Source organism: Salvia hispanica, chromosome 6 (assembly GCF_029641045.1).
Source record: "Salvia hispanica isolate PSC_SH4W2 chromosome 6, Shi_PSC_v1, whole genome shotgun sequence".
In the NCBI taxonomy this organism is placed as follows: Eukaryota; Viridiplantae; Streptophyta; class Magnoliopsida; order Lamiales; family Lamiaceae; genus Salvia; species Salvia hispanica.
Window position 1 is genome coordinate 1,888,248 of NC_142697.1, and position 54,401 is coordinate 1,942,648.

Genomic DNA, 54,401 nt, shown 5'->3' on the forward strand with positions numbered 1-54,401 from the left:
CTGAGTTTTCACTTCTTGCACTTTCCTATATTTCATTTATTTATCGACCACCATATCCCACCATGCCAACCGCCATAACCTTGTGGCAGTTTTTGGTCGACTGCCGTAACCCGCCATACGGTATTCATAACATTGCCTGCAAGCAAACTAGCAAACTGTGTCATAAGTCTTTCAGACCAATCTTTGTTTGCATGAAGCTGGGTTTCGATGTTGTCGATAATCTCGACCACCTTCTCCAATTCATCGGTGTTTAGCCTTGGGAGACCACATTCACCGATATACCCATTTGATATGGAGTTGAAGGCGGGTGGCAGATATGCTCTCGATATGATGTCTACAAAAGAAACATATTGCACCTTGGCCATGGTAAATAAACTAAATAGGATTGTGAATGGAAATAAGATTATAAATATATACAACTCTTTTCTGTTTTTCAATAAAAGCCCTCTTTCCTACAAGGAAATCCTCGACTAACAATTGGCGTTCATTAGTGAACCGTAATTGGCTTGTGAAAGAATTAGACAGTTCCGGTTTGAACTGCTTCACACTCCATGATCAAGTAACTGCCCAGCATTAACACCCTTATTATCTCCAATTCTCATTGCCCAACACGTTTCCACTTCAGCTTTATTATAGTCCACAACCTTTTGGCTGTTGCATTCATGCATTTCACTAAATGCTTTGATTGGTTCCTTGTTACTCACTGCAGAAGTAATAACGTCAGCAGAATTTCATCCTACTCACTGCAACACGTTAGCATATAGTAGTTCAAAAGGATCAATTCGTCTTATTGATTTGCGACAATCTGCACTGTGCGACTCACATTCTAAAATGTAAGTTCTTCGATAAGCATTCGTGTTTTTGATACTGAAAGAAAATATATTAAATGTTGCATAAATATGAGGCTTCTAGTTCTTCATTGTTTCCAGAAAACTATTGTTTATCTCCATTGTAATACTCCTTTTAACTTCTAATGGATGAGATAATGATTTTTTATTTTTTATTCACAACAGATTTGAGGAGCAGGAGGCACCGGGCTCAAGATCATTTTTCACTGAGATTATTGCTTCAATTTCAGATGTTAAGTTTGCGAGGGATGGCAGATATTTACTGAGTCGTGACTACATGTCCCTTAAGGTTCTGCCTTTTGTATATTTGTGCATTTTGTTTGCTGCAAATGCTCAAACTAGTCAGAATGTGTAATGATTTTTGTTTTGACTTTCTTAATGTAGATCATAAGGATGCTGTGGTGAATGTTTTATGCATCATAATATGTTCTTGATAGTGTTATAGTTAATTATGTTTAATTTTGTTGTGATTGAAATTTTGCTCTAGATTAAACTGGAGTGAATGGTTAGATGTTAGTTGCTAGGTTTTGTTTGCTCAAGTTTAATCTGGAAGGTGAAATTGCATGAACTCATGCTTTGCTTAACTAATGTTCCTTCACGATTTCATGAACATGCCAATGGAAGTTCATGTCTCTGCATTCTTGATGCTGAGATACATAGCTGTTGTAATACATCAAAATTTCAGGTAGTTCTCAATTGATCTTTCGCTGATCAATATGATTTGGTTTCAGTTATGGGATGTTAACATGGATTCTGGTCCAGTGGCAACTTTCCAGGTTCACGAGTATTTAAGACCAAAGGTGAACTACTTCAAGACTGTGTTTTCCTGAAATATTTCATACGAGTATTCTGAGTTGTTTGAATTGTACTTTGACAAAGCCCAGCTCTGTGACTTGTACGAAAACGATTCCATCTTTGACAAATTCGAATGCTGCCTGAGTGGTGATGGTCTTCGAGTGGCTACTGGTTCATACAGGTCTGTCCTGGCTTTCTTTAGTTATATCATAGTTGTTATTGGCTCTTTCTCTAACCGAAGAATGAAAACTTTCAGCAATCTATTTCGTATTTTTGGCTGTGCGCCGGGAAGCACTGAGGCAACTACTCTAGAAGCAAGCAAAAACCCAATGAGGTAAAATCTAATCTCTTGACTGTGCAGTCTTTATTTGTAATGAAGAAACCTCGCTTATTACTAAACATGCTCAATGGCCTTTCAGAAGGCAGATCCAAACACCTGCTCGGCCTTCCAGATCTCTGACCAGTAGCATCAGCCGTGTCGTGAGGCGAGGTATGACATTTTCTTGTCTCTTACCTACATTGGCTTAATTTTTTGGTTTCCCAACTCAAGAATGCTATCAAATATGTTACAGGTGCTGAAAGTCCAGGACCTGATGCCAATGGGAACTCATTCGATTTCACTACTAAGCTGCTCCACCTAGCCTGGCACCCATCAGAAAACTCGATTGCTTGTGCCGCTGCAAATAGCCTGTACATGTACTATGCATAAGAAGTCTGAAATTGGTGGTGGGTAAACATTTTTGGGTTGCTAGTGGAGAAACAGTTCTTTCAGCAACATGTGGCTCTCACCAATTTTAGCTAGAAGTGCTTCATATAACGTTTACTACAGACTCAGAATGTTGGGTGCCAGAAATGGAAGTGGTGTATTTTGCAAGCAGCAGAGCAACGTATCTATGTTCTCCATCTTCACCCTCTGCTGTGCCGCCCACCATATTCGTTTTATTTTTTCTTTACCCTCTCACGCAAACGGATGGATGTGTTTCTGTTGTTATTCGTGCCAGGGAGCTAACGGGGAAGGAATGTGGTTGTAGCACTTCTACAAAACGGAAACTAAAGATGCCATATATTGTCTCTAGTTATAAGGTAAATGTAGTTTCTTCTCACTCCGAAAATCTTGATGCTGCTAACTTGCAGGCCATTAAGTTTTATTAACTTCCATGGGTAGCTTAATACTTTTCACATCGATTTATCATAGGATGGTTTTAGCCCTTTTCTTCAGCTATAGAATATTTTGCTGGATATTTTCGCTTGTAAAAGTATTGAATCTTATAGCTTATATTAATTTGTAAAATATTTCAATTTCAACTAAAACGCTCTTTAGTTTAAAGGCTAGGTACTTTCATGCTTTCGAAACCTAGTAATCGCGTTTTTGAATGCGAATTACGAATAAGTACTGTGTGTGATGATCATTAGAGGTGTATTGCATTGCCACTTATTATTGTTCATAGATTGTTGGATTTAGTATTTGTGTAAGCTTCGTGAGGTTTGTAGTTTAGTGACACTCCCATCTTCAAATGAATGGATGCTTTTTCTAAAAATGTTACTATGTCTGTATGATATGAAGGTTGCCAAGATGTTAGGTGGTAATGGGTTGTGACAAAGCTATATTCTTTAATATGGGAAACTGTTTATATTCTTCCTCCGTCTTAATTGTGGGCACTGGGCAGCACGAGTTTAATGCAAAATTAGTAAGGCGAGAAAGAGAAAATGATCTAGTGGTGAATGGGGCGTATCTAATTAGGTAACCCAAAAAAGATTAATTTTTGTTAACAAAACCAAATGAAAAAAATGAATATTAGTATATGTAGGAGTATATATATGCTATCAAAAGGTGAGAGACGGTGAATTCATTAGGAATAGTCAAATCCACAGTCTATTTTGATTTGCCATTTTTATGTTTATTCATATTTTGGGATTGCTAGAAGAGTGATTAGGTATTTAGGTTCATTGGTCAAATGTTGAAGCTTGGTGTCTATTCAGACCTTTTCTTACTCATATATGCTTTTCAAATACAAACAAAATTATAGATGTAATTGAGGTGGGGTCATGATGAAGTAAATCTTTGTTATAATAGATTTCATGTTGCTTTATAACTTATAACATGTGAACATTCACTTTTCTTTCATCATATTTACCAAGTCTTATGCAGCATTTCACTTGATATGTATATCTAGTAGTAGTATAATTAAGTTTAGGGTTTAGTGCTGTATTTTATTTAATAATTTTAGTTTTGTTTATTCAACTTCAACGCCAATGTTTGACGCCTTTCATTACTCAACTCAAATATGTAGCTTTTGAATTTATTCACATTTTTGCGGAAGAACCATTTTATACTTGTGGTATTTAACATTATGGGGAGTGATCAATTGCTAACTACGACTAATTTAAGGTCATAGGATTTTAGAAAACGTGTGGTCTACAATTTGTCACATATAATTTTCGTTTTTATTAATTAAATCGAAAAAGATAAAAAAAAACTTCAAATTAGAGTTTTTGATGAAAATGTCAATATAGTGTTCCGAAAATATCAACTCAATGTTTTGAAAATGTCAACACAATGCTTTAAGAATGTTAACTCATTGCTTATATTGACATTCTACATGTATTATATTGACATATTTTATACAGTATGTTGACATTTCTGCTTGTACGAAAAAGTTAAAAAATTTTGAATTTTTTTCTAAATTTTGACGTCGGAACATATACATATATGATATCGTTGGAATCTTTATGAAATTATCTTTAATTTGATATATGTATAAATTTAAAGTTTTGGAATTTCTTTTGAAAGTCAGTTATAACTAAACATGTAGTTAATTGACATTAACACCCCTATTAATATTTTTTGGAATTAATCATATGGTTTTATTGACGTTTTTCGTTGATCGTATTGACATTTAGGGATTAATGATCTAAGCCATTAATTTGAATATCTAATGGCTATTATGTTATTGTAGTTAACAATTAAGTTATGAGTTAGCAATATAACACTCCCCAAAACATTAATATGTCTCCCAGTAAATAAATATATAAGTACAATCTTACAAACTCCATATTATGTATCATTTCATTCACATAATTCTAATTTTTTAGTATAAATTATGTCTAGGCAAACTTATATCACCAATGACATTTCAATTAAACCTGAATTATCAAAACTGAGATTTCTGATGGTTTCTTAGTTATGAATATAAATTTGGTAAAATGGTTAGTATATTACTTTAAAATAAGTGAACACACTAACGGCTGATGACAAAAATTAAGTCGTTGATTAAGTCAATCAAATTTATGTATATTTATTCAATCTTGTCGACTAGTTGAATGTCGAAAATTTCAATGTATGATGCGGACTAATAATCTAAAGGGTAGATTAGTATCTTTAAATCCCTCCTTTTCTATCATATTTTTCCTTTTGAGAAGTTCCTTTATAATCGAGTCATTTTCCTATATGGTACTAATAATAATTTAATTTTTCTTTCTTATTTCATTCTCCCTCTTACTTTGTTCTCGCTTATGAAGGTAAAAATGAATTATCTTTCCTAGCCGGTGGATTTTAATGCATAAATTACGAGGTACAACTATGTTTACTTAACGTATGAAATTTGTTTTACCCTGTTTAGAAATGGTTCGTTATATATATGGACATTACTTAGTGATGAACTTTTTTGTTTGTATTTGGAACTTAGGAGCATTATTAACCTTTTAGTGGTAGTGCTTTTGTACCCAACATTATGTGGTACGTATTTGTTAATTGGATATTAATCCAATATATTGTGGTGGGGAGACGATGTAGATATTTCACATTAATTTGGTGCCGCCAAAATAATCAAATCGCACCACAAAATTTCTTGTAAATTAAAAAAAAAAAAATTAATAGCCAACTCAACGTTTCGATGTTTGAAAGAGCAAGACAACCATTATCACATGGATAAGATTCATTTTAGAATAGCACAAATTCATATAAATAAATACTAAAAAAAACCAAAAGAATAAATATCTTACTTAAAGTATCTTTAGATGGTGACTCTTTACATCCAAAAATATATCAATAGATTAGCATAGTTTTGGCGTATTGGCTTGTGTATTGTTTCACGTAATTACAAAAAAGCATTGAAAAAGAAAAAAAGCAATAATTATTGTACGGCTGAATTTGTATAAAAATAGTCAGACCGCACTACTATGAACTCTTATTGGGTTTGGGCCCAATAAGAAAGTCCACGAAGATCAACGGCACCAACTCATATGCTTGCGCCCAAATGGACGGTCAGATTCAACATTGCATGCCACTATGTTTTGACCGCTTGATTGGTCGGTTACCACTTACCAGCTCGGCTCGGGTTTGGATATTTCCCTTGTTTTCTCGTAATTGAGGTGGAACTTTTTGACGCAGGAATTAAAAAAATAAATATTTAATGTGTTAATTAGATAAATAGAAAAAGTAAGAGACTAAAATAAAAATAGAATAAAATAAAAGGAATAAAATTAGAGGAAGTAAAGTAAGAGTGGGAAAATATCATTTATTACTACTATTTTTGATATGAGTCACCTTTGATGTGGATACGAATTTTAATTAATATAAAAAAAATGGGTTGAATAAGTTAGTAGACTATGTGTTTCATTTATACAGAGTATATATATTAGTTTTATAATAAAATATGAGTGAAATAAGTTGATGGATGTGAGTCTAATTATCATTTATGATAAAAGTGAAATGCGGCTCTTGTTATAGAACGGACTGAAACGAAAAAAAATATGACTCTTATTGTGAAACGGAAGTAGTACTATATATGAAAATGACACAATTATAAAAAAAAATATAAAAAAAAAAACTTTTCAAAATAGAAAAATGATTTAACCTATGAGGAAATGGAGGAAGTATCGAGCTATGAAAAAAACTGTAGAGTCGAGAAAAATTGTTATAGCACCGTCACATTTGACTACTTTTAGTTACACCATTTTTATTACTGTTTAAGTATCGAAACACCAAATAATCTACTACAGTATCCTTTTTTTTACATACGTCTTTAGCAGCTATTAAATGACTCAAAATTTTATAGTACATCTTTAATTAGTATACCCTCAATCCAGTTTAAAACAAGTCGTCACGAAATTTTAGAAATTATCAGTTAATGAGTTTAATTAGAGAGAGAGAAAATGAGTGTAAATATTAAATGAAAAAGAGAAAAATAATAGAATATTTAATTGGGAAAAAATGAAAAATGGTTATATGTATTATTTGGAGTGAGAAAGTTTCCAAAAATAAAAATATAGTACTCCTCACCTTAGAGCATCCGCAATGGTCGGCTAGCGACCGGCTAGCCGATTCGTCGCGCTGGCCGATCGGCTAGCCGAACCATTGCAATCGGCCAGCGCAAAATCGGCGAGCGGATTGGCGTGGGCTCGCCGATCGCTCGTCGCTGGCCGAAACGCTAGCCGATCGGCTAGCCGCCATTGTGGAGGCCCGATCGGCCAGCGCCGATTTTCGATTTTTTTTTTTTTTTAAATCATATATAAACGCGATTTTCGTATCATTTTCATTTGCACCACTTGTTTTAACGAGTTTTCTCTCTCTCTAACTTTCTGTTCAAAAGCATCATCGAGCGATGGATCACGCGGGTGGTAGCGGTAGCGGTAGTGGTGGGGATCCTGAGGAGTACGAACGGAGGATGAACGAGGCTATGGAGGCCTACATGAACCGCGGGATGGAGCGGTACATGCGTATGGTGGAACAGCAGGCGATACCTCGCCCTCCTCCACCAGTTGTCCACCACCGAGCAGTGATTGATCGGGATCACGTAGCTGCACATCAGCGGCTGTACGAGGACTACTTTGCAGAGTACCCCGGTTTCCCGCCAACATGTTCCGGCGGCGTTTCAGAATGCGCAGGGAGTTGTTTATGCGCATCGTTAGGGCATTGGAGCGTCAATATATGTGTTTCCGCTTCAGGCACGATGCGGCTGGCAGACCCGGCCACACCCCTATCCAAAAGTGCACGGCGGCAATCAGGCAGTTGGCCTACGGAGGCGCGGCAGACATGTGGGATGAGTACCTCCACATCGGTGAGTCGTCAGCCCTGAAATGTCTGAAGGAGTTCTGTGGGGGCGTGATCAGCATTTTCGGTGAGCAGTACCTTCGAAGCCCTACTCCCGAAGATTGTCAGAATTTGATGCAGATGCACGGGGAGAAGCATGGGTTCCCCGGGATGTTAGGCAGCATAGACTGTATGCATTGGGAGTGGAAGAACTGTCCGACTGCCTGGAAGGGGGCCTACACGACCGGCTACAAGTCAAAGAACCCCACGATAATCCTCGAGGCCGTAGCTGATTACCGGCTGTGGATCTGGCATGCGTATTTTGGGGTAGCCGAGTCGAACAACGACCTCAACGTCCTGAACTCGTCTCCCCTCTTCAACGAGAAGTGCCAGGGCGTCGGTCCAGCCATCTCATTCGTGGCCAACGGCAACCGGCATGATATGGGCTACTACTTGGCGGATGGGATATACCCTCGGTGGCCGGTCTTTGTGAAGACGATCCGACAAACAAGTGATGAAAAGAAGGCCTACTTTGCGCAACGACAGGAGTCGGCGCGCAAGGACGTGGAGCGCGCATTTGGTGTGCTCCAGTCTCGATGGGCGGCAATCAAGGGCCCAACGCGTTTGTGGGATCTCGGATGCGTTTCCGAGATAATGTACGCCTGCATTATCCTGCACAACATGATCGTCGAAGACGAAGGCGTACAACTGACTAGTTGGGTCAGTGACGATGAAGCCGGTCCAAGCCACGGAACGGCCACCCCTAGTGTACGACAGGGGGTACCCCTCGATGAAGCCGGCCGACTCAAGGAATTTGCCAGCATGCGCCAAGTGGATGCTCATATTCAACTCCAAAAGGATATAATTGAAGAGTTGTGGGCACGGAGGACTGCACGACGATAGTTTTTTTTCTTTATTATGCATGTACTTTTTTTTTTATCTATGTAACTTTTTAAAATGCAATTAATGAATTTTCCCGTACACGTGTCTAAATTTAATTCCGTATTTTAATCGTACTTTTAATTCCGTAAATGTAGTATATTTTGAATTGTTTTTATTGCGGCTGGCCTATGGCTGGCCTAAATCTGATGTGGCAGGTGGTTTTTTTAGTGTTGCTGACGTGGCAGAGGAGAGAATGGCTGGCCTATGCACCATTGCGGATGCTCTTATCTGGATAAACTAAAAAAAAATTGTATCGATCTTAATTGAAGGGAGTAATAGTTATTTTAGAAGAAATAGAAGTGTTAAAAATTAAACTTATAGATATATTTACACATGTAATATTATTAAAGTTCATATTTTTTTGATCAATTATACAATTATTATTTTTTAAATGATTTAACATTTTATGCAGCCTTAAGAACGAAATTCTCTTCAAGAGAAGAGAGAAAATAAATTAAACTAACAATAAATATAAAATGTATCAGATATATTGATGATTTTTACATCCATCCTCCAACCAAAGGTGTGCGTGTTTAGTGTTTACACTTTTCAAGGAGAATATTGGGATTATTAAAGGGAAAAGGTACCTTGTCTAAATTATTATGGAACCCTAATTACATATATTTAAGGTTGATTGTGATTAAAAGATCACCTTTTGACATAAGAATTTAAATTGACTTCTTGTCTCTCCGTTTACACTCACGCCATATAAAAAGACTATGCCATTGGTCCCCTTAGATTTAAATAATCCTAAATTGTTTATTTCCACTAATTCGACCACTACCTAATGTTTATAATTTAATATCAAGCTATTAATTAAACAATTGTTTTTACGTACGCATGTAATATGATTTATGATGTGTTGCATCATCTTGCGTCCCCCGTATTAGATATTTCTGTTGAAAGATCAAGGACGGAGCTAGAAAATTATAGTAGAGGGGGCAAAAATATAAATATTCAAATTTTTCTTTAGAGAAGTTCTAATTTTTGTTGATCGACAACTATAAACCCTTGGATTTTTTCTGCATGTTCTATTCTCTAAGGAAAAGGAAAATACTTTATCCATCTTTTCTATTATCTTGGATTCTGACTGCATTTTATTTTATTAGACGGGGCAATTATTTTATTTTATTAGACGGGGCAATTATACTTTTTATTATAATATATGGAGGGGCAATTTAGTTCTTAGTTAATAAATTAATATAATTTGATATATAAATGTACATGTATGTGGAAAATTGAGATGGGGGCATTTGCCACTTCTCACTATGAATTGGATCCATCCATGTGAAAGATCATCTAATAAATCTTAAATAGGACACCTCTGATGAATAATGATCCACCCTATCATATCATATCATATTTTGCTTTTAATTATGTATATATCTAGCTTTTAATTATATAATTTCTGGCTTTTTATTATGTGATTTGATTTTAATAAAATTGCATAATTTAATTATAAAATATAATTTCAAATTGCATAAAATAATAAAGAATTAGTAAAATAAGAAATAAAAATGCAATGTGGTCATGAAGTATTTTGATTTTTGAAGGTGCTTCTATAATGTAGACTTGTAGGTACATAATATTGAGTGCTTTTGTGTATAAAACTATCTTGGAGATTATGTATTCTCTCTCTCCATCTGATTTTAGTTGGACCATTTTTTTTGGGCTTGAATATCAAAAAAAAAAAAAAAAAATGGTGGATTAAATAAATATTCTTTCAGTCTCATTCAAGATGTTTATATTATTGAGTAGTACGGGATCTTAAGAGGAGTTGTTAGGTGGAGTGTAGAGAGAAAGAAGTAGTTGAATATTTTAATGAGAAGTAAATGGTTTATTTCCAAATACAGAAAGTGAACATCTCAAGTGAGACAAACTAAAAAGAAAAAGTGAACATCTTGAATGAGACAAATATAATATAATATAAAATAAAATAAAAAAATAAAAAAATAAAATAGAAGAAAATATAAAGTATAATTGATTAAATATTTAGTTTTCTTTTTATTATAAAGTAAATTGACTCAACCAACTTGAGATAATATAAAATGGAATATAATTCAATTATCTTGGGAATGAGAGAGTACTATTGTTGATAAATGCGTCAAGATTGCATGATAAGTAATTTGATTTTTTGTCATTTTATAAACTTATTATTTTCCTTATGTAGGCTAATACATGTATGATGTCACATTTTATTATTTTAGTGTATTTGTATTTATCAGTCTCTTTTCACTTTACTATATATGTTAAGTATGCCCAATATGTCATTAATTCATTTTATTTATATTTATTAATATAATTTAATGCTAACACTGATCTCATACATTTATTTGGTAAAGCTTTTTGGACCTATTTATTAATTACGTGTGCTAGCTTCTAGTATTTAAAAATATATTTTGGTTAATATTCAATAATTTTATTAAAAAATGATGATTAACTATATTTTGAAATAATTAATAAGTTAAATAGTATTTTCATTTATAAAAATTTATTTTTAACACATAAATAAAAAATGAAATTATTCTTAAACTTCTCAAAAATCTGAGAATAATTTTGTCATTTCCCATCCTATCATGGATTCAATAACCTCAAAGAATTCTTACCATAACTAATTTGTAATGTATTTGTTTATGTGACGTCTCATCTTAAAGGAGTTTTTATTTCTTTTATTTTATTATTTTCTACCTTATTCGCTTGTCAATTAACTTTTCAAATATTATTTTCCTAAATCACATACCCAAAATAAACTACTCGCATTATTCTATCTCAAGTTAACTACTTCTTACGACGTTTTTCTTTTTAGATTATCCCATTAAAAATAAGATATTTTTCTAAAATAAAAATAGAAATATTTTAATTTTTTTCCCTCTGTTCCCTTATCAAGGAGTACTTAACTCTTAATACAACACCATTTAGGCCATCCGCATTCCTATTGACCGCGGAGCATCTTCACGTTGTGGACAAATGTCTTCTTCGGCCTTCGTGCGTTGTAAACTTCGGTGACTTTTTTCCAGAAACACAAGTTGGTTTGTTGATTCCCGACGACAGGATCGTACGAGATGGTGATCCAAGCGTCGTACAGAGCCAACGTCTCCTTTTGGTTGACGGCCGCCGTCCCCCACAACCTCGTGGTCGCCCTCTTCCTCCTCCTCCTCGGCATTGACGTCGATCCTGGTGGAGCCTCCACCTATCGGCCGGTATTCCAAAGTGCGTTCATCCGGAAAATTCTCCGGAATTTGGGATAATCCCGGCGATTGCCCGTACCTCGAGGGGGGGGGGGGGGAGGGACGATAGTATGCATCCACATCAAAATGTGGTGTTTGGTACGCCGGCGGAGTCGTCGAGCCTTGGGTGCTCAGCGACGAACCGGGATTACCCAAAACGTTGTACATGTTCACCAATCGCCAAACGAGTTCAAGTCGAACTCGCCGGAGCCGCGGCCACCGCCGCCGCCGCCGGAGTTTCCATCGCTGGACATTTTTTCAAAAGAGATAAGATATTTGACAGAAGAATAGATGAGTGTAGTGTATGTGTGCAGAATGGAGAATGGAAGAGGAAGAGAGTATTTATAGAATAATAAAAGAAAAAAAAATTGAAAATTCGACCGTTTGAAAAAAAAATCGAAATTTCAAATTAAAAAAAAAAATTATGACGTCATAATTACGACGCCCACTCGCGGGCTGGCGAGTGGGCGTTACGCCTAGCACTGGCGCGCGCCACGTGATGCGCGCGCGTGGCGAGACAGCTCGAGGCCAGCCCCTTCCGCGCGCGACGCGCGTCATGACGAGATGCTCTTTGCAATGCGGTCTCGCCGAGACGAGACCGAGCCGGTACCGAGCCGCGCTGCGGATGCTTTTAAAATCTAGGGCCAATATTTTATTTTTATTGCGTACATATCATTTTCAAGACAGAAAACCAAGCCTAAAATAATCAATCAACAGAATTTATGCTGCTACACCACATTCAACAGCAGAGAATCTAAATATTATTCTAATGAGTGATTAAGAAGAAATAAACCACCCCTCTAATTAATAAACTAGTTCTCCATGAGTAGTCATGTCACGTCAAACCTCACCCAAAAATTCCAACTTGAGAGAGACTTCTGTAGTGATTGTCAATTCATCTCTCTCTCTCTCTCCTCGTTTTGTATGTATTGTATGCATCGTGTATGTATATATCATGATGTCGGATCGTCTCTCTCACGCGGAATCCCACAGATCTTTCACATCACCACCTTCAATTTTCACCCCCAATTCTCCAAACCCTCATCGCAGATCTTCAATTTCCCATCCAAAAATCCAATCTTTTTCAACAACCAAAAAAAAATGCAGCAGCAGCCTCAATTCCCGGAGCAGGAGCAGCTGAAATGCCCTCGCTGCGATTCCCACAACACCAAATTCTGCTACTACAACAACTACAACCTCTCCCAGCCTCGCCATTTCTGCCGCAGCTGCAAGCGCTACTGGACCAAAGGCGGCACCTTGCGGAACATCCCCGTCGGCGGCGGCTCTCGCAAGACCTCCAAGCGGAGCTCCTCCGAAACCTCCTCCGCCACCTCCAAACGCCCCGCCGTAGACGTATCCCCCTCCCCGCCGCCCAAAGACGGAAAAAGCAGCGATCAGGACAAGGCCGGCGAGGTGTTCGACACATTGCCGCTGAGAGGAGAGAATTTCAGTGGGCAATTTGATAGCTTGAGCTTCAGCTCTTTGCTGGGCTCAGGCGGGGACCACTTCGACGCTTTGCTGGGCCCTAATGGGCCGGCCCATTTCGACGAAGCGGGTTCGGGCCAGGATGCGAATCCGGGTTTGGACGTTTCCGGTGATGGTGATGAGTTCTTGAATTTGCAGGGCGGCGGCGGCGGCGGAGATTGGCCGGATCTTGCAATTTACACACCTAGCTCGAATTTTCAGTAGCATTGAGGTGAGATTAATTAGGGAAACAAAAAACAGAATCTGCAGAGGAGTTGTTTATCTGCTAATTTTTTAGTTTTTTCGGTTTGGGAAGAGTTTGTTTTGTTGGTTGTTTTTGTTTCTAATTTTCTGAGGAATCTAATTATACTGCTGCTAGTATTTAAGAAAAATGAAAAATACGTGACTAATATTGTAAGAATGTTTCTGGTGTTTGTGAGGTTTGGTTTGGTATCAGCATTAATGGTGGATGGATGTATAATGTCTTGATTGAATTGGATTTTAGTGTCGGTTCTGTGTGACAGTGTGATTTGCAAAATAAATATTTTTGGAATTGTTTGTTTTGTTGACTAAAGTGATCATGATTTTAACGCAGTACTTCATCCGTCCTAGATAATTTAAGACATTTTGATTTGGTATGGATTTTAAGAAATCTAATAAAAAGTGAGTTGGAAAAGTTGGTGAGATACTTTTAAAGTATTAGTTTTATAATAAAATGTGAGTAGAAATGAGTTAGTGGAATATAAGGTCCACTACCAAAAATGATAAAAATGAAATGGGATAAATTATGTGGAACGGTCCGAAATAGAACACTGAAAGTAATACCGTTTGTGTTGCATTGTTTATATTCAAAACTTATCTTATTTCAAAAATATATACACAATTTCAAATGTACCAATTTTTAACTTTTTTTTTTATTATATAATATATCATGGTATTCATATAAGTAATGTTTACATCTCCAATATCTAGGATATTTTGTTTTATTTCAAACTCAAAGGATGTTTTTTCGTATACCCAGAAGTTAGAGGTACTTCCATTTTGTTTTTTGCTAAAATGATGTTGTCTTCTTATGTATTGAGGTGAAAAAAAAAACAAAAAGTTTGGGAGGTTTGATTAAAAACAGAAGTTGGTGATATTTTTTAAATAAGTTTAAAACCTTCTAACACTCTGCCCTTTCACTTTATCAAACTATAAAGTTGGTGCATAACTCTTACTATGTGTTGGCCTTTGGGGGCGATTACATGTCTACGGCCAAACTGGGCTTCAAAATATTGGAAATGGAATACTTGAATTAGGTAGTAAATTTGAGATTAATTTTTTGGTGTATTTAAATTAATATTTTAAGTGTAATGAGAGGTTACTTATTACAAAAATGCTTAACTAACTACTCCGTATAATATATTAATTAAATATTATAATTTTTGTTTAAAATAGAAATATTATAAATAGTTTGAGATGAGCAAAAACTTTAAAGATAAAGTGAGTAGGAGTATATTTTTTTTCCGAACTTAGCTTGCAATTGGAAAGTTGAATGGACGTCACGTTCCAATTAGTGGAATCTGTGAAAATGTATTCACGTTGTTTTTTTTTTTTTTATCGAACAAATTACTCGTGAATTTTAATTTGCTAATGCGATTTAAGTGTTGATTTGACATCCATCCAAATATGAAGTATAGACCGTGATTTCTTAATAAAATTTGATGAAAATCATTTGTAAAATGTAATATACCCATTTTTTTTTTCATATGCTAGTTCAATGACTGTGTCTCCTTCATAGCATGTTAGGGCATCCGCAATGGGGCGGACGATGCGACGAACGATGCATCGTCTGTCGCATCGTCCGCCACTGCAGCATCGCGGACGATGGGTTATCCATCGTCCGCGGACGACGCGCGGAGGATACCCATCGTTCGCCACTGTGGACGACGTGGACGATGCTCACGCGTTTTTTTTTTTTTTTTAATTTTTCCAAAAAATTTTCTTATTTAAACACTACAATTCTCTACCATTTCACACACTCCAATTTCACCTCTCTTCAATTTCTCTTCAATTATTCTCTCTCATCGTCTCAAAAATGAATCCCGACGACTACGATTTGAGTACATCGGATGGCTGCAGACGGGCCTTGACTCGAGCCTTGTTCGACGCCGTTAATGAAGCCAAAGCGGAATGCTTGGCACAAATGCAGCGGGAGCAGGCGGCGGCGGCGACGGAGGAGGCGCGGGTCCCTCGCCCGATACGACGTCGAACGTATGTCCCCCGCGAGCACGACGTACCGCACGAACGTCTGTTCGCAGATTATTTTGCCGAGAATCCAAGGTGGGGCCCGAATGTTTTTCACCGACGTTTTAGAATGAGTCGAGATCTTTTTCTCCGCATTGTGCACACGTCGGAGGGACGTGATGAGTACTTCCAGTATCGGGAAGACGGGATCGGCAAACCCGGACTTACGCCGTTGCAGAAGTGCACGGTTGCGATCCGCCAGTTGACCTACGGCACAACAACGGATATGTTCGACGAGTACCTTCACGTCGGGGATACAACTGGCCGCGAACGTCTCAAGAAATTTTGTAAGTTAGTTGTGGAGGCTTTTGGCGACACATATTTGCGACGCCCAACTGCTGATGATTGCCAGAACCTGATGCGGATGCACGAGACGGTGCATGGCTTCCCTGGGATGCTAGGGAGCATCGACTGTATGCACTGGCAGTGGAAGAACTGCCCGACGGTCTGGAGAGGCCAATTTACTAGCGGCTACAAGGGCAGCCACCCGACGATGATCCTAGAAGCCGTCGCTGACCACCGCCTCTGGATCTGGCATGCCTACTTTGGTGTAGCCGGGTCGAAAAACGACATCAACGTCCTCAACTCGTCCACCCTATTCGCCTATCAGTGCAGGGGTCGCGGTCCGGCCATTCAGTACACTGCCAACGGCCGCACACATCATATGGGGTACTACATGGCCGATGACATATACCCAAGGTGGCCTGTTTTTTTAAAGACGATCAGCTGCCCAATTGGTGAGAGGAGAGTCTTGTTTGTGGCAAAGCAGGAGTCCGCGCGGCAGGATGTGGAGCGGACTTTTGGGGTGCTCCAATCGCGGTGGGCAATTGTGAAAGGTCCGACGCGTTTCTGGTACAAGAAAGTCATCGCCTACGTCATGTATGCGTGCACCATCATGCATAAAATGATAGTCGAACAAGAACGTGGACATGTCACCAATTGGGTGGATGATGAAGCCAGATCTAGCTCCAGCACGGCGACCTCGCCTGTCACTCGAGGATTACTGACTGGCTTCGGTTCGGTTCTACAACGACAGGCCTCAATGCGCAACCAACAAGACCATACTCAGCTCATGACCGACATGATTGAAGAAGTTTGGAACCGCAGCCGCCGCTGTTGAGAAATTATAGTTTTTTTTTTATTTTGTATTGTAATGTTTGAATTTTAATGAAATGAAGTTATTTTTCCAAATTTTGAAGTATTTAAATATTCAAATAATAGATAAAATGCTTAGGGCGTCGCTTAGGGCGGGCTATAGTCCGCCCCACTACAGGTGGAATAGGAGGAGGATAAAATGCTGACATGGCGGTGTATAGGGCGTCGCTTAGGGCGTCCCATTGTGGATGCCCTTAGCTCCATGCCCCCTATCTTGCGTTTTAGATACAAACTATATTTTTAACTTGAGGGAACTATAAAAAAAAGTGCAATATGAACAATGAGATTTACACATTTCCAGCATCGGATAAAAAAAATAGTAGTATGAATATTACCATTTACCAGAGGTCTCTAGACAAAAAACAACTCGACATGATTTAAGTTGAGAATTAATACTAGTAATATTTTTTTATAACTTACCACTAGAATACTCTCGTTGTAGATTAGTGATTTTTATAACAATTTAATTACAACTTATATAGTAAATTTATTACTATTGTTTGCTTTAATTCAAAATACTTTGGTTTTAAATTGTTATAGTAATTCATAACTTGGAATTATCTCAGATATGAATTGGTGTGTCAGCAAATCGTTATTAACCTTTTTATGTCCATAATTACTGGCTGCTATCAGGTTCGTGCACACTTACTAGTTACTAGTAAAATTTATTTGAAGCATATTAATCTACTTTTACGTTTTCTTGTTTAAAGTTTGAACTCTATATCTTATTGAGCTTCCAAAATTAAATCTATCTTTATGATAGTACTATAATGGATTTCTATGTAATAAAAAGTAACTTGTGTTACAAAAATTGAAGTAGAAGAGGACGCATGTTTAATTAAAAAAAAAAAAAAGAAATGTCAAAATTTCCAATTTGGAGAACAGCTCTCACTAATCAAAAATGAAAATCCCTATCGACAAAATCAAGCAATAGATTCATACAAACTCCTAAACGAATATTTAGAAGTGGCGGCGGCGGTGGCGGCGCCGCCTCGCGAGTATGACCTTGAGATTTCGAAGGACCTGCGTGAGCTGCTCCTTGACAAGATCTCGTTGATGTCGTGGCCCCCGGCCTCGACCACCCTCGGTGATCCCGCCGGGTATTCGCATGACAACCGACCGGGGAGACTCTCCCCGGATTGGGTTGGACTCTGCCGGCTAGAACTTTTCCCGAGGAGTAGCCTTCGCAGCTTCCCGAAGAGTTTTGGCTTGGCGGACGAGGGCGGGAGATCCAAGTGCAGATCTTCGCGCTCCTCGGTCATGCACGAGGCTTGAGATTGCGACGACGACCATTGGTCGGATTCTAGGTAGTTGGAGTCGATGCTCTTGCCTTGTTTGTTTGCGTATTCGAGGAGGAGCTTCTTCACCTTTTTCTCGGACTTGGGGCTGAGGTTCTTTCCCGAGACCGGCTCGTAGTTCTTGCGGATGCACGTGTTGATCCATCGTAGGAACACGAGCTCTTCTAAGTCGGTCGCGTTCAGCCGTTGCATCTCGTCTTTCAAATCTTTGTTCTCTTGCTGTAGACGGTGGCTCTCTTCTTTCAGCTCCGCCATCTGCACATTCGAACATGACTATTGGTTGTGGACGTGAGAATATAAGTTAGTAAACTCCCGCGCAAATTACTGAAAAAACGTTTAGTCAAGTTCTGGTCAATTCTGCATCATACAAAAATAGGCTTTATATCACGATTTTAACAATTTTCACAATTGGTCTGTACTCTGTAGTCTTAGAATCATGAAGAAAGTACGTATAAGTTAGTAAACTCCAGCGCAAATTACTGAAAATAAAAACCTACGTTTAGTCAACTTCTGTTCAATTCCGCATCTTAAAAAAACAGTCTTTATATCATGATCTTAACAATTTTCGCAATTGGTCTATAATCTCATATTCGGGAAAGAAGCACGTATAATGTGCAAATAGAATATGTTGATAAAACGTTCGACTACATAATTAGTCAGTGACATGTACACAAAGTCATACACATAGCACGTTAGAATTTTTCGCCATGAGACAATTGAGAAAGATATCAAAGTTATGGTATAGTAATCGATTATTTTTGTAAGTTGACCAGGATTGACTAAATTTGATGACTTTTCCAGCAATATGTCCTGTAATTTACGCACCTCTTCGTTGTCAACTGCGAGCATCTGCACGTACTCGAGCTTCTGTGCGAGCTCAATGTTCTCCAACTTGAATACCTCATTGCACTTCTTCATCTCCTCCAACTCCAACCTCAACTCGCACGCCTCCTCGAGTTGCATCTTCATCTCCACATTCTTCTGGCCCTCCGACTTGAGCTTCTTTCTCAGCATCTTGATCTTGGCATTGGCGGCCTGGAGCTCGGCTGTGGCATTCGCATGATCCGCGGCCTGAGCTTCAAGCCGCTTATTGTCCAACATCAATGACTCGATCTTGAGCTTCGCCTCCATGGTGTTCAAACGAAGGCGGTTTTGGAGCACGATCACCGCAGTTTCTTGCTCCTTGATACCGTAGAATTCGAAGAGCCGGAGCTCAAGCTTCCTCTCCTTCTCCTCGAGCATTTTGACTCGATTGCTGATCTCTAAACTGCTCGATGAAACGACGTCGCTCTGCATGGAACAAGCCTCGAAATCATAGTAAAATCGAAACGAAAACAAAATCATAACGAAATTAACCTGATCATCGTTCTTGATCTCTCCATTTTCATCTCTTGAATCGACATTTCTAAAATCACCTATTAGTCATGCAAGAATAAAAAATGTAATTAGTATTAATTACAAATTTACAATATAATGTCTAACTAGTTTTTTTTACCTGGAGGAAGTTTGATGTTTTTAATTTTGAGATAGGTGAAAAGGGCCCCACCGAGGGACAAGGCCACGGTCAACCCAAAATTCATATTTGTGGCCACCTCCTTTGATCCTTTGATTTTCATTTTCGATCAAACAAACAAAACAAATCATATACGGAGTATCAATCTACATGATTTACCCTCTTCTCCATCGTGTCCACCTCTCTCATCTGAGATAGAGAAAGAGACAGAAACCCATATCAAAAAATACTAATGATTCTTTTTTATTATTATTATTATTATTCAGGAATTTAAAAATTTTAGACACAAATGAGAGACTTACTAATTCCCCCCTCTGACAAATTGTGATCAATATATCTAGAAAGAGGGGGAGAAGAGAGAGAGGAAGGTTGTCGGAATTATGGGTTATGGTGTCTTGGTTGATATTATGTTGTTGTTTTCTCTTTTTGATGAGTATTTTGGTTAATATTCTTTTTCATTGGTTCTCTTCAGGATGAATTTTCTATTTAATTTTAAGTTTTGATTGGTTCGGACTTCAGATAGCACAACATTGTCTTCATCTAATAAACTTTTGACCACTTTCGTTTGTATATTTATTCGTCTTTCTTTTATTTGGTGTAATTCTTTGAAAACTTAAATTAGCCATGAAATTTGATTAACTATATATCTATAAGGGATTAGTTCCAAACTTAAAATTATAAATTTGATCGGTTCAGAATCTTAATTTAGCAATTAAAATTTAATTATATAAATCTCAAATAATATAATTTTAAAAATACCTATAAACACCAATATATTTATTACTCAACGGATTTTTACCTTTAAAAAAAAATAAAATCAACAATGCTCATTTATATATACTCCATCTTTTCCAATTTAATATTTTTGCATGCCAAACATCTATTTTTATCTCAATTTTCTCCCTCGATATCTCTCTTTCTTGCATCATAGCCAACGATAAAAACCAATGGCGCGAATGGTACGCTTCTTTATTTCCAACAGGTACTCCAGATTCTGTCGGATCCTCGACGCCCTACTCGTCAACACCCCTAGGTGAGTACATGCTGAAATCGATGGTATCCTTGACATTGACATTCGTATGCAGTCATTGATTTCCCAAGTTTCCAATAACGGAGCAGGACACACATGTTTATTATACACCATATCTTTGAAGTGTGTATTAACACTTTGCAAGATCTGATTATCGACAACAACTAGAAGGTGAAGACTTTTCGTGAGAGAGTTGTTGAGGCGTACAGAAAAACTCATGCGCACTAATTAATAGGCTTATTTTGTCCGAGTGAGCCTCGAAATCCGGATTGTGCTATCCACAGCAAGCGAGACAAATATTATAAAAGTCACCATAAAACTCAACCTAGCCAACAACATGAAGCCTTTCAAGTATATACTTACCCTATCCCAAAGTATATGTCACACTTTCTACTTTATGAAATGTATCACTTAGAATAAAATATCCTAAAAGAAAAAATGCGTCACTTAGATTATGATAAGAGGAAATATTAATTTTAAAAATGAGTTAATGAAATATGGAACCTACTATAATTTATAGTAAATGTGATTTAAGATTCTTACCGGTGAACATACCAAAATGGAAAAACAAAATTTTTATTGCGGACGAATGGATTATTTTTTAGTACTTACTACTATTACATGGGGAGAAAGTGTAAAATGGCAAAAAGAATAATATAGAAAATGGTATTTTTTATTTTAAAAATGTGTTAATATAAATCAATTCGACTGGGACAATAAATGTGTGTACGTTCTATTTTTATGCTCAAATACATATTAAAGTATAGATGAATTTCCAAAAGCCTTTGCATTAAATGACACAAAATGAGGGAAAATTGAAGAAAAAAAGACCGCGAAGATCTCCAAAGTAGAGGAGACAGCTTCAATGTCGGATTTTCCACCTTGACATTTTAGTCTGAAAAAACTAACTCAACTCAACAAACAAACCACCACAAATAAACATCCTTTCTCCTTCAATTTCTCTATTTTCCCAACTTCTTTTCTTTAATTCCTTCGTTCCTTGAGTCGAGTGAGATCGAAAATGGGGAAGGTAGCTGTCGGGGTGGCGGTGATCGGGGCCGCAGCGGTGGTGGCCGGTGCGGCGCTGGTGGTGCGTCAGCGGATGAAGAACTCTGGGAGGTGGGCGTGTGCGAGGGCGTTGGTGAAGGAATTCGAGGAGAAATGTGGGACCCCCGACGCCAGATTGAAGCAGATTGCAGACGCCCTTACTGTTGAAATGCATGCTGGTTTGGCTTCTGAGGGCGGCAGCAAGCTCAAGATGCTCATCAGCTATGTCGATAATCTCCCCACTGGGTATATATATATATATAACCTCTCTCTCTCCCTCTTTGTATATATGTCAATATGTGTGTGTGAATTTGTAAGTTTCTTCATAATTAGATGATTCTTGATATGGATTGAGAGAGTTTGCAAGATCTGTTTTTCCTCATGTCCTTGTTTGTTTGCATGGCGGTTGATCCTGACGGCACGAGAATTAATACATACTAATTGGTAAAATAAGAGAGACAATAGATGGTGGGACCCACATTGTTATTACTTAGTATTTAATGGTGTGTTCTAATGGGATACGTTAGTAAATAAATTAATGTATATGGATAATGAGTTTGAGAGAATTTTCGGTGAATGGAAATGAGATATTTTTATGGGATGATCGAAAAAGGAAAGTGGGAGGGATTATGATTCTTGATGTGCCCTCTGTTGTGTAGATTCATGAAATGTTCATACACTAGCCATTTGTAGCTTGTTTGGTCCGATCGTGACACCGAGGTTTTCGCGCATGATTCTTTAACAAAAGATGTTTGCATAAGTAGTTGTTGTGCCATGGAATTGCAGATGGATGATTGGACATTCTTGTTTGAGTTTGTTGGTTTATATTCATTTGGTTTGTGTGGCAGTGATGAGGAAGGAATCTTTTATGCACTAGATCTTGGTGGGACAAACTTCCGTGTATTGCGCGTTGAGCTAGGAGGCAGGGAGCGTGGCGTTGTCCATCAGGAATTTGCCGAGGCATCAATCCCCCCAGCGCTGATGAGTGGGAGCTCGGACGTCAGGAATTATTACTTACTGTTCATGTAGTTTGCCAGTTTTAACGACATTATTGAACGAACCAAACCTGTTATTTTCAGGCACTTTTTGACTTTATCGCGGAGAAGCTTGCTTCATTTGTGGCTGACGAAGAACGAATTTATGAACAGCCTGCTGGGAAGGAGAGGGAGTTAGGTTTCACTTTCTCGTTCCCGGTGATGCAGAACTCGATAAATTCTGGAACTCTAATTAGGTGGACGAAAGGATTCTCTATTGATGACACGGTACTGCTTCATCTAAAGCACATTTTTATTTGTTAAATTGCTTGTTAGTCATTTACATCGCCCGTTGCAGGTTGGCCAAGATGTGGTAGTTGAAATAACGAAAGCCCTGAAGAGAAAGGGCGTTGATATGCGGGTGGCTGCATTGGTGCGTTTGTTTATTTAGTTTTGTGTTCATATTTGATGATCATGCCAGGTTAAACATATAAATGTACTTGAACAGAAAGGGCGTTGATTTATGTTTGTGATTATCGTGCCAGATTAATGATACGATCGGGACATTAGCAGGAGGGAGACATTCTGATCCAGATGTCTCTGTTGCTGTAATATTGGGCACTGGATCGAATGCTGCATATGTCGAACGTGCTCAAGCCATCCCTAAATGGCACGGTCCTTTGCCTAAATCTGGAGAAATGGTTAGTTTTCTCTTTTAAGCTCGAAACTATTAATGTGAATCAAGGCTCAAATCTTACACGACACAGGCGATAAACATGGAGTGGGGCAACTTCAGATCGTCGCATCTCCCACTGACTGAGTATGACAGCGCAATGGATGTTGAAAGCCTGAATCCGGGTGAACAGGTATGAGTAATGTCTTATTCCGTTATTCGACTGCTTAACTCATTAAAAACTTTTGCGAATGCAGATATTCGAGAAGCTAATTTCTGGGATGTACTTGGGAGAAATTTTACGCCGCGTTTTGCTTAGGTTGGCTGAGGAAGCATGCTTTTTTGGCGATGAAGTTCCGGCCAAACTCAAAAGTCCATTCATTTTGAGGTATTTCTATGAAGTAATGAGGTTTATTATCACTTCAACTTTTAACATGATGATTTGATCCAATCTTACTACCATAGTTTATTTATCACACGGCTCGTCACTTCAATCTGTGGTTACGTGAGAACTATATGACGTGATTTATGCGTTTCAAATTGCGAACATAGAAAATAATCAACGACGAATATGTACAATGTATGAAAGAAACGAAAAAAAAGAAGAAGCCGTTGATGTATAGGCTTGATTTTGGAGCGTATATAAACGCAGGACACCTGAATTGTCGGCTATGCATCACGATACATCGCCTGATCTGAAGGTGGTTGATGACAAACTGAAGAGTATACTGGAGGTAGTGTTTGTTCGTTTATTTCGTTGCTCGTTTGGAGCGCCTTGTGTTGTTGTTTGATCTCAAGCGTGGCTATATATGATGAGACGATGTATCTTTGTCTCTATCGTTGTTTGTTTGTCAGATATCTCATACCTCGGTGAAGAAGAGGCGGGTTGTGGTGGAGCTCATCAACATAATATCGTCGCGTGGGGCCCGCCTTGCAGCCGCGGGGATCTTGGGGGTGCTGAAGAAGTTGGGGAAGGACGTTAACAAGGAGAAGACTATAATAGCCATGGATGGCGGGTTGTACGAGCACTACACGGAGTACAGGAAGTGCTTGGAGAGCACGGTGTTCGATCTGCTCGGGGACACAACTGGAACAAGGGTCGTGTTCGAGCACTACGTTGACGGGTCGGGCATCGGCGCAGCCCTCATCGCTGCCTCCCATTCACTTTATCTCGAAGAGAAGTTTTGAATTGCCGCTGCCCTCTCGAATTTATTTATTTTCTTTGCTTGCATTATTTTTAAAAAGGGAGAGAAATCTTAGTTCTCTTTTAGACATACAGATGATGATACAGTGGACTTGAAGGGTTTTTCATTTTTTGGCAGAAATAGGAGAAATAAAGCATTTCGTTTAGAAATCAAGGCAAATTACAGGAATTGGCATGACTAATATCCAATTCTAAATATTGCAAATTTTACTTTGATTTAAATTTTCCTGTCAAAAAAAGGTTATTGGCAAATATTCATTTCTTTAAACTAAAACAAGAAATTTAAGTCCAAATCTAAATCTAAAAATTGTCCCCACAAGAGAGAAAAGAGTGTCCATGCATTTTTCCCACCTCTCATGTTTTAATTACACTTCACTTCATTGGATAATTCCTTAAATATTGGAATCAAACATATTTTAGAGACAAAAATTGAAATCCAGAAACAATGTTGTCCTATTTCTGTCATAGCACATTTTAAGAATCTTGTAAACTGTGGATGGGTTGTTCTACTTTAGCTTAGTTTCAATCAAAGTTCACATCTTTCAGTGTTTGTTGGGGGATTATTGCCCTAAAAATGAGGGTTTAGCAAAATAATAAGTTTTTTTTTTATTGATTGAGGTGTTTGATTGGCAATGTTGCCTGTTTCTTCAGCTACCACCAGCTGCTCCTGCCATGGACAGGTAAACAAATTGATTTAATTGATTTTATTGTTGCTTTCTATTTCATTTGATACTGAATTGTTTTTTTATTTTAGTTTAGTATGAAACTGATCAAGTGTTACACATAGTTCTGCAGATTCCTGCTTATGGAGGTTTGAAATGTTTTTCCTCGTACCCCAAGGCATTTGATTGCACAAATGTGAATAAATCAGTCAAGACATTTCGAATTTCTCCAGGCGAAGAGGTGCTACGTGTTTATACTCGGATTATGTTGTGAAAGATTATCAGTTTAGCCCTATAGACACCATAACTCAGTCATTGTACCAGAGTGATGACATGCGCGGTTTAGGGCCTAATTTGGTGTTTGTAGATAGCTCGAGTGAGGCTCAGCTAACAGACTTTATCAGTAAGGCCGTTGGTAGCACTGATATCCAACCTAGCTATGTTGATCCTGGCCTTCCTGTATCTGTTAGTGGTGCGGCAATTGATCCTGCTGTGGTGTCTGATTCTTTGCTCGTTGATGTGAACCCGTTGTCTGTCCAAAACACACAGCTTGCGGATATTGTTGAGGGAGGAGAGGATGTTTTGAATGATTCAATAGAAACCATCACCTCTTCGTTGAATGCTGCCTAACAAGTGCTAGTGAGGCGGTTGATAGTGTCATCAACGATATTAACACGTTTCTTGATCAAACTGGAGAATGAGCTGGTAACAAGCTGAGTGGTGCGTCGAGTGGATTGAAGGATGGATCAGGTGCAGCAGCATCTGCTGCAGTCGATGTCTTGAGGCGAACAGTTGTAGTAGAGGATTTGCTAACGAAGAATGCTGGATATGGTTATGAATTTGCGAAGGGATTTCTCCCTCAAGATTATCAAGATGTTCTCAGATCAACTGAAGGACGCGTTGCTGAAGTAGTGAGTCCTATCGGTTCTGCATTTCAGCAGGTGAAATTCGACAACATTCTGAAAATAAAAAACTTTTTTTGAAATGTTTTCTTTTATCTTATTAACATGTTCACACGTAAAGGTCTACTTCGCATTGGAGGGATTTGAGGAAAGAGTCGGCTTGGATCCAAACGATCCACTCACACCAGTTGTTCTTGTATTTGGGGCTTCAGCATTTCTGTGGTATAAATTTCTTGTTTTCTCTTTGTTCACTTGTTTCTCTAGGCTCAAAATTATCTCTCTTTTTAAATGTAAATTAAATTTGTCATCAGATTTTTGCAGGGGTTCGTATAGAGTTTTGAAATATAGTGGATATGCTGGAGATTTTATCTCCCAAATCAGCTGTGGAGCTCTTATGAGGGAAGGACAGCGCAGTGCTTATTGACATTCGGCCCGAGGCAATAGACTGTAATTTCTCTTGCATTTGCTTTGGTAGAAATTTGCTTATTCGATATAGTCAATGTTTACCGTTGCAGAAAAGTAGTCCAGTTGTTTCAGTTTACTTCGTATTCTTGTTTATTATGACCTGTTCTTTGCGGTCTATTTCTGGATGTGAAGAATCTCAGAGATAAAGACGGTATTCCTGATCTTCGAAGGAGTGCTCGGTTCCTATATGCAAGCGTAGGGCCACCCGAGGTTTGTACTCTAATACTTGATTTTCAGGATATGTGAAAAGAATGTTTCAAAGATGTCAATTTCTGTACGGCATATGAATCTTCAGGTGGAGAGCTCCATCAGTAGCTGCTGAAGGGTGGAAGAGATTTGGAGGACTCGTTTCTTGCTGTCGTTATTAGCGACCTCAAAGTTGTTCAAGTATGGTCACATTCTCAAGATGAGTCTTGATAAACAAGACTTTCAAGTATTCTATAATGATTCCTGAAATCAGTTTGATATTTTATACGACAGGTCCAAGGTTTTGGTAATGGATGCTGATGGATCTCGTTCCAAGAGTGTTGCAAGATCACTGAGGAAGCTTGGAACAAAGGCAAGAGGAAAAAAAACCAGCATAAATACACTGAAATTTGATGTGAACAGTTTGTATTTATGGTGAATTTTTGTGCAAGAACAGAGAGCATACCAAGTCCTAGGAGGTTTCGCATCATGCTCGAAACAAGGGTGTCGCGTTAAAGAGCTCAAACCGGAGACAGCACTTACGATACTCAACGAGGTCTCGAATTCTACATTGAGCACACTTGTTTGTTCTATAGCTCTCTTTATGGTAGGGTTGAATTTTGTTGACATACACAGGAAGCTGAAGCTATCCTTGAGGAAATCAAACCTACCCCATTTAAACTTGTTGCTTTTGGAGTGGTAAGGATTTTCCCTACTAATTGTATGAAATTATCTATTTTTGTTTATTTCTTGGCTAGAAAGACTTACTAACACCAAAATCTTCATATATAGGGCATTGCTGCAGCAGCTTATTCATGACGCTGCAGTTCCTTGCTGCAACTATCTCTACATATTGAATCACCATTTGTTTGTGTTTCTATGGAACAATGCTTATAATCTCTTTTTGCAGAGTGGGAAATGACGCTACAGTTCATTGGTGTTATCAGTCTCGGACAGGTACGAGAGATCATCATTTTGTCCAAATCTGGCATCATAACCGTATACATGATCAAACAGGCTCTACTCAGACGAATAGCGTTGTATCAAGGTACAAAAGACTTCCAGCAAGATATAAGGTTCCCATTTAAACAAATAAAAGCATTCTACAGATACAGTTGCAACATATATCCACTATTCAGACACAGATTTTGGTTTCTGTACTGTTGAAAATTTTACTACTACCTTAGGTCTCTGCTAGCACCAGTTGCACTTGGAGGTCAGGCGATTTCATGGGCTGCTGGGAAGCTGGAGACGAACCGGAACGGACTCCCTACATCGCCCTCCTCGTCGGAGGTCCAAAGCCGGGTGCTGCAAGCTGCGGCAAAGCTAGAATCTCAACCCCCTGAAGAAGTAAATATATCTGAAGCATAGGAATACTCAACTTAAGAAATAAAAATACTTACATGGAATCTGTTAGATTCTGCTTTCCTCATGTTGTAAGAAATCATGTCAACCACTCTTGATTGCATGTTATAGGTATTTGTTTGCAATTAAGTTTGATCAAAGGATAACATTGTGCAAGTGATGCAGCTTTCCTTCCTTTGATATCTAAATAGCACTGTAGTTTGATTTACCGGAGGGGGTGAAAGGAAAAAAATTAATGCGGTTTCCGAAAGGAAGGGGAAGAGAGAGAAGAGAGCAACTATTCAGATAAATCATCCTCAGCGCCGCTGTAATCATCAGGTTCCATGTCCTGACTACTCATCCTACGCAAGCGACCGGGTCCCATATCCATGCTGGCACCCCTTCCACTTCTCGAGTTTAGATTACCGTTCAACGGTACATAATCCTGATTAACATGGAGTGAGAACCTGCACTGTATAGACGAACAAGGGGGGAGTAACGAGTTTTTTTACATACCTCTTCCTCTGTCAAGTCTTTAATAGATAAGTTGGTTCGCCTCCTTACTGTTACTGACCTAGGCACCGGAAATTGCTCCACATCCTCGGTTGATTTTCCCTCTCTGGCACGCTTTTTCCTTAAGATTAGCTTGTTTGGAAGGGGCTGCATCAAGAAGAATCAGTCAAACATGCTGACGGAATAAGGAACTTGAAAGGTAAACTTGAAAAAGGGACAGACCAGGTATCTGGCTTCTGTATCACCAAACGACACAAGGTAGGTTGTTGGATCATCCACATCATCACCTCGAACCTGTCAAGTGGTCAAAGGAGTTAATAAGAGAAGCAGTTATAGTAACAAAAAAAAATTGAAAGAAAAAAACATCTTGGAAACGTACATCGCAGTGATACTCGCGGACCCATGAATATGAGACATCTTCAGTTTCATCGTATATGTCCTTCTCTATCTGTCACCATAACCAAGAAAGATGATTAAGTAATTCGAATATTAATGGATACGCACAAATTCAAACCTCAAATTTTGAGGAAAGTATACCTCGTCTACTGATGGCACCATGTATGCTAAGAATCCATTGGGTCTTTCTGAGTCCGTGCTTGTTGACGCATAACTTCTCATGATTGCCTTCAAAGCCAGATGACTCGTTACACCATGAAGGTTATATATATTACATACTCCAGCACTATCTAAAATATTAATCTCATAATCCCATTGACAGTTAATCAATGTGTACTTACTTTCTGTTCGTACTCGTCACGATCAGCTGCAGTCAATTTTCTGTAGATTTCTGAATCCACGGTTGGAGCACTATCAAAAGTAGCAACCACGAAGTGGTCCTCATACCTGAATAAAAAAAAATGAGGAAATTAAAAATGTAATCTTCTGGTCTAGCAAAACTATTGCAGCAGTAATAATTATACTTATACCAGATTACTCCTCTCAAAACACACAACAGCAAATAGCTAAAATTGTGAAGTATATGAAGACACAACAATATAGCATACCTGTTAAAATCAGGTAAAAGTGGGAGGATCCTTCTCGGCTGTAGATGTCGATTAACTGTATGAACAGGCTTGGTCTTGCATGCCTCAAACGTCGCCACAATATCCTGAATTTTCCTATCCCTGAAGAAAAGAAATAGGAATCAACAGGTTATTTGATGTGAATAGTTCAATCACAATTCTTCTTGCACGAACCAAAAACTAACCTACTGTTGAGGTTCTCCAAGAGGCTCCGACCTCGATATTCTCGCAATTCCTTTGCTTGTTTTTCAGTCAAAGACTACACGTAATATCAAAAATTTCTGGTTACTTTTCCAGTAGATTCTGCAGTAATTCGTAGTGAGCAAATAACTAACTGATACCTGCTTAGTGGACTCCATACTGAGAGGTGATATGTACTGAGTTTTAACAAGCCAAGAGACACCTTTGTCTGTAGGCCTTTCTTTCTTTTTAATGCCATCAGTCTTACTCGGGGTTATAGGTTCATCATCACGTAACAACTCCTCATCCTCAGGCTTGAGGGGTATCCTTTCACCCTTTGGAGGACTGAACAACAGAGTGATGGAATGAATCAGAAGAGCAGCTCAATTTAAGGTACATGAAAGAAAGAAGGACCAGAGAAGTTTACTTGTATACACTCAGGTCAAGAAGGTCCAGAGGTATTCCAAGATCAGGTTCAACATGTAGCTGAGGTTTCCAGTTCTTCTCCAACGATGTGATTTGATATTTACAGTATCTGCAAAGACCATATGTATCAGACTTGAAATAGATCATAGCATCAGAAATGCACCACTAATCAATCTTGCAATTTTGTGACCAGTGATAAGCCGCTAACCATGACTGAGAAGGAAAGTGCTTGAATTATAACATGAGATAAGTTCCATACCTATCGGGGTCCCTTTTTAATGACAAAAGCTTCATCTTTGCAGACGGATCAGGTAGTTCATTCCGGAACCTACAAAAAACACAAAATTGCTAGTGCATATTTTATCTAATGACGATGACTAAGAGAAAAAGGGAAAACTCTTATGCACATTCTTTACATGCCCAAGGCTTTTCAGTTGTTACGAACTAGTATGAATGAAACAATTGCACAATACAAGAGAATGCATAGACAACTTTGTTCACCCCAGTGTTTGCTGTATAAAGTAACAACAAATAAAGAAACTAATAATGTTAACAACAGCTGCAGAAGAATTTGCATTCTTAGGCATATGAAAGTGGTGACAACCAAGGTGTGGACTGCAGCACCTTGTTATCATTCCAACCACAAAAACTGCGACAATCTGCTGATCAGGAAAAAAATTATTCCCTGCTGCCTACAATCAATTCATGCCAAATAACACACAATGCTACCACTTGGTTACTGAAAGTAAAGTAGCAAATAGCAATGCTGCACCATTCTTGCCGAGTTCTTATTCCACACTAAACTTCACAGCATTAACAACTTCCTCTAGGTTGAACTATCATTATAGAGCAACAAACTCAAATGAAGAGCTCAGATATACTCACTTCAACTTGCAGAGGAAGGTTGTTGGCTTCTTCAGCCGGTTTTCGATTCTATCACCACCTAACAATGGAGTGCTCTTTCTGTCACCCATATGAGATCCACTAATCAAGCCATGGCCCTTGGCCCCGGAGGCCAGCATTTGGGTCTTCTGCAGCACTTTATTCTGTGACTCTCGGAGATGTTGCTTGTGTTTCTCCTCTTGCTTGTGCTTTTCAAACTCCCTCTTCTTTCTTACCCTTCTCTCCTCCTCAGTCTCAATCCGCCCACCCGGTCGTTTATTACTCAGTGGTGGCTTATGCTCCTTCCTAGATGATGCGGCCGGATTGGGTTGCCTACTCTCCCTGCTTGCACCCGTGGAAAGAGGCGCGGAAGAAGGTAATGGTGGAGGCGATGACGGCTGCAAAGGAGGAGGTGGAGGAGGAGGAGACGAAGGACGAGCCGGTGGAGGTGGTGGCTGATTAAACTGTGAATACTGAGATGACGGGTAGTACATTGCGGCTGCTGGGGCAGATTGTGGCGGTGGAGGTGGAGGTGGAGGCGGGTAAGAAGATAACTCCGGTGGAGGTGGAGGTGGAGGAGGCGGAAATTGATACGGCTGCTGTTGAGGGGCTGGAGGGTTAAAATGCTGCTGTGATGACGATGATCCATAGCCTGGAAGCTGGTAATTGTAATTCGAGCCATCGCCGCCGCTGTAGGTCCCCCAATTCTGCGAATACTGACTTCCACCGCGCGGCGCCGCTGGTGGTGGAGGTGGCAGGGAGTTCGGATTCGACGGCGGTGGCGGAGCAAACGATGAGTGCGGCGGTGGATGGAACGGCCTGTACGACGCCATGGCTGGATTCCGAAAAGCAATCGGGAAACACCAAATTAACCCCCAAAAAAGGCGATTCCTCTCAAAACAAAAACCTTAAATCTCGAAAAGGGAAGCTAGAATCCAGCGTATTGAAACATCTTCTCTTAATTTATTTATTTAAGCAAAAAAAAAAACTCCTGCCGCGATATGAACCCTAATTGAACTTCCCAATCTGGGAGAAGTGTAGGTATAACCCTAGCAGCAAATTCTCGACTTCACGAAGTCGGAATGAAAAGTTAAGCGTTCGAGATGTCGTAAAATGGATCGAATTGGGTGGTATGGGAAAGTGATCCAGCCTCTGGAAAGGGGGAATAGCTGACTCAAATCCAAAACCCCAATTGAAATTGAAGAACCCTAGCATCTACATCAAGTGAATTAAGGAGCTGAAAGTCTGAGAAAAATCATGCATCACTGTGTGTAGGCTGCAAAGCGTAAAATAAAATCTTTGGAATTGGAGGTGCTCAGGTTTATTTATATATTATGAATAGTTTCGAATAAATTGCAAATTTATTTAGTCTAATTCATATTGACGTTTTACTTTTTGCAATTTATCATTAATTTCAAGAACTAGTACTATTACTTGTATCTATGTTTTTGAAGGACACTCATCAAAAATTAAATCACATAATTTTTAAATAAAAATAATATATGCAGATTCTTTCAAATCACAAAGATTAAGCGTAATTAATTACATAATAATGAAAATATTTATCATCCTAACCAAATGTAATTAAGACAAAAATAGAAAATATTTCAATTCATTATAGTATTTCATAAAATTTATTCATTTTTCAAACCATTAAATATAGCTCAATATAGTAAAAAAATTATTTATTGCCTAAAAACTAAACATTAGGAGTACAATTTAGAAAATGCAAAATTAGAGCAATTCAAAAAAAAAAATTATCTTGATTGAAATTGTTTATTGGGAGAAAATAAAAAAATCTTATAGTTCATATATTTAAATTTAAAAATAGAAGTTGCCTAATAAAAATTAGAAGGGTAAATGGCTAAAAAAAAAATCCATGAAGTTTGGTCAAATTCTAGTCTATCCCACAACTTTAAAACACGGCCAATTATATCATAGCTTTGACTATTTACTCGATTGTCTCAAAGCAAAAAAAATTGATCATGCCACGTTTCTGAATTTATCCACATAATTCGCATATATGTAAAAATTAAAGACATACTTGACTAAATGTATTAATGACGTCGTTTAAATAGTCGAATGTTTTGTTCGTATGATATTTTTTATTTGCTGAAAGTAGGGACGTCAATCGGGTCGGCCCATCGGGTTTCGGACCGACCTTGGTTGGGTTGCAGGTCAATCGGGTGTGGGCTAATCGGGTTGTGATTTCTTTCGGGTTATAAAAGTTCAACCCTAACCCTAAAAGCTCGGGTTTCAGGCTACTACCGAAAAGATTAACATGCGATCAATCCAATAAATAATGATGAAAATTAGTTATATTCATAAAATGTAAAATATTTAATTTTAATAAATTTGAGATATATACTTAAACTCAATCATAAACATGTACAAATACTAATATTTGAGATATTTCATGAAATTTTAATGCATTCTTTAGAAATTAAATATATTTTAGTGAATTTGAAGTTTTTAATTTATTTATCAATCATTATATTAATAAAAATTTAATATATAATTTATATATTTAATATAAAATTAAAAATTATATTTTCAGCTATCTATATTATAAAATTAATCAATGAAGTGCCGAATTAGGAGTAAAAAAAATAGAATAATACTCCCTCCGTCTGTGAATAGGACTCCAGTTTTTCCATTTTAGTCCGTCCGCGAATAAGAGTCTTGGTTCACTTTTACCATAAATGGTACTCCCTCCGTCCCACTTTAGGAGTCCCGGTTTACTACTTTTAGGTTTCCCACTTTAGGAGTCCCGGTTGGAATATTCCATTATTGGTAATAGGCCCCACATTCCACTCACCTTTTCCCACTCACATTTTATTATAAAATTAATATATAAAAGTAGGACCCGCATTCCACTATCTTTTTTCACCAACTTTCCTTTATATTTCTTAATACCCGTGCCGAACTCAACCGGGACTTCTAAAGTAAGACGGAGGGAGTAATAGGGTCTCACCTTCTACTAACATATTCCACTTACATTTCATTTAAAACTAATATATGCAAGTGGGGACTCCTATTCCACTAACTTTTTTCCATCCACTTTCATAACATTTCTTAAAACCCGTGCCGCCTATAAATGGGACTTCTAATAGCGGACGGAGAGAGTAAAATTTTATCGGGTTTTCGGGCCAGCCCATCGGGTTGTTGGGTCTGGCCCTAACGGGTTCGGGTTAATCAGGTTTAAATTTTATCGGGCTAGAAATTTTCAGCCCTAACCCTATAAATTTGGCGGACTATTCGGGCCAACTCACTGGTTTCGGGCTACACTGACGTCCCTAGCTGAAAGCGTACAATAATTTCCCCATTATATGAGACAATTAAGAAAATGTCCAAATTAGTGATTGGTAATTTTTCAAAGTTAGCATGATAGACCAGAATGTGACCAAATTTCATGAATTTGTTTTTTTTTCCATTTACTCAAATTAGAAAATTTGAAAGTTCTGTATTTACGTGAATAATAGATTGCCAAGATCGATATAGAATCGTGTACAATACATTTGTGTAATTTGTGTCCATAAAGTACTAGTTATATTCTCTGAATATATTCATTAGCTTTAAAAAGGTAGTACTACTACAATACAATGCAACCAAAACCACAGTTTCACCCATTTCATGTTGACTAACATAAATTTCAGCAAGCTACATCTATAATCCTACATTATATAAGTCACTCACAGAATTCATCGCGTTTGTGTTCAGAAAAGAAAACGAAGCACAAAATGAAAGATAAAATAGATTTAAATGGCAATGGCTTAGCATATCTTGCCGCTGGCTTAACGGTAGTTGCGGTAGTTGGGGCTGTACATACAGCTTTCGGCATATTTTTCAAGGTTCTCCGGCTCTGGCTGTGGCAAACGAGTTGCCAAACCTGCACGGTAAAGATAGCAACAGCAAAGACCGTGTTACTTTTTCTTAGCTACGCGCAAATGCTACTCATGGATGCGTTTGGCTTAAGAATAAAGATATTTACCGAGTTCATAGGCTTTCGCTGCTACTCTGGCTGCGATTCGGGCTGAAATCTTCCTGATGTTGGAAAATGGTGGATATATGAGCCCTTTATCTAAGTTCTCTTGGCTAACCTGTTCTGCTAGTGCTTCCGCTGTTTGGACGAAACACAAATCCAATTCCGTTATACCAAACACACCCAAAGTGAAGTTCGATTTGCAAATTTCTTTGTGTTTCATCATGTGGAATGTCTAAATTAGGATCATAATTGTTAGGAACTTACAAGCTGCGAGAAGCATATCATCGTGAACACGGATGGCGCCAGAGATTATCAAACCGAGACCAAATCCGGGAAAGATGTACGCATTGTTTGCCTGCAGAAGAAATTAAAGCTAAGAGTAGTGTGGAAAGTTTAGTAATGGATAAAACTCTGTTGAAGGATATTTAGACTGAACCTGGCCAGATGCATAAAATTTGCCATTATATTCGACCGGGCTAAACGGGCTCCCACTAGCGAAAATAGCTCGACCCTGGATGAGGAGTTGACAGGGAGAAATAAGTAAAATAGCTTTCACGAGATGGAAGAATTTATATTAAAGATGAAAGGTGGCTCATCACCTCGCTCCATGTATAAGCTTCCTCAGCCGTACACTCAGACTGTGAGGTTGGGTTTGACAAAGCGAGAATGACGGGTTTCTGGAAACAGATAAAGAGCAATTTTATAAGGCGAGTGAGTGGACTTTATGAAATCGGGATCTAGATAAGATTGTGTACCTCATTTAAAGCGGACATTGCTTCGACCACTTCTTTTGTGAAGGTTCTCCCTGCTCCTGATGATCCTATTAATATTGTTGGCTTGATGACCTATCACAATGTGACATATAAGATGATTCCACAGTTGAGGATGCACATGATCATGTCGATACAAATGCATATATACGTATCTGTGCATAAATCGATAAAAAGATAGATCATACCTTCACAGCATCTAACAAAGTTCTGACAGGTTCATGTTCATGCGCCCATGGCCTCTTAAAATGTTGAAGCGACTCAACACGAGATTTAACAATCAAACCCTGAAAAGGAATTGGGGATTTTATTGCAGATGGAAAAAGAAATGGAAGTGCCAAGATGAACTATTAAGAACTACAATACCTTTGAGTCGACCAGAAAGATCTTCTTACGAGCCTCTTCCACAGGGACATTCGTCTACATATGAGAAGGGGATGTGTATAAATAAATTCCAACAACAATCATTCTGGATTTAAGATCAGAGAAGAAGATAAATGTACGACAAATTATCCTAAAGATGCAAATTCTTGTCAATTACAGTACCTGCTTTGATATTTCAAGTGCTATGAGCTCTGCAATACCAGTGCCAGCCTGCAAGTAGAAAAACCAAAGTCAAACCAGAACGAAGATTTATTGAGCAAGGAGGAAAACCAGGTGATCCTAGTGTGGTATAAATCTTAGGAATTTTGCTAATATCCTAATCAAAGATTATTAGTGTTGAGGTGTCTACTTATTCTAACAATTCGATCAATCAGAGGAAAAGATATTGAGATTTATAACAAAAACACACCTCTCCAGCTCCAAGGAACAAGAATCTATGATCAGACAAGGTACCCCCGACTAAATTGAGTGCTGTTATCAAACCAGCAAGGACCACAGATGCTGTACCCTGATACATAAAAAAGAAATAATGAAAAATTAATAGTGATTGGAGATGACAGAAGGAATACAAAGACAACATACCTGAATATCGTCATTGAACACGAGATGGGTAGTTCCATATTTGGCAAGGAGATCAAAAGCATTGTGGTTTGCAAAATCTTCAAACTGTGTAAGCGACAGAAGGAAAGACATCGTTAAGAATCAGAACTATCGAACAAATTGGTTAACACGCCTTTTACTAGTATAAGTGAGACCAAACCTGGATTAGAACTTTTTCTCCGTAATTCTGCTTCACTGCATTCATAAACTCATCTAAGAGCTCAGCATACTCCTGCTCATGAAGACAAATTTCATTAAGTTTTTATAAAAGTAATGGTTGCTTCAAGATTTTACTCCAAGAAGGTGGAAACGTGTATAGATTGTTAACCTGTCCAGTTGCCCGCCTTCTCCTGAGTCCGATATAAAATTCATCATTCAACAACTGTTCATTGTTCGTTCCCACATCAATGGTCACAGGCAAACACTGTAAGAAAAAGAGCAGACCCTCAATAACGGATTATTCACTAAGCACAAGTTGTATAAAAAGACCATTGCTATAAGAATCCAAAGTAGCCAGATACTTACAGCAGAAGGACGAATGCCACCAAGAGCTGAATACAATGAAAGCTTCCCAACGGGTATCCCCATTCCCTGGTGACATTAAACGATTTCAAGATTAAAAACAAATAGTACGGGCAAGGAACACAGTCACAAAGAAGCCAGTAGCTTATCAATTCCAATCCTGGATTTTTGAATTGCAAGAGATATCGAGAGAGATCAAGAATTCTCACCATTTCTTAGATTCATGGATCCAATTTGTTCAACAAAAAGAAAGCAACTTGGACAAAAAAAGAAGCGACTTAGACAAAGGAAACACAGTGCCTTAAGACATCAAGTACATTTGAAAATGACTTGTAAACTTTATTATGACCGTCCCTCATTGGTTTCCCGACACCCGCTTTGAATCCAATACTTGCTTTAGTCTCTGTCTGTGATGACATAAATCCCTCCCTACAACTCATGAATTAAGAATTCTTACAACAACAAGGTCTACTCAACACGAAAGAATTGGGCAGTAATGAAACTTTTCCTAGGAATCTTTCACAAACTTCCCAACTAGGCAACTAATACTAAGAATGTTTGAATATTAGACCATGCTATTTGACTTATCAAACACATCATTACTGTATTCATATACAGTGCAACCCCATCAGAATTTTTAAGAAGAAGAAAAGATTGAGTTACCTGGCAGCCAAGATCCCCAAGACCCAAAATCCGCTCACCATCTGTCACCACAATAACTTGGATCTTCTTCTCAGGCCAGTTTCTCAATACCTCCAGAATTCTTCCCCTGTAAAACCGCAACAACTCATCAGTTTAAAAGTTCACAACAGAAACCTCCAAGCAGCAATTTGTATTGGTAGGACAGAATGTACTTTTCTTTCAGACTGATGAAGAGGCCCTGGGGCTGCCTGAAAATGCTCCCATACTTTTGACACGCTTCGCCGACAGTCGGAGTGTAGACTACAGGAAGCAGTTCCTCAACGTTTTCAATGAGAAGCTTGTAAAACAGTCTTTCATTTCTCTCCTGAATAAACACAACAAAGATTAAACATGAGCACAACAATGCATGGATGGTTTTCTTGATGCATAAACAAAAGCAGTTCCAATATTTTCAAAACCAGAGAGTTAAGAAACACCAGAGTTAATGTGTATCTGATAATTGCGTAATTACCTGAAGATCCATCATAGCCATGTATCTCTGCAAAGGCACTTGGTATTGACGCATGTTGGCCATCATTTTCTTAACCTTCTCAAACAAAGAGAGAGAAAACAGACAAATACTTATCAGATTTCATGGATGACTACAACTCATGAGGATGTTTACCAAAAAACACTTGAAATTCGAGAAGTCCTAACCTGGAGCTCTTGGCTTACAACCACTGGCGGGAGAAGGCCACGTAAAAAGTGGGCATCCCTTTCTTTTAGAGTAAAGGCGAGGCCTTTGTTGTAGTGTGGATCACGCAGCAATGGATATCCACTGTGGAGCAAAGAACCGTGATTAGGGAAACACACAGACAAAGAAACTTGAATCATTGGAAGGCCGAATGCAATAGTCCCACAGTCATCGTATTCATAGGAAACACTAAGGATTAATTAGCCAGTGAACAACACTGCCATCTCAAACACATTATCAATTCTCATATTATGCGCATTAACAAACACTTTAATGCTCATATTCATTAAAGAAATAAAGGATTACCAAATCATAACACATTCAACAAAATAGCTACGAACCAAGATCAAGCTAATAATGCAATAAAAACAGGAAAAGAAGAAAACAATCTTTTATCCCAGAATAGAAATATCATTTCACAAGGCCCACTTTAAAAATAATATTTCCCAGAAAAGACTGCAAGATCTTTACCAAGTTAAAAAGATATACACAATTTATAGCAAAAGCATAACATAGAAATCATCGACAACCACTAAATCTCAAAAACACACACACACAAAATAAGGAAAAGGAAATTGGTATAGATTGATGGATGACCTAGCCACAGTGACAGTCCAAGGGGTGATGTACTGATCCTCGGTGGCGGTATCCTCTCCGTACACATCTTCCACCCCGCCGCCGACAGTAGATGCTGCTGGTTGAATCTCCGTCACCTGCGACTGTGAAGGGGAGGGAGCATTCTCTCTCATCTCCTTGAGAGTATTCTCCATCAAAACGCTGACGTTTCGGTCTGCAGCGTTGCCATTTGAGCTCACAGAAGCTACCACCACACTTGGAGCTGATACCTTCCTCTGCGCCAAGCTCTTCGACACCCCTGTCAGAGTATTATTCTGCAATAATTGCCATTTTCATCAATTGTAAATTTCCGATTTGCAGAATGTTTTAACTTCATATCTCTAATTATACGATAAATTGTCATCGAAGTACAAATTGAATAAAATCTGGATGAATAATGAGAAAATTGCTTGAAGGAGATGAATTGGGGGCGTAATTACCAGAAAAGTGGTGCCATTCAAGGAAAACATGGTGGCGGAAGAATTGAGGCAACAGGGAAGGAGAAAATGAGAGGAGAGAGAAAGAGAGAGTGGGGAAGTGAGGATAGTTTCCTTTTAAAGCGATTGCTTGGCTCGCGATCTCCGTCTCCCTCTCTCTGTAAAATCTATGATTACGCCATCAACTGTTTCTCCATTTCCACGAAATTGGATTATCAATAATTCTTGATTAATTGGAATATTGGACATGTCTTCAAAGTTTATCACTTGCATATTTCAATTCCATATTTTTATTACACACGTTTTTAACTTCAATAATATTATTGGAAAGATTTATATTTTCACTAACATACATTATTTAATAGATGGAGTACATAATTCATTCGATACATTCAATGTGAGTTTCGATTTCTTACTCTTTATCCCTTCTTTATTTATCTTTCTTTAATCTTTCTTCATTACTTCTATATTAATATTGTTTATTCTTCTTCAAATATTAATAACTGTTTTCTTTTATTAACTTACAAGAAATAAAATAATTACGAATAATATCTAAGGGAAATTTATTTTCAAAATGATTGTATTTGTTACAAAGAGATAGTGATTGGAAGGAAGAAATCCCATAATTGATATTGGTGAATCTTTCCTAAATTTATATGTAGGGTAAATTTTGACTATATGTACAGTGTACTAGACTAATAGTCATTTGGTCTATACAGACATGTCATTCAATTGAAGAATATAGATTAATATTTAACAAAGGTATCACAGGCGAGTCCAAGTCAATAATGAATCTCTTTATCTCCTGAGTGAAAGTTTGATGGTGGCTCACATTAATGATGGATCTTATCTCTTATATCGTCTACCCACGTGATAGTAATCCGATTTTCATTTCGCCCACTTATTCGAGAATGCGTTAAAATGTCTAAATCTCAACATCAGTAAATGGAAGTGGGACTACTGAAATTTCACCGACCCTAAAACTCTCAAATTGCCTTTATGTGCCTAAAATGTCTCATACATTAGCCATTTCACAAAGAAGTTAAATTGTACTCTTCTGATGCATCCAAATTTCTATGTATTATAAGATATCAATACGAGAAGGATTATTGGGTATAACTGAGTGTCAACGCTTCTACTACGTGGATGAGATAGCTCAATTAGGCAGCGTCGCAATGCTGGCTCATGGGGAGAGTAGCCAAACTGGACCCATAAGTTGGTTTATGCCACTGTCGAGCAACTTGAGCGTGGAACTAACAAAGCAAACTAGCGTTGTCACCGAGCATGTCACATCATTGTGGAGCATCCTCAACCGCCAACCACTTGAATCTAGCTCAAATAATATCATTGTTTCTCCTAACAAACACACACCAGATGTTGATGAGAATGCCACAATTGATGGAGATATTGGGTATTATATTCTCCCTCTAAAGAGTACCCTACCCCAAAGAGATATAGCCGAGAAAAGGTGGCAAAGAAGAGCAGGTATTCAATAGCAAATCTTGTTAAGGCTAACCTATCTGAAACGGCTAGGGTATTTGCAACAGCCTATACGAGGAAGAAGGGTATCCTTAAAAAGCAAAAGATGCAATGAATATCAAGCATTGGAGATAGACAATGTTGGTGGAGACGAGAGCCCTGATCAAAGACAATACCTAGGAGATATGTTTGCGACCAGAAGAAGTCAGACCAGTGTACTCATACCTACGAGGTCGACTATGCAGAGATATTCTCCACAATAGCCAAGATGAGTACTATTCGGATACTGTTCTCCATTGCTGCAAATAAGTATGACCGTTATATCAATTTGTTGTTACCAATCCCTACCTACACAGGGAGCTGACAAAACTAATCTACATGGAAGCACCACCAAGTTTCACTGGAGATTTCAATGGTGGAGAAGTGTGCAAACTTAAGAAGACACTTTATGGCTTAAACAATCTCACATAGCATTGTTTGGAAGGTTCACTGACGTGATGAAGAAATATAGAGTTTCCTATTGAAAACGAAGATAATTCACCTTTGTAGGAGGTAATCTTGTGACTTGGCGAAGCAAGAAATAAAGGGTGTTAGCTATATCAAATGCTGAAGTCAAGTTCTGAGGAATCAAGAGTAGAATAACTGAGGTCTTATATATGGCTAAAGAAGTTAATGACTGAAGTAGGACTGGTGTTACAGAAATCGTGCAAGTTATTTTGTGGCAATGAAGCGGCCATCAACATATCCGAAAATCCTAAAGTTATTATCATGAAGTTATTTATGTATCTAATTTACTTTCAATTATGATACTATCCTATAAACTGGAGTATAATTATAATATATCAAAAATTAGACATAATTATTCTTTTCTCTCTCTTTTTTTTTCTTATTAATTTTGTTTTTGTGTTAGAACCTTTTACTTTTATATTCATTACATCTTATTTTTTCAGCTAGTTACTTCTTACGATTAAATAAACATTTGGAGTATGATTGTATCCATTTATATAACATAATAAAAACATTAATGTGCTTTATAACAACTAGTACAACAAATATAGATAAATTATTTTAAATATAAAAATTATAGATAATGTATATTTTTATTTATCCAAATAAATATATACGTATCTATCAACTGGTCAACACTAACAAACATACTATAATTAGCCAAATGCTTAAAAATGTCATGACAAATTTGTCAAATCTAATTTGTAACCTACCTCATTTGTTTTATGAAATATGAAGATGCAACAATCGAAGAGATTGAATTTGATGCTGACGAGGAGGTGTTTCAGCATCATCGCCACTTGAATATTATATGACCCACGCATTGACACCATTCAAAATTGCTACATCTTGGAGTTTTATACAAAGTCTTGTTTTATTATATGTGGTGTGTCTTTCTTCAAATTTGCATCATTCTTTGGATTGCTTCATGTATTCCTCCGACAACAAGGTTAATGGTCCTAATCTACATGTGTCATTTTTTGTTTTTTAATCCGTACAATAGTTTTATATCAATATGTCAAGCTTAAAAATGGTTATAACACAAAAAATGTACCGGATCATTGGAGATTAAATGTGGAAAATATGACGAACTCCGAACTTTGCTTTAAATTCGGTACGAAAAGAAAGTAATGTAATTCATATTGTCTTTGATTATTTATTAAATACTTAGCAGAAGTCTTAGAGCAAATTAGTCTAGATCTAGCATTATACACTTGATTGTAACATAAGTCATTACAGTAGGCGACTCAGTTAATTCTTTCCAAATGAGAAATAGTACAGAACCAAGTGTGAAAGACATTTCACAAGCAATTGGTCTTGTATACCTATTGGATAAAAGTTGTAATGTTTGATAGAATTTTTATTCTACGCCCCCTACGGGATTGGTGTGGTAGAGCACTGATTAAGATAACTCTTTATTGTTATTTACTAAACCCTAATCTAAAATGCCCACATAATATGTGGGGCATGAAAATATAGTCGAATAAATTCATTAATCATTGTGTTTATGCATGGGGACAAAATAAGAAATGTGCATTCTTTTAACATTTTTCTCTGTAATTTCCACTATTAGTGTGTGACATGCATGCTTTTTTATCCCATCGCATAATAAAGTATAATTTTATTAATTGTAAAAATTAGTCATTATCAAGAATTTACACATTTTCATACGATTGGGTGAGTGGTGAGATGAGCAATAAGATGACAAGCCACGCTTTTATTTGATTGATATATATGGAAGTGATAGTAACACGCTTTTCCCTCTTCCACCACACGATCCATATCCAATAATCCAATTCCATATTTTATCCAAGACTATGAATATTCTATGAATCGATATGTGGAAAATAAATACTGAAATTGAAAGAATAATAATAAAGTTAAGAATCCCAATTATATGCATCTCCTATTTATTGAGGGATTAGTACATGAATAAGGAAATATTTCTACTTTAATTTTTTAATTGTCTATTTTTTCATTTCAACACTACCTCTCAAGTTGATATGAAAATATTCGGTACTTATTGCGAAGATTTTCATTTTGAATTTGTCTGACAAATATTTTATACCTATACTTATTCGGGAGTTCTTCAACTAGATAAATATTTTATGCTCTTGTTCGGAGCTCTTTAGTTTTTTATTAGAAAATTAAACTCATTTGAAGTAGTTAATTTAGAGAGTTTTGACTTACATTAATGAGCTAAGATAGTTTTTGTTTGAAAAGGATGATGCTAAACAACCACATTATGGTTAACCACACAAGGTTACTTTAGTAAATTAAAGTAATAATTATACATTAAAATATTAATTGTAGTAAGTAAAAGACTTTAACAACCCTCTTAATTCAGAATTGAGAATTCACTCTCTTCTCCATTTTCAAATTTGAACAAAAATTACGCATTAACTACACTTCAGTTATGCCATAGTACCAATAAAAAGTAAAAACTCAAGAGACAAATTTTAAAAACAAAATTTCGATATGCATTCAAATTTGCTACTCCATGTTTATTTCTTTCTTTTTATTTAATGATATCTTAATTTTTGCACCATGCATATATTATTATGTAACTCTTTTTGAATTTAAACACTCAAATATATTTTAAAATTCAATTAGATTTATAAGCTAAAATACTTATAAATTCTAATTATAATATCTGTATGTGTGTTTTATTTTTTTATTTTATCTAAACTTTTTACTTTTATTAATATTTTTATTTTATTTTTTAAAACACTTTTTTTCTAATAATTAGTCTGTGATATCGTAATTAGAATATAATAAATATGTTAAGTTATTGATTTAATTAAAAAAATTATATTATTTTGCAAACTGATTCGATGTTTTCAAATCTTAATTCTGTTAGGTTTATGATTGCAGGATTAAAATTATATTATACGTTTAATATAATAGTAATCAAATCATCTATTGTGGTTTGTAATTTGCGGAGCTAGGATCCACCGAAGCATTTCTAATGTAGGGATATTTCAAGAAATTATCTCCTACTAATATGGAGCTAAAAGATTAGAATTTCCACAATCATGATACCAACTTACAAAATATGAAATATCATTCATTTTTAATTCTTAGTTTCTCGATTCTTAATTTTTTTGCTAAACTAGTATTTCTTGATTCTCAATTTTTAAAACGTTACAGTCAAACCTAGATAAAAAAAATAATCACATCTTCTTTACCCATCTATATAATATTTTAAGTAATATGGTTAGATATTTACCCTTTTTCTTCTTACCCATCTATATAATATTTTAAGTAATATAGTTAGATATTTTCCCTTTTTCTTTAGTATAAGTATATTGTCTTGTAATTAAAAGCTCAATTTACTATTTCTATGAAATAAAATTAAAATTTAATATATGATGTGTTATTACTAACTGAATTTACAGTTTTGATTTTAATAATCTCATAATCTTGATATGAATTTTTTACTATCCAACATCCTTTCTTCTATTTTCTAACTTTTTGGAAAGTTAACCTTATATAATTAATATCTTCTTTTTTTCTATAATATATTAAAATTCATTATAACATGAAACAAACTAAAATCTGATATATAAATACTAATTGAGTTTAGGATTTTGAATTTAGTAATATTATAATTTTAATTATTTATTTTCCAATATTTTAATTCTTTTTATTCTTAATTATTATAACATTACAATTGATCTTTAATCAAGAAATAATCACATTGTCTTAACTCATTGATATGATATTTTAAAGATAATGTAATAGTTAAAGTTTTCTTTACAAATATTACTGTTTTTAGCTCAACTTGCCTTAACATGCAACAAAATGACACTAGTATACAATATATTTAGCACTACTTGAGTCTACTATTTTGATTTATTAATTTACTTTTAAAACTTTTAATTTCTTTAAATTTTTAATTTTGAAATGTTACACTCAAATCTCGATCATAAAAATAATTTAAAGATACATAATGTTTCCTTTTTTTCTTTCTTATTAGCTCAATTCACTACACTATGCAACAAATAAAATATGATATATGATGGATTAATACTAAGTGAGTTTACACTTTTTTATTTTATGTGGTTCATAATTCAATATGATTATAATACTAACATTATTCTAACCCATCTATTTAATATTTTAAAGATATATAGTTAATATTTTTTTATAGTATTAGAGTTATTAGCTTAAGTCGCTATAAATTCGCTTAAGTCCCTATATATTCTACAAAAATTAAATTTACTATATTGTATACTCCCTTCGGCCGATTAAATATGAAACATTTGGAATCGGCACGAGATTTTATGTAGTGTTGTTTTGTGAGTTAATAAATAAAGAGTAAAGTAAGAGAGATGAAAAAGTAGAGATAGAGTTGTTTTCATTTAGGAAACGTTTCATTTTTAATGAGACAATAAAAAAGAAAAACGTTTCATTTTTAATAGTAACTAACCTAAATGAATTATTACATTGATTTTAAGAATTTTATAATTTAAATTTTAATTCATTACTCTTCAACCTATCGATTTTTATATATTTAATTTTTAAAATATTATGTCTAACCTCGATCTTATAAATAATTACATGTTTTTAACTTATCTATTTAATATTATTAAAAATATATAGTTAATACTTTCTCTCTTTTCTTTACAAATAGTATTAGAGATTTTAGCTCAATTCGCAATAACATGAAACAAATTACAATTTGATACAGTATATGATATAATATTGTTATTTGAGTTTCCGGCTTACCTTTTGTAGCTTTAATTTTATTTTTTTATTTTTCAAAATTTTATTTTCTCTAAGTTATTACTAAAATTTTGAAACATGAAAACATGTACTCTAATAGTATAAAAGTTGCATAATATATACTCTTAACAAAAGGTAAAGAAAAAATGAATAAGAACAAAATAGAAAATAAAACATGCGGTATAATATGTTAAATGTGACATTATTATATAGACTTGAGATTGCAGAATCGACAACTAAATTAGCTGAATTTAAAGACTAAAATTCCATAAACAAAATAACTAGATATACGGAATAGTGTAGATATGATGTTTTCTACTTTTCTTTCCAAAGAGGTGGAGTATATTAATAACAAAATATAATGCAAATATCGATCAATCTTTTACATTTTTTCAAAAAATAAGATGTACCCAAAAATGGGAAAAGGGGATAAGAGGGAGGGAAAAAACTGAAAAGATGGGCGCCATTTATGGGTGAATAAGCTGAAAGAGGCTGTAAGGATAGATAAGGAAATTCAGTTTTTATTAAACCAGAAAACTAAAAGTAAACCAGTTTTTTTTAGAAAATCAGATTATGGTTGTAGATAATGTGGCTACTTAGCTTTTCCCATTTGGAAACCCTTCAGATATTTTTTTCTTTGAAATTTGCAAGACTTCGGAAATTGTTGAAGTTCTTCAAAATTTATGCTTGCATAAAGCCCATATTTATCTAAGCCCATGGATATAGTTGAAAATTAAAAAGCCCATACCACTTTTGTAATAAACCACTTAAATCCATCTATCTGTAATTAACAAATCACTTTTTCTCTGTATTAAAAACAATTTCAAAACTTTAAATTCGCATAGCTCTCTTGGTATAAATGAACTTTTTTTTGCAGAAAATATAGTATCAAACTAAAGGTTATTTTATAAAAATTCTAACGGAATCTCGACTGGTTTTCAGATGATGACGTGGAATCTCGACTGGTTTTCAGATGATGACGTTCAATTGATGAAGTTTGATATAATTTTTATTTAAATTTTCATATATTTTGATAATTATTTTAATATCAACATGTCTATCTAAGTATATCAATATACTGATACGTGTAATATCAATATAGATGTGTAAATATTTTTCATGTAATTGTGTTAACATACTCGTTTGATTGTGTTGATAATTTTAATACACTATGGAGGTGTTCGGTTGACTAGACTAAATGTCATGATTAAATATATATCATGTTTGGTTCATAAGATTGACCCCCTCAACTTAATCTTAGATGGATAGTCTCATGATTATTAGTCATAGCCTCCCCCCTCCAACTAAAATAATCTTAGAGCATCCGTAGCGGTAGCAGGGACGGTGCTCGTCCGTCCGTGCCAGCGGCGCGGCGCTGCTCTTAGTTAAGAGCACGTTCGTGCCGCTGAGCACCATTACGTGGCAGCTTCTGATTGGCCAACGGCATAGCCGTTGGCAATTTCGTTTTTTTATTTTTTAAAAAAATCAAAATTTATTTTAAAAAATGTTTTTAAATAAAAAAAAAATTCCCACTTCCCAAAAAAATATATCCGTTTTCTACCCACTTTTAATTTATTTTTCAATTTTTTCCCCCAAAATTCACATTTTCATCTATAAATACCCCCACTCCAACACAAAAAAAATCACATTCTCATCTATTATCTATTCTATCATCATCTACATTCTCTCATCTTTTTTCCTCATACTCTCTCATCTAAATTCCCACCACACTACACAATGTCCGGCTCCGACGATCACCCCTCCGGCAATCGCGGTTGGAACCACGATTGGTTCGACTCCGAGGCCGGATGTAGTCTGGAAACCCAATTTACGGCCCCTCCTCAAACCCAAGGTTCGCAAGCTCCGGGTGGCTACCGTCCTTACCCGTTGCACGACCTAAACGCCCCCGGGTTCGGGTGGGCACCCGAACCCGGACCGGGAGGGAGCAGCAGCTCTACTCCTACTCCTACTTTTGTTCCTACTCCCCCTGTTCGTGGCACCCGCACCCCGTACACTCCGGGTGAGATGATGGCGATGTTCAAAGCCTACTTGGCAGTCTCCGAAGATCCGGACGTCGGCACGAACCAAACCGGGGATACGTATTGGTGGCGCATCACTCGCCTCTACAATGAAACCCGGACGGCGGGAACCATCTATCGCAATGATAGTATGGTTCGCAATTGCATCTACAGATGCAACGAGGCAATCGGGAAGTTCCAGGGGATTTACCTCCAGGAAGAGCGGTCGGCAGGGAGCGGCACGAACGAGCTCGACATCATCACTGCCGCCTTGGCGGCATACCAACCGGAGGAGTTCAAACCGTTCAAGTACCTCGATTGTTGGCAGGAGGGGCGCCAACATCCGAAGTATAGGGGCGGCATAGTAGCATCCTCCTCCAGCTCCTCCAGCAAACGGTCCAGGTCGGTTGCCCTATCCGACGGCGCCTCCGATGATGTGGCTACCCAGCTTGCCGGAGCTAACTTGGGTAGCCCTGACGCTGGCCCGAGCAGTTCCCGCCCGCAAGGAAGGAAGAAGGCGGCGGCCAACCGCCCCCGCCGTCGCGCCTCGACTCCATCCGCCCCCGCCCCCGCCGCCCCCGCTCCCTTTGTGCCTCCTCCATCCCCAAACAACACGTTGTTGGCCATCTTGAGTCAACTCTATATGAACGATACGTCTCGGATGACTCCGGATCAACTTGCAACACATGAGCAAATGATTTGGGGTCTCAAGAGGCAATTGGGGATAGAGGACTAGTCTTCCACGTGTGTAATTTTTAATTTGTAGGATTTTAATTATGTATTTTTTATTTTCTAGGATTTTAATTATGTATTTTTATTTTTTAGTATTTTAATTATGTAATTTTTATTTTTAGGATTTTAATTATGTAATTTTTATTTTTAATGTATTTTTATAATGTAGAAATGTTTTTAATAATTGGAGTATTTAAATTAAATAATAGAATGGTGAGACCCTTGAACTTGTCCTTAGCTAAGAGCACGGATGTGGGTGTTGTGCTCTTCGCTAAGGACAAGGAGTAAAAGTGGGTCCGGGCCCACCACCGTACTCTTAGCTAAGAGCACGGATGGGGATGCTCTTACAACTTAATCCTAGATGGATAGTCTCATAATAATTAGTCATGACAACTGAACGCCACCTATATTGACATCACAAGAACCACGAAAATTAGTTATTTCTAACATATTGATTATTTTACCCGTTTGTTGATATTTTGTGCATTTTTAATTGAAATCCAGAAGCTTTAATCTTGTTCACTCATTTTAAGATCGACTAGACCTTGATTGTTCTTGGTTATGTGAACTTAGGCGTGTCAATCGAGTCAACCCAGCGAATTTCGGACCAATCCTTCTCGGGTCGCCGATTAATCAGGTGCAGGCTAATCAGATTATGATTTTATTGGGTTATAAACATTCAACACTAACCCTAAATGTTTGGGTATCGGGCTAGCCTAGCGTGCTACCAATGAAAATTAGTCATATTTATAGAAGGTAAAACATTTAATTATGATAATTTTAAGATATATGTTTAAACTCAAACATAATTACATAGTACAAATTTAAAATTTAAAATTTGTATAAATAAAATAAAAACTATACATTTTTTTAATGCAAGACAAAATGTTGTTTATTTACTTTGACCCCTCAACCATCCAGGTAGAGGAGGGAGGAGGACCCTGTAGCAACTTCATATATCAATTATCAGCAAAACTTAGCCTCAAATATCAGCATAAACAGAGCGTCTTAACGTCTCTCTATTTGCCACAGAAATAGAATTCCACTACAGAATTCACTCCGTGGGATACTAAGAAACACCTATATAGAGATCTAGCACACCGCAGTTATTCGACAACCAGCAAATTGTTCTGCATCATCCCCTCACCAGCAGTGGGGAAATCAGCCGACAGCTTCCACTCACCATCCACCAGGAACTTGATTTCATATCTTCAAATATTGACAAATTTAGAGACAAGAATACTAAAAGCAATTACTGCTTAATGATTAGCAGTGTTGTCTTGTAGTACCTTCCAGGTCTTAGCATCAATGTGGCTGAGAATTTTGTATATGAACCTGTATACTCTGGTGACAAATGTTCCCCTTGACTCCAGCCATCGAAGGATCCCATCACTTGCACGCTCTGAAGCCAAGATACATCATGTAATATCAAATAAACGCGACTGTTTATTAGATGTGTATCTGACATCCAACCATGGAGTAAATTCCATAGTTCTGGAATAAAGTGTTAACACACATATTCATATCAATAGCTATCAATTCGTCAATGTCTTGGATGTTCTTTACCAGTGTTCAAACAACAATGTGGGGAAGATAAAATAGCTGTGAATGCTTCATTAGGATGAGTAGATCTCTTAAAACTATAGGCTATAGCTTTCCTTTAGTTGTATACCTATCAACACACTTGTGGATTCTAGTGTAATACGTATCAAACCTTGAAACATACATACTCATCGAATTGTGTAGTGTGGAACATATTGTTTATGTTTCTTGAACTGTAAGAAGGTAATTGATTCCTTTGTCTGAAGCAGGTAAAAGTTTGCGAGTCCCAGGTTGTTGGTCTGAGAGGTTAATGATCAGTCGTCAACATTTGCTAGAGAATTCTGTACCTTGGTCAGCCTTAACTCTGTAATCAAACTTTAAATCCACTAAGGCACTTCCATGCATGCTCGAAGCTCAAAGAAATTCAAAAGCTGATATCTATTAAGATAACTTCATGGTGTAACTTTTCCTATCCAGGATTTATGATCACATGAACAAGTACTTTTTTAACATCCTAATCTTCCTGATATCAATAACACAACCAGTAGGGTCATAATGCATGTTTCCTATTCAAATAAACAGGTTTTATCAAGTAAGGACATTTGTTAATTACCTCTGCCACACCATGCCAAATTAAATGAACCTCTTGAGGCTGTGCGGCATCCACATCCTTGATCTGTTCTGCCAACCTTTTTTGTACAGCTTTTACCATGGGAAACATTATATAATTAGAAAATGTACAGAAAGATATAGTCTATAGATATATGTATCACTATATAGTCCCTGTAGCAACATAGCGTATAGTAGACTTAGTTGTTCATCCTATAGTACTCATGTGCACCAGTCTCCTTTATTTATAGTTCATTATACTTGGAAATTTTGGTTTAGAAACATTTAATTGTAGTAAAAGAAATGGTTAAAAGACAGCACCTCAAATTAGTCTAGGCGAGTTCTATTTTTAACAGAGCTAGATTATTGAGTTCAGTTCGGAGAGATACTGATTCGATTCAACAAAGACAAGCTGTGACTAGTTTTACCTTCCAATTTCAAGAGGAGGTGCGATTGAATGTATTTCCCATTAATCTTTCTTGATCCAACTGGAATATCATAATTAGCGATTTCTTCAGCCAAACCAAGCAGAGCCTACAAGCAGATTCAATAATATGGGCCACATGATGTTCCTCGGAGGTAACACATTTTTGATGCTAGTGCCAAAGTCATACCTTAACCTCAAACTCCATGACAGCAAGTTCAGCCTTGAAGTCAAGTAGTTCATCTTCCTTAACTTGTAACTACATAAACCACGGCGATCAAAAATACTAATAATTATGCATGATATAATTATGCCATCTCTGGCATCCTTTCAATTGATCTTAGCACACTGTAGCTTAATCAATTAATACAGAATTCGCTGATAAAAAACCTGGCGTTTCAGAAACCGATTGTGTTGATTTGCTTCGCTCAGTTTCTTGACTAGTGTTGCTCTTTGAGAATCAGCAAGTAATGCCTTCAACTGTAAACGAACAATATCCTTAGCTGCTAGTCCATAAAATTAGCAACACTAATAAGATAAGATAAGATGTTCACATTTTTTTTTTATATTTTTGCTCATTGATTTAAACCTAAATAAGATACGGAACCTCTTCGCTACTAGGAACCCTCTCCTCCGGCAAAGCCTGGACATCAGATTCCTCAGCCTTGGAGAAATTATTGGATTGAATTGCACAAAATTCCTCCTCCAAACTAGCAGCACTACAGAACACCTTGGAAGGTCGACTATGAACAGAACCTTTAACAATCAAACCCTGATTCTGCTTGATTAAGCCACACATTTCCATCTGAGACTGATCAATTCTCAACATAGGTATCCTAGAGTTAACCAGAAAATCATCAATGGATATTCCCCATTCATAAAAAAACATCAACTTGACCTAAATTTCATTTCAATCAATTGGAAAAGAGTCTCATACAATAATGGCAATCGACATAAATTTAATAAAAATTATTAATTCCTGGTTGGAATGAGATTTTCACCTGGCTAAAGACGGTTGCCCTGAAACGCTGAATAAATTATTGAAAGCCATGATTCCAAATTAACTGCAACAAACAACAACAACAACAAAGTCCGAAGCTGAATGAGGTTATTTTGTGAAAGCGATTGCGAGTGATAAACAGAAATGAAAATAAACTTCTGCTCTCATTGTGTCTTTTCTTCTTTTTTCCATTTTTTTTTTAAAAACGACAAATATGCAGACTCGAACTCCCGATAGATTTCAATTGGTATTAAATTATTCTCATGCATATAAAATTGTAAAATTTAAACTAAAACACGTGTGTAGTTAGATTTTCAAACAATTTAATTTTAAAACTCTTTTTCTTGGATATTTTTAGAAAGATGACCTATTGGTTGACCAATATAATTTCTTATTTGGATATCATAATTAGCAATAGGATTCCGTAGCACCAAGTCACTACGACACTACCTATGATTATATTCGATATTTAAAATATTGATTCTTTCTTGATTTATAATCGAGTTTAAAATTACAATACTCCTATTTATAGAAGCACTCAAATTTGAATCATTCTTTGCTTATTTTGAAAAATATCGATACATGTAATATAAAAACTAAATTTATTAGATAGGGTTCCTCTTATATTATTTATAGCTTCATAATTCAAAATTAAGAACAAATCTACACTTTTAGATTTTAAAATGAATAGATGAGATTAAATCTCACAAATTTCAATAAATAGTAGATAAAATATCAACAAATGGGTAAGATTGTCATTTAATTAACATATTACTCCCTCCGTCTCACTTTAGGAGTCCCAGTTGAGTTCGACACGGGTATTAAGAAATGTAAATGAAAGTTGGTGAAAAAAAAAAGTGGAATGTGGGTCCTACTTTTTTATATTAGTTTTATAATCAAATATGAGTGGAAAAATGTTAGTGGAATGTGGGGCCTAATACCATTTATGGAATATTTCAACCGGGACTCCTAAAGTGGGACATCCAAAAATGGTAAACCGGGATTCCTAAAGTGGGACGGAGGGAGTATCATTTTTGTGGTTTTTTTTTTATATCAACATATTATATTACAAATATCAACACATTGACATAATTATTTCAACCTTGCCAGAAAATATCAACACAGTTTTATTGATATTGTACCTACGTTATATTGAGATTGCTTGATGCATTTATTTAAAAATCTGTTTATCAACATATACGGAAATTGAAATAAAAATTATCAAATTCCATCATTCGAACGTCGTCGGAACATATGCAATTGATATGTCGTTAGAATCTTTATAAAATTATCTTTAATTTGATTATATTTTTTGCGAAAAAATAATTTAAATCGAGAGAATTGCGTAAATTTAAAGTTTTGAGATGATTTTGAAGAGAGAAAAAGAAGTTAGTTTAACTACTATATTTATGAATTCACATTAAGACACTTTATTTAATTATTATTTAAATTTATATTATAATTCAATTGACATTATTTCAACGACTAGATCTTCTCATCTAACAATCAGGAATTGATTCAATTCTAAATTACTAATTAGTTAGTCATTGATCACCACCATGCCATTAATGAATAAGATAATATTTATTCATATAATAATAAAAT

The 54,401-nt window shown here is 36.7% G+C and overlaps 7 protein-coding genes and 1 pseudogene across 10 annotated transcripts in view; 4 read left to right on the plus strand and 4 right to left on the minus strand.

Moving 5' to 3' along the window:
• LOC125206031 (serine/threonine protein phosphatase 2A 55 kDa regulatory subunit B beta isoform-like) overlaps positions 1 to 3,088 on the plus strand; it is a 7,531-nt gene extending 4,443 nt beyond the window's left edge. For both annotated transcript variants that reach the window (XM_048105297.2, XM_048105298.2), the window contains exons 8-14: positions 710 to 833; positions 1,014 to 1,137; positions 1,580 to 1,648; positions 1,733 to 1,824; positions 1,900 to 1,977; positions 2,063 to 2,133; positions 2,216 to 3,088. In XM_048105297.2, coding sequence (XP_047961254.1) covers positions 710 to 833; positions 1,014 to 1,137; positions 1,580 to 1,648; positions 1,733 to 1,824; positions 1,900 to 1,977; positions 2,063 to 2,133; positions 2,216 to 2,352 — 695 coding nt within the window. In that variant the 3' untranslated portion in view covers positions 2,353 to 3,088. The remainder of the gene's footprint in view (positions 1 to 709; positions 834 to 1,013; positions 1,138 to 1,579; positions 1,649 to 1,732; positions 1,825 to 1,899; positions 1,978 to 2,062; positions 2,134 to 2,215) is intronic.
• Positions 3,089 to 12,706: 9,618 nt separating this feature from the next.
• Positions 12,707 to 13,801, plus strand: LOC125204112 (uncharacterized). The gene has a single exon (XM_048102672.2). It carries the CDS (start codon positions 12,768 to 12,770, stop codon positions 13,530 to 13,532), a length of 765 nt encoding a protein of 254 aa, XP_047958629.2. The 5' UTR covers positions 12,707 to 12,767; the 3' UTR covers positions 13,533 to 13,801.
• Positions 13,802 to 17,570: 3,769 nt separating this feature from the next.
• On the minus strand, positions 17,571 to 19,958 carry LOC125205200 (protein CHUP1, chloroplastic-like). Of its 2 annotated transcripts, XM_048104024.2 has the most exons (5): positions 19,862 to 19,958; positions 19,542 to 19,748; positions 19,403 to 19,461; positions 18,872 to 19,336; positions 17,571 to 18,301 (listed from the first exon to the last, which is right to left on the minus strand). In XM_048104024.2, the coding sequence occupies exons 2-5, from the start codon at positions 19,660 to 19,662 to the stop codon at positions 17,672 to 17,674; spliced, it is 1,275 nt and encodes a 424-aa protein (XP_047959981.1). In that variant the 5' UTR covers positions 19,663 to 19,748; positions 19,862 to 19,958; the 3' UTR covers positions 17,571 to 17,671. The 2 variants fall into 2 exon arrangements, with proteins under 2 accessions (XP_047959981.1, XP_088916077.1); XM_089059951.1 differs by having other exon boundaries at positions 18,872 to 19,461.
• A 1,542-nt stretch (positions 19,959 to 21,500) lies between these two features.
• Positions 21,501 to 24,709, plus strand: LOC125208230 (hexokinase-1-like). The gene is made up of 9 exons (XM_048107811.2): positions 21,501 to 21,882; positions 22,485 to 22,635; positions 22,716 to 22,898; positions 22,969 to 23,043; positions 23,156 to 23,311; positions 23,378 to 23,476; positions 23,541 to 23,671; positions 23,936 to 24,017; positions 24,139 to 24,709. The coding sequence occupies exons 1-9, from the start codon at positions 21,611 to 21,613 to the stop codon at positions 24,469 to 24,471; spliced, it is 1,482 nt and encodes a 493-aa protein (XP_047963768.1). The 5' UTR covers positions 21,501 to 21,610; the 3' UTR covers positions 24,472 to 24,709.
• A 131-nt stretch (positions 24,710 to 24,840) lies between these two features.
• Positions 24,841 to 28,242, plus strand: LOC125205201 (uncharacterized; annotated as a pseudogene). Its single transcript, XR_016132792.1, has 13 exons — positions 24,841 to 25,167; positions 25,283 to 26,090; positions 26,173 to 26,273; positions 26,373 to 26,488; positions 26,649 to 26,730; positions 26,812 to 26,903; positions 26,977 to 27,075; positions 27,160 to 27,258; positions 27,339 to 27,401; positions 27,495 to 27,528; positions 27,613 to 27,659; positions 27,720 to 27,778; positions 27,890 to 28,242. The product of XR_016132792.1 is annotated as an uncharacterized LOC125205201 (transcript).
• LOC125205912 (protein PAF1 homolog) lies at positions 27,762 to 32,362 on the minus strand. Its single transcript, XM_048105115.2, has 13 exons — positions 31,073 to 32,362; positions 30,447 to 30,515; positions 30,189 to 30,296; positions 29,923 to 30,106; positions 29,767 to 29,840; positions 29,564 to 29,683; positions 29,297 to 29,402; positions 29,097 to 29,183; positions 28,939 to 29,007; positions 28,782 to 28,853; positions 28,563 to 28,706; positions 28,106 to 28,491; positions 27,762 to 28,017 (listed from the first exon to the last, which is right to left on the minus strand). Exons 1-12 carry the CDS (start codon positions 31,900 to 31,902, stop codon positions 28,345 to 28,347), a joined length of 2,010 nt encoding a protein of 669 aa, XP_047961072.1. The 5' UTR covers positions 31,903 to 32,362; the 3' UTR covers positions 27,762 to 28,017; positions 28,106 to 28,344.
• A 2,248-nt stretch (positions 32,363 to 34,610) lies between these two features.
• LOC125205796 (NADP-dependent malic enzyme-like) lies at positions 34,611 to 39,928 on the minus strand. Its single transcript, XM_048104925.2, has 20 exons — positions 39,761 to 39,928; positions 39,303 to 39,595; positions 38,669 to 38,789; positions 38,484 to 38,558; positions 38,185 to 38,336; positions 37,994 to 38,099; positions 37,334 to 37,399; positions 37,137 to 37,232; positions 36,969 to 37,040; positions 36,791 to 36,874; positions 36,618 to 36,716; positions 36,371 to 36,418; positions 36,191 to 36,244; positions 36,013 to 36,111; positions 35,810 to 35,899; positions 35,654 to 35,731; positions 35,491 to 35,565; positions 35,319 to 35,409; positions 35,061 to 35,189; positions 34,611 to 34,958 (listed from the first exon to the last, which is right to left on the minus strand). The coding sequence occupies exons 1-20, from the start codon at positions 39,788 to 39,790 to the stop codon at positions 34,864 to 34,866; spliced, it is 1,953 nt and encodes a 650-aa protein (XP_047960882.2). The 5' UTR covers positions 39,791 to 39,928; the 3' UTR covers positions 34,611 to 34,863.
• A 10,140-nt stretch (positions 39,929 to 50,068) lies between these two features.
• On the minus strand, positions 50,069 to 53,026 carry LOC125206071 (PROTEIN TARGETING TO STARCH (PTST)). The gene is made up of 8 exons (XM_048105355.2): positions 52,798 to 53,026; positions 52,404 to 52,632; positions 52,187 to 52,276; positions 51,987 to 52,055; positions 51,801 to 51,906; positions 51,377 to 51,465; positions 50,511 to 50,623; positions 50,069 to 50,430 (listed from the first exon to the last, which is right to left on the minus strand). The coding sequence occupies exons 1-8, from the start codon at positions 52,845 to 52,847 to the stop codon at positions 50,328 to 50,330; spliced, it is 849 nt and encodes a 282-aa protein (XP_047961312.1). The 5' UTR covers positions 52,848 to 53,026; the 3' UTR covers positions 50,069 to 50,327.
• Between the last annotated feature and the right edge of the window lie 1,375 nt (positions 53,027 to 54,401).

What these genes read in the sequence shown, in the direction of transcription:
- LOC125208230 (XM_048107811.2), top strand. Translation starts at nt 21,611, where the DNA reads ATGGGGAAGGTAGCTGTCGGGGTGGCGGTGATCGGGGCCGCAGCGGTG. An exon ending in TGATGAGTGGGAGCTCGGAC is followed by an intron (nt 22,636 to 22,715) that starts GTCAGGAATTAT and finishes TGTTATTTTCAG; the next exon opens with GCACTTTTTGACTTTATCGC. An exon ending in ATATGCGGGTGGCTGCATTG is followed by an intron (nt 23,044 to 23,155) that starts GTGCGTTTGTTT and finishes TTATCGTGCCAG; the next exon opens with ATTAATGATACGATCGGGAC.
- LOC125204112 (XM_048102672.2), top strand. Translation starts at nt 12,768, where the DNA reads ATGTATTGTATGCATCGTGTATGTATATATCATGATGTCGGATCGTCT.
- LOC125206071 (XM_048105355.2), bottom strand. Translation starts at nt 52,847, where the DNA reads ATGGCTTTCAATAATTTATTCAGCGTTTCAGGGCAACCGTCTTTAGCC. An exon ending in GGGCAACCGTCTTTAGCCAG is followed by an intron (nt 52,633 to 52,797) that starts GTGAAAATCTCA and finishes GGTTAACTCTAG; the next exon opens with GATACCTATGTTGAGAATTG. An exon ending in GGGTTCCTAGTAGCGAAGAG is followed by an intron (nt 52,277 to 52,403) that starts GTTCCGTATCTT and finishes GTTCGTTTACAG; the next exon opens with TTGAAGGCATTACTTGCTGA.
- LOC125205200 (XM_089059951.1), bottom strand. Translation starts at nt 19,662, where the DNA reads ATGAAAATCAAAGGATCAAAGGAGGTGGCCACAAATATGAATTTTGGG. An exon ending in AAACATCAAACTTCCTCCAG is followed by an intron (nt 19,462 to 19,541) that starts GTAAAAAAAACT and finishes CATGACTAATAG; the next exon opens with GTGATTTTAGAAATGTCGAT. An exon ending in TCGCAGTTGACAACGAAGAG is followed by an intron (nt 18,302 to 18,871) that starts GTGCGTAAATTA and finishes TCGAATGTGCAG; the next exon opens with ATGGCGGAGCTGAAAGAAGA.
- LOC125205796 (XM_048104925.2), bottom strand. Translation starts at nt 39,790, where the DNA reads ATGTTTTCCTTGAATGGCACCACTTTTCTG. An exon ending in TCTTTCTGGTCGACTCAAAG is followed by an intron (nt 36,112 to 36,190) that starts GTATTGTAGTTC and finishes ATTCCTTTTCAG; the next exon opens with GGTTTGATTGTTAAATCTCG. An exon ending in AAGCTTATACATGGAGCGAG is followed by an intron (nt 35,566 to 35,653) that starts GTGATGAGCCAC and finishes CTCCTCATCCAG; the next exon opens with GGTCGAGCTATTTTCGCTAG.
- LOC125205912 (XM_048105115.2), bottom strand. Translation starts at nt 31,902, where the DNA reads ATGGCGTCGTACAGGCCGTTCCATCCACCGCCGCACTCATCGTTTGCT. An exon ending in CTTTTACCTGATTTTAACAG is followed by an intron (nt 29,403 to 29,563) that starts GTATGCTATATT and finishes TTTTTTATTCAG; the next exon opens with GTATGAGGACCACTTCGTGG. An exon ending in TCCGCGAGTATCACTGCGAT is followed by an intron (nt 28,854 to 28,938) that starts GTACGTTTCCAA and finishes ACCACTTGACAG; the next exon opens with GTTCGAGGTGATGATGTGGA.